The sequence below is a fragment of the Humulus lupulus genome, chromosome 4, assembly GCF_963169125.1.
Source record: "Humulus lupulus chromosome 4, drHumLupu1.1, whole genome shotgun sequence".
Classification (NCBI taxonomy): Eukaryota; Viridiplantae; Streptophyta; class Magnoliopsida; order Rosales; family Cannabaceae; genus Humulus; species Humulus lupulus.
In genome coordinates, this window is record NC_084796.1 from 160745852 (window position 1) to 160817940 (window position 72089).

The window sequence follows — 72089 nt, forward strand, 5'->3', positions numbered from 1 at the left end:
TGAACTAGGGTTAAAAGGTTTTTGTCACAAAAGATGCATTTCATTTAATTAAACATTTTGTACATGGGATCCAAAAAGAAATAGAGTTTAAAAGACAGTTTACAAAAAATTCCAGGTTGTAAACAAATACTGGCCACTCTAAGGGCAAAATAGACATTTAGGCTTCTCCTGTCTTGTACGACTCCTCGGCTGTGGCGGCCGATTAGCTGTCTATGTACATTCAGTCTCAAAGCTCTCTAACCCAGGACTGGTCCACCTTGCCCTTTCCTTTATCTACACCACATAGCACCTGTGAGCCAAGGCCCAGCATGAAAACCATAATGCATAGCACAAGCGACAATAAACAGGCAGATAATTTACGAATCATCAATCAGGTATACAACAAGTCATACAGCCCACATAGATAGTGATATCAAACTACAAGCCAATAATCAGTTATTTAGATAACAAACTCATCACAATCATCATTTTAAACAACATTAAACATATCATGCCAAAATCCAGGGTCGGCGCCCTTAGGCTGCACCCTCTTATAATCCCACTGACTCCAGCTCGCTTAGGCCGAGCTCAGTGATCATGTATTTAACCTCAGCTACCAGTGGCCGAGCCGCGCCCTGTGTGCAAATATTGATTTCGATACGCTTAGGTCGTTTATCACATGTTCCCATGGCATAATACCATCTCATGACATCACATACAAATATAGGGAGCTCTTAGTCCCAACATATTCGCATAACCGGGTGCAGTTTCTTACCTTTGATTTTGAGCGCTTTAATTAATTAAAACGATCCTCGAGCACAATCCCGATCGAGACCTAGCGTTCACCTAGTCACAAATGTAACATAGAACCTCATTAACATTCAATTCTGTAACGTAACCTCAGGACCAATCCCGAGCCCTCGGGAAGCCCTAATTCCACCAAACAGGGTGATGGAATCAAACCCTATGCCCCTGGGCAAAAAGCCTAAGAAAACACCCAAAAATCCATTTCTGGAGGTAGGGTAGCGCTACTGCGCCAGAAAGTGGGTGCTACAGCGCTACAAGCAGAGACAAAAGCCCCCCAGGAAGCCAGCATAGCGCTGCAGCGCTCCCAGGCTAGCGCTACAGTGCTACAAACAACAATCTTCAACCTTTAGTTTTCTCCTTCGAATTTCCTCGAGCCAAAACTCCCTAAAACCCCTCCAAACCACAACCACACACCAAATTGAGCCTACCATCCTCTACATCTCATCCCACATAGCCAAACAACATAAAACTTAGCCACATGCACCATCAAACAAAGAAAACAAGAATTGAACTCAAAACTCAATAACTCATAAAAAACCAGAATCTACCCAACAACTCAGATGATCAAGCTTAGAAATTCTTACCTTTAATGGGGAATTCAACCTTAGGTTGCCCATAGTATCCTTCCAGCCTTTAGCTCCTCAACTCTTCAAGCTCAAACCCCTTAACTTCCATTTAAAAATTCAAATTCAGAACTCAAACTCACCAAAACTCATAAATCTCAACGTAGCTTTAAACCTTACTTTTATTTGGGAATTAACTCTAGCTAACCCTCTTGATTACCTCATGAACCAAGGTCCCAGCTCTAGCCTAAGCCTCCACTGAGATACCGCTACAGAAATCCTCAAGAAATGGTGAAGGGAGAGGAAACCGAGAGAGAGAAAGAGTCCCTGTTTTTCTTCTTTCTTTCTTTCCTTCCTTCTACCTCTAATATTTTCTACAATTTCCACAAAGGATAAAAACAGAACAACACTTATCCCCTTTTTTTTAACCATCCAAAAGACCATTTTTCCCTCCCACTAAAACCTAAGCCTTTAAACATACCAAGGAAATTTTGGTCATTCCTCCCAATTCCCACTAATTCCTCAAGTGCCCCTAATAATTACCGCTTAAACCCCGTCGCCTAATTAATCGCCAATTATTTTCCTCAATGTCAAATAGTCTCCAATATATTTCCCAGATTCCAAGAAATACCCCCAGGCTCCCCCAGCCCGGGTATAAATCTCTACCGTGACTTTTTCCCTAAACCGCTCACTAGGATTGCCTCGAGTCGCAAGCTGCAATTATACCCACATAACAATGTGGTATCAACAATTAATCACAAATATTTGCATTTATGCCCTCAACGGGCCAAGATAACGAATATGCCCTTATAATCTAATTAGGGCCTACATGCATACTAATACTCACAATCATGCATCTCTTATATCCATCTAATCATATAAGCATGCTTATCACATAATCATGCATTTAATCATTTAAATAACACATAATCCAATTATGCCCTCCCGACACACTAGTCAAGGCCCTTAAGCCTCATTAGTAATTTTGTGTCGTTACACAACAGATCATCATTACTAGTGTCACCAACAACCATATTGGTTTCACCATCCAAACCATATCGAACTGGGTCCCTAGAAACCCTCCCACTACGACGAGGCTCTGTGACTATTTTCTCAGGAACAGTGGTACTTTCTTCATTTAAATCGACTTGCGTCGGTTGGACATGAAGAGTGGGAATTTTATCATCAACTTGCATTGATGACAATGGAACATTGGTTGGAGTCAATTGTTTAACCATCTCCTCTAAAACTACTTTGATGTGTGGTTTGAAGTTTTGGACATAGTCATTTTCCAGAAAAGTGGCATTCGTAGAAGTAAGCACTTTCTTTTTTCTGAATAACTATAGAAAAGTCCACCCCGAGTACCTTTAGGATAGCCAACAAACATGCAAACTTCAGTTCGCGGTTCTAGCTTTCCTTCCTTTTTCCTCATGACATGGGCGGGACACCCCCAGATTTTATAGTGGCGTAAACTAGGTTCGCGACCATTCAAGTGTTCTAAATGTGTTTTGGGGATTGATTTACACGGCATGACATTGAGAATGTCATTCGCGGTTTCAATTGCATGTCCCTAGAACGATGTTGGTAGAGTTGAGTAACTAAGCATGCATCTAACAATTTCAAATAAAGTTCTCTTTCGGCATTCTGCTACAACATTTTGTTGTGGAGTACCTGGGGCAGTAAGTTGTAATAAAATTCCAAGTTCAGTTAACTGATCTTGAAACTGCATATCCAAATATTCTCCACCCCTATTAGATCGCAAGATCTTTAAAGTTTTACCTAATTACTTCTGAGACATCGCTAGGAATTCCTGAAACTTTGAAAATGTTTCTAATTTCCTATGCATTAGGTAAATACATGAGTATCTAGAGTAACCGTCAATGAAATTTAGAAAATACTCAAAACCACCCCTGGCATGTACATTCAAAAGTCCACAAACATCTGAATGCACAAGTCCAAGTGGTTCTTTGGCCCTATCACCCTTTGCAGAGAATGGACGCTTGGTCAGTTTGCCTTCTAGACAAGATTCACAGACAGGTAATTCACCTAAATACGTCATATTATCGTTATCAGTATTTTGAAGTTTATTGGTCCTAGGTTTAGCGACTTTGAATAAATCATTGTTAAGAGCGAGGGGTTCGTTAGGTCACAGAATATAAAGTCCGTTTTCCAAACATGCAATACACAATTTTGATCCATTGAAGGAAATAGATATTTTAGAACTTGTGAAAGTCAGAACAAATTGTTCTAATTGCAACTTGCAAAGTGAAATTAAATTTCTACTAAAATCCGAAATAAAAAATACATATTTTAAACTTAAGTATCTATTCCCGAACTTCAAACAAGCTTTTCCTCTAGCTTGGACCGCAATGAACGCTCCATTCCCAAGTCTAAGCTTTAAGCCGCCTTCATCCAATTCCTCCCACGATTCAAGAAGTTGTAAAGAGTTGCGAACATGGTTGGTAGATCTAGAATCAATAATCCAAACGGATTTTTCATTCTCTAAAACACATGTTCCCAAGATAAATGAACTATAATCATTACCTTTGTTTTTAGCTGCTAGAAACTTGGGGCAATCTTGTTTCCAATGCCCCTTATCTTTGTAGTGAAAACACTTACCTTTACCTTTTTTGTTTTTCTTGTTCTTCCTTTTAGGCCTCTGTGCATTTGGTTGTGCACTCGTCTTTGCAGCCTTTGCAGGCTTGGGGTTGGTGTTTTGTCCACCTTTCCTCTTGTTTTTAGCTTTCGAAGTCAAAGCTGGGTTAGCTTCAGCCTTAGCTGGATTGGCAGCAACAACAGTAGTCTTATTTTCTCCTCCTTTACTAGGTCCACCCATGATAGGCTCAAAAATCTGAAGCTCCTTCATGAGCTGCATCAAACCATAGTTGAGTTGATCACTGTTGACGTCGTTTTTTGTCAACTTAAAGAAGAAGAGCAATTTAAACAAAAATATACCAGAGGAAATAGAAAGTACAGTTAGAATCTTTTACGTGGTTCAGCAGTTAAAATCTGCCTAGTCCAGGAGTCTGTATTATTAACTTCTTGGGATTCTCTGATAGATTATTGGAAGCAATTGTACAGGTTTTTCCCAATACCAATGTTTCAGTCCCTACAAATGAATTATCCCACTCTATTTATAGAGGGGTTTTTTGAATCACTTCCCTCATATTTCGAGAAGTTATTCTACAAATAAAATAAAATAATTACATTAAATGCATACAGTTATCACGTAGCGGTAATATCTGATGATATTTGGGATTTAATAACCAATTACATTAGATCCCTTAAGCCTAGGGAATTTATAACAATAAATACGTTCACACACAACTGAAGAGCTTGGACGCTAGGTTCATGTGCCTTCGAGATCGTTTGCCTATTACGAACTCATCATCTTGGTTAGCCTATGCTCCCAACGAGTAATTATTGATGAAACCATCTTCTTCAAGCTTACACCTCTCGAGCTCAAACTGTCTTGTCTGAGGGCAGGAAGTGAATCAAGAAGTTTATACAAGTGTTGAACCATTTTTATTGTCAGTTGCGAGCCTAACTTATAACCTTGGAGCACCTCCGAGACTATGTAGTTTCTGAGCTCACCAATCTGAGGTTGCCATTTGCTGCATTAGCGAGACTATCCCTGACTTGTGGGTCACATGAAGACTGTGCTAATCTCGAGCATACGCCTTACGAGCTTAAGTTTCAAGATCAAAGTTCCCATTCTCGAAATCTTGGTGTAACATTTTGCCCGCTCAAAAGTATTAGTTCAAATCCTATGAGAAGGAAACTTTTGAACTGGCTCTATCGATAACGGAGCCACTAAATATACTTGAGTGTGGACACGCGTCAAATGGGTTGTTCAAATAGAGTACTCAAGTACCTTTTCACCTTATCAACGTCTATTCGCCTGCCAACTTTTGCGACCATTGCCATCTTTGCACCCGACCGTTCGATCAGATCAGTTCAACCCTTGACATTCCGGCCTATAAATACGCCCATATCATCTTCTTCGTTCTACTTTTGCATCTTGAGTTTTCAGAGAGAAAGAACGAAAAACCAGAACTTAAAAAGTCTATTCCATCTTTGCATGTTTTCAAGACCAAAGAGGCAAAATATCCCTGACATTTTTGACTCTATGAGAGCTTCCTTGACACCACTTATTCAGTCGTCGATCTTATTGTACCTGCAAGTTGCTTCTGTGTGTATGTTCCCTTTCTTGATTTCTCATTCTTTATTTTTTTCATGCATTTTTATGTACTTCTTTTCCTTATGAACGTACTCACTAATTTGTAGATTTAGCCATATAATCTAGCTGATACTACATAAACTTTGGATTAAAAAAATTTTGGAATCACAAGTTTCAAACCATGATTTAGAGCAAAAAACGTCGATATAGGATTTTTACCTTGTAGAATACGGGTAATGTATCGTGTAGACCAAGAAATGGGGTATTGAATTAGGGTTTTAAATTGTACAAATCCCAAAATTATCACCTTTTTGAGTAACCGTCAACTTTTCCCCTGAAAATCTGGGATTCTTAAAATGAACCCACGCTTTCCCATTCTCGCGTCAAATACACGCTCGAAGCCCGTACTTTATAATAGTCCGGGGTTCTTCCTTAAACTCGTCCTGTCCTTTCGAGACCTTGTTCTTGATCGGGCCTACTCGTAATTTCGAGCCTTCGAGCTCGAATCACCAAAAATCATCTAATTTCTTATATGCTTGGCCTCACCCTTTTCTTTCTTCCTAGATGTCACAAAATTCTAAGAATTGGTGGGGGTGAGTGCTCGCAATCCCTTATTGTCCATCAACAACAAGTCTAGAGTCTCCCTTCAATCGGAACCAACGACTAATTCGCAAGTACAAAGTGAGGTGTGAGCAAGAAGATATTCGACCCCATTTCAAACGTTAGATCAACGAGGTTGAAGAAAGAAAAAGGAGGAAACTTTGAGTCGCAATTTACCCAGATCCAGAGCCCGAGCTCAGACCTATCCCCCTCGATCCCAAGCTCAAAGTCACTGTTGCTTTCGAGCCTGGTGTACTTTCCTTTTCTTTGATGGAGGACTCTTCAAACCATCCATCTACCTCACAAGTTGTGATTATTCCTACCTCCAAGGAGGAATTCTTTGAAGTCGAGCATTATTGGAGCTCGGTGACTACGACAGGACGGATTTCTAACATCCTTGCTCACCACGACTTGAGACTATCCGGCTCGCTGTTGTGCCGAGTTGCTACTCCAAATGAGCAGAGCTGCTACGTCCCGGGTAATGGTAGACCCGATAATAAGATTAAGCTCGTGGCCTAGAGTCACAAGCATATGAAGGCAGGGGCTCTACTACCCCTAAAATCCTTTTTTAAGGATTTTCTGGCCTTTGTCGGGCTCGCGCCATTCCAACTTCAGACCAATTCGTATAGGGTTTTGTCTGCCCTAAGGTCACCATACCACAAACTAAAGTGGGAAGGACCCTCACCAAAAGAGTTCCTCTATCTCTTTTGTTTGAAATGCAACCCCTCTCGAGCTCGGGGAGGAGATGGCTTCTACTATCTTTTGAGCTATCCAAAGGAGAAGAAGATCTTCGAGGACATGCCAAACCATCCTCCAAACTTCAAGCTGGCCTTTTTCTAGACGGACGTCTTTGCTCCCTAAAAATTTTATTCATTCCAATGAATTCATAAATACAAATACTTATTTCTTTTTTTCTCAATTGATGATTAGGCTTGAACTAATGACACATATCTATTTCTTCAGCCAATTATCACCATCCCACATCCTCGGACTTGATGGTGGAGCACATGAAGGCTCTACTCCAGTTTCCTTACGGTAGGCGATCCCTGTCTTATCTTCTTCATGAAGATAAACTTTGAGTCTGCGGCCTCCTGGAGCAGAATAAGTCAATAGACGATGTTACCTACTGTAAGTATACTGAGTGGGAACATGTACCCCTTCCCACTGAGAAGCTTCCTCCAAGACAAAGGTAAACGAGCTCAAGGGCTCGTTCCCCATTGGCTCGTCGTCCCAAATGCCCGTGCTCAAGAAATGAAGCAAACAACGAAGCTTCAAGCTCAAGCGGTGGAGGTAAAGTCATTCTCAACTTGGCTAGCTAAAGCCGGATACCCTGATCCTATTCCTGGATTCCAGAGATAATTTCCATGTATGATCTTTGGTAGATGAGAAGGTTCATAGGTTCAATAGTTGTTTAGGAAAATTTTAGACTATTTATAGTTTAAATGAAGTCTGGGATGGAGTCGTTGTTCAGTATGGTACCAACGACTATAAGGACCTTTAGAGGTTGTCACCCTCGTATAGGGATGGGACTCCCCTAGCCTCGTCCAAAGATAGGGGGATTACATGGTCGCTGAGCACAAGCTCGGGGGAGAGTTCCAATTAGGTTTCTTTTTACTTGAACCTTTATTATATTTTTTTTGTAGTTTAAGCTCGTTAACTAATGCCCGACTTGTGTATCTAGGTGATATGGAGTCCGATCTCGACAATGCACTCAACTACTGCTTGGAAGCAAAACAAAGCAAACGCCAGACGGCATCACAGAGAGCGGGACGGCCTTCTAAGGTCTCGAAAAGAACCGAGGCGACTCCTCCACCTCCGGACTCCCAGGGTTCGAGCGAAGCTACTGCTGTAGATCCCGAGGTTGGGGTATCTACCAAAGTCACACTCCCCCTGCCTCCTGCCATCCAGACTTCTCACAAAACTGCCCCATCCCCAAAGAAGTTGGTTCCTACTCAGGAACGCTTGTTGTCGATTTCGACTCATTCCAGTGAGTACGTGGTCGACAACGCCGTGGGGAAACACAGAGCCATCCTTGGCTCAGACGTTCTATCTCGAGTTGGCCAGAGCTTCAGCAATCTCGGCGCCCCTCAATGGTAGTTCATAACTACCTGCCGAGACACCAACACCCTTTACGACAAGGGTAGCGAGCTCATCTCCTCGATAATTCTCTCTTTTTACTCTGTCATGTTCTCTGTTCCAGTTCATTCTGTATGTGTTCTAACTCAAGTTGTTTGTGTACAGGGCCTTGCTGCATTTTCTCAGCTTACTTACAAGCTGAACAACGATGTCCACTTGATCATGTCCTATGCTCAGGAGTCAAAGAATCTCCAGATCAAGCTCGTAGACGAGCTTAAGGCTAAAAATTCAAGCTTGAGGCTAAAGATGTTGAGGTTAAGGAGAAGGACTCGAGAATCAAGGAGCTTGAAGAGCTGAATGCCATGCTCGAGGAGGAGAAGAAGGCCACCTTTGACATAATCGAGGGTGAGAAGGCTTGCCTCCTTGAGGAATTCAAGAAAAAGAAAGATTATGCGGTTGATATGGCCATGTATCGAATCTGGGCCAACAATGTTGATCTCAATATGAGCTTTCTTGATACTCTCGAAGAGAAGCTCCTGGTGAGGTGGCAAACTCGACTTGATGAGGAGGAAGCCGAGGAGGAGGAGGAAAAGGCAGCGGAGAAGCCAGATACTGTTAGGGGGGGTGCACCTGCTTCATAGAAGAGAGGTCATGGGCTACGTCCCATTAATATATTTGTAATAATTCTTACTTATGCCCTTGGGGCAAAGACAATCTACAGCTCGTTTAAGGGCTATTTTATGTTTATTCAGACAGTCATTTATGTATATGATTTTCTTTGTATGAAAACCTTTACACACTTAATTTTAGATTAAGCTTTTACTTTAACATTTTTTCTTTACATTTTCGGGTCGAAATATTTTAAGCATATTATATTAAAGGTTCGCTTTTATGTTTGTTTATTCGTACAATCACATCTATTGGATTTAAGCTCGAGTTTCATTGCATTCATGCACAGTTTACCCGATGTATCCATATCCGATCTTGTTATTTATCAAGGTCGGACCTTACTTTTACCATGCACTCGAAAGTACTTATATGGCGTGTAAGATAGGTAGTTTAGTTATATCCTGTTTTTCTAGTCACTTTTCCTCTTCCTCGAGTAGCTCCCCAAGGTTGTGAGATCGAAACTATTTTTTTTCAAAATATTCCATCCTCGATCTCGACTTAGCTCAAAGTAGGTTTATTTATATTCCAACTTTCTATCGATTAGTTTTAGCTGATTTGTTCAAAACTTATTTAGCTCGTGTCTGGTTTGTGATCCACACACTTGTAATTTTGATGATCTAGTTATGTCAATATCATCTTAGCTCGCACATCTGGTTATATCCAGACACTTTTATTCTATTGATGATCTGGTTATGTCCAGATCATCTTAGCTCGCATATTGGGTTATATCCAGACAACTTTTTCTTGCGTATACACTTATAACTTCTATGTCGGGTTATGTCCAGACATTCTTATTCTGAGTTATTTATTTTTTCAAACTTATGGTATTATTGTATACCACTGATGCCCCCTTAATATCCTATGAGTGTTACCATAGGTTATTGAATTAAGAGAGTTTGCAAAAAGTACAACATTTAGTAAAGAAACCAAAGTTACATCTTTATTAACAAAAAGTCTTAAAAACATACAAGCGTGGTTCCTACACTACTGATAGTAAGGTCGTAGATGTTTTCCATTCGAAGCTCGCAATACAAGAATCGATCTGGTATGGTCTTTCCCAGTTAGGTCCGAGTACTCTAGCAGACGGGTCCCTTGTAGCTAGGAATACTCGTCTTAATACCATGTTTCCCAATCCAAATTTTCTATCTCGAACCTTTATATTCAAGTATCGGGTAGCTCATTCTTGATATGCAACATTTTTCAGTTGAGATTCATCTCGTCTTTCTTCAATAAGGTCTAAAATTTCTTTGAGCTGGGATTGGTTTGAGACTTGATCGTAGGCATGGCTCCGAATTTTAGGTATTTCGACTTCAATTGGCAACATGGCCTTGCATCCATATTCTAGGGAGAAGGGAGTATGTCCTGTTGAAGTTCAAGCTGTGGTTCGATAAGCCCACAACACTTTGGGTAACTCCTCGTGCCACCTTCCTTTAGCCTCCTCTAACCTTTTCTTCATGGAGCTTTTAAGGGTTTTGTTCACTGCTTCGACCTGGCCATTTTATTGGGGATGGGCGACGGAGGAGAAGCTTTTTATCATCTTATTTTTTTCGTAGAAATTGGTAAACAAGACACTATTAAATTGGGTACCATTGTCCGAAACTATCTTTCTGGGCATTCCATATCGGCAGATGATGTTTTCTACCACGAAGTCTAAAACATTTTTCGAGGTAATTGTTGCCAGGGGTTCGGCCTCAGTCCATTTTGTGAAATAATTGACCACGACCACAGCATACTTCACTCCACCTTTACATGTTGGTAGTGAATTTATAAGATCGATTCCCCACATGGAAAATGGCCATAGGGAGGTCAGCATGGTTAGCTCGGTAGGTGGGCTCGTGGAATCAAAGCAAAATGCTGGCACTTATCACATCTCTTGACATACTCGAAATCGTATGCCTTGACAGTGGGCCAGAAATATCCTTGTCTTATCACTTTTTTGAAGAGGCTATTCCCCCTGTGTGATCTCCACAAAATCCTTCGTAAATTTCCTCCAGAATTTTATTTGCCTCGGGTGGAGTTACACATCGGAGTAGTGGCATAGAATATCCTCTTCGGTACAACCTTCCTTCCACAATAGTGTATCACGGGATCTGATACATCAATTTCTGAGCCTCATTCCGTTCTGCTGGGAGAATGTCGATTTCGAGGTAATTGACTATTGGGGTCATCCAGGTCGGTTGGAAGTCAATCATGCACACGTCTTCCTCGTCATGCTCACTGATACTCGGGGATGATAGAAATTTTATTGGGACCATGTTCAGTGTGTCGGCCTCACTGGTCATAGCAAGCCTGGCCAAGGCGTCCGCATTTGAATTTTGCTCTTGGGGAACTTGCTCTATGGCATAAACTCGAATTGTCTGAGCGCAACCTTGGCTTTCTCTAAATATGCAGCCATCTTTACGCCACGAGCTTGATATTCCCCTAAAATTTGGTTGACGACTAACTGTGAATCACTATAGCAGTGTATAGCCTTTGCTTTGAGTTCCTTGTCTATTCAAATTCCTACCATTAATGCTTCGTATTCAGCTTTGTTATTTGATGCTTCAAAGTTCAACGTTAATGCGGAATGAAATTGACTTCCCGCTGGAGTGATCAATATAATACCTGCCCCGATCCATTTTTGTTGGAGGATCCGTCAACAAAGAGTTTCCACAGCTCGCGGGCTGGGTTATAACTTCGTCGTTAGACAGTCCCGGCCATTGTACGATTAAATCTACCAGGGCTTGTCCCTTTATGGTCATTCTCGGGTGATATGTGATCTCAAACTGTCCGAGTTCAACCGCCCACTTTAACAATCTTCAAGAGTCTTCTGGTCTAGATAAAACTTGTCGCGGTGGTTGATCAATTAACACATGAATAGGATGTGCCTGGATATAAGGTCAGAGCTTTCGAGATTAGTGTATCAGGTTGAGAGCTAGTTTTTCCATTAAAGGATATCTTGATTCTGCCCCCAGTAACCTTTTGTTGACATAGTACACTGGTTTTTGTACCTTCTTGTCTTCTCGGACGAGCACATCACTAATGGTGTGCTCGGTGGTAGCAAGATACAATTATAAGACCTCTCATGTGATAGGCTTCGAAAAGATAGGAGGTTCGGAGAGATGTTTCTTTAAATCCTGGAATGTGAGCTCGCATTCCTCTGACCACTCGAACTTTTTACCCCCTCTCAAAAGGTTGAAGAAGGGAAGACAACAGTCTGTAGATTTTGAAACAATCCTACTTAGTGCTGCCATTTGTCCAGTTAAACTTTGGACATCCATATGCCTTTGAGGTGAGGGCATATTAATCAATGCCTTGATCTTGTCAGGATTAACCTCTATCCCTCGTGCATTCACTATGAAACCTAGAAACTTTCTCGAAGATACTCCGAAAGAGCATTTTTGTGGGTTGAGTTTCATGTTATATTTCCACAATACGGCGAAGCATTCTGCGAGATCATCCACATGGTTATTGTTATGTTTAGACTTGACTAGCATGTCATCAATGTAAACTTCCATGTTATTACCTATCTGCTCGGAGAACATTCTGTTCACAACTCTTTTGTACGTTGCTCCAGCATTTTTGAGTCCAAAATGGATGACATTGTAGCGGTATAGTCCTTTATCGGTTACGAAGCTCGTATGCTCTTGGTCCGATGCATTCATGGTGATCTAGTTATATCTAGAATAGGCATCCATGAATGACATGAGGTCATTACCTGCCATGGCATCTACGAGTTAATCAATCTAAGGTAAGGGGAAACAATCTTTGGGGCATGCCTTGTTAAGATAAGAATAGTCGATACAAGTTCGCCACGTTCTGTTGGGTTTTTGAACCAACACTGGATTGGCAATACAATAAGGATAGAAGGCATCTCATATGAACTGATTTTCCTTTAACTTGTCAACTTCTTCCTTTAGGTCCTTCTTCCTTTCGTCGTCCAGAAGTCTCAGCTTTTGCTGCTTTGGGGGGAAGCTTTTGTCGATGTTAAGTGCATGACTCATGACATTTGGACTGATTCCCACCATGTCCAAATGTGACCATGCAAATACATCCTGGTTTCTTTTAAGAAGCGAATTAATTGCTATTTCGCTTCTTCACAAAGATTCTTGCCCACCTTTACAATATTTGTGGGGTCTTTGAGCTTGACCTCCTCGAGCTCTTCTAGAGGTTCGAGGTCAGCCCTTTCTTCTATTCTGGGGTCGATCTCTTCATCTATCTCGAAGATCGTCCCATCATTGTTTTGTATTTTTACAAGTGCATGTGTAGTTGTCTGCTTCTTTCCTCTAACAGAGATTCTATAGCATTCCCTCCTCGCAAGTTGGTCCTCTTTTAGCGTCTCGATGCCACTAGAAGTCGGGAACTTGATGGCTAGGTGCCTAATAGATGACACTACCCCCAGCCCAACTAGGGCGGGTCTCCCAAACAGTAAATTGTAGGCCGATGGGAGATCCACCATGACAAACTCCATCATCTTGGTTACAGAGACTGGATAGTCTCCCAAGGTCATCGGGAGTTCAATGGACACCCTACAGGCAATCCTTTCCCCTGAAAAATTGTACAATGTGGTTGCGCAGGCTTTTAGGTCATGAATCACGTGTCCCGTCTTTTCTAGGGTGGCTTTATATAGGATATTTACCGAGCTCCTGTTATCAATCAGGACTCGGCGTACCCTCTTGTTCGCGAGCTGGAGGGTTATGACCAGGGGGTCGTTATGGGGGAACTAGACATGTGATGCGTCCTCTTCAGTAAAGGTTATGGGTTGAGTTTCAACCCTTTGTTGTTTCGGAGCTCGTGGTTCAGGTCCGTATGGGGAACTATGACCTATCTTGAGCTCATTTACATATCTCTTTTGGGCATTCATACCTGATCCTGTGATATGGGGTCCCCCCGAGATGGTTATTACATCTTCTCCATCAATCGGAGGGGGTTGTTCATCCTCTCAAACTCGGGAGTTAGTGTTTTGGGCAGGTGGTGTAGCTGCTACCCTTTGGCTAGTGGAAGCTTGATTGGGGTTTCAGTTTTTGACGTACTACCTGAAATAACCCCTCGAGATCAAACCTTTGATCTTGGTTTTTAACTATCGACACTCATCGGTTGTATGTTCGATATCTCGGTGAAATCTACAGTATTTAGCTAGGTAGATATTCTCCCAAGACTTGTTGAGCTCGATATACACTTTGTATACGGAGAAGTATCTTTCCCCTTTTTTCTTCTTTCCTCCATCTGCCTCGGGGTTATTCCCTTCGTTTTTCTTCCTTTTAGAAGGGTTATCCCCAGGGGGTTTCAAAGTTGAGGGGTCTGCCGAGATCAAAGCAGAGTTAGTGTTTGTCATTGTAGTTATGGGCTGAGAGGTCATGTTCAGTGCTGACCTCACCTCTTCTACATTTCCAAACATCTGGGCCCTTCGATTGAACTCAGCCAAGACCTAACAGGTTTCCTTTGTAAGTGTTCCCAGAGGGGACTTCCTGGCATTACGACAACTCTAACCGCCATTAGGTGACTGCTGTCATCGACATCTCGAGCTCGAGCCACTTCTAAGTTGAACCTCGTGAGGTAACATTTTAGTGACTCATTTTGTTGTTCTTAGACATTGGTTAAGGATAAGGTCTCGGGCCTAATGCCAACCATAGCCTTAAATTATTTTTTAAAGTCCCTAGACAACTGATCCCAAGATGCGATTGAATGTCTTTTGAACTTCTCAAACCAGTTTTTTGTTGGTCCTGTAAGTGTGGGTGGGAACAACATACACCTGAGCTCGTAACCAACATTACTTACTTGCATAATGGTATTGAACGTGCTCAGATGGCTATAAGGATCTGAGTTTCTGTCAAATGGCAGGACATGAGGTATTGTGAATCCCTGAGGGAACGGGGTGTTGGAGATATGCGGGGCAAAAGGCTCGAGCTCTTCATCCTTCTCCCGATTACGCTCGTTCTGTAAGATCCTGAATGCTCTCTCCAATTGTTCAATCCTTTCTTGGACTAAATCCACGAGAGGTCTAGCCTGGACCAGAGGGGGCTGGTTATCGTCAATAAAAACTCCATCTCCCTATTTTGGTGCAGGGTTATACACTGGTAGTTTGCGGCCATTCAGATGGTCTCGCACATCTGGGTTTGGGGGAATTGTCTCGACCCCGATTGTGGTTTAAGTGTTCTCGCAGATCATGGTGGTTCCCTCAATTCCCTGCATTCCTTGGTTTCGTGTTGTAAATGCTCATGGACGTAGTGTAATCCGAGCTTTCACTTACATAGCTCGTAGCTTGGTTATTACGAGGTGGGACCCTTGCTGGCCTCCTTGTCCCAACAGTTTATGATCGTGACATTTGGCTTCCTGTAGGCTGAGGAGCCCTGCGATCTCAAGCAGCTTCTCTTTCACTCCCCTGTTTGTGCCCAACCTGTTGATTTCCATCTCGATGTGCAGGTCGTGGAACTTCCTTGACTGGCGAGGGGTGCCTTATTGGTGATGGTGGGTGTCTTATGGGAGATGGTGGTTGTCTCCCATTGTTGGGCCTAGATGGTCCCAAATTTTCCTAGTCAAGCTTCGGGTCGTTCTGCGCAGTATCAGGATTTGGGTTCCAAGCCACTAAGGGGGCTCGATTATTTCTCATTCCTGTTTGTGCTTCTACAGTCGAGTTGGCAGTACCCCCTGCCTAGTTACTCCTTCGAGGCTTTGGCTGAATAAGCTGGGATGCTGGTGGCGGCACCTGCTCTACCCTCCTGGTGACCGTGCTCCCACGAGGACGTCCCCTAGACCTCCAAGGAGGGGCCTGGGCGCCAGAAGCCTGTCTGGCTAACTCTTCATTGTGTTTCGTTGCTTCTACCAACTGTTTGCGCAGTTGGCAATTTTCAAGTTCCACAATTGGAACATACCTTTCACGATTGTTATACATATCCTCATAAGGCCTAGGGGCAGGCGGTCCTCAAGAAATGGATGAATCATTCCTTTCTTCAGGATCTAGATCCACCAAGGGCTGCTTTCCAGGCCGTCGTGGGTAATCCTCAGCATGAGGAATCTCCTCCTCGGGTATATTGGGCATCAGTCGCTCACCTGTATTGGGGTTACTTGCAGCGGCCATTGATGATTTGAGAGGCTTTCTGACTAAACAGGCTCATGTCTTGTTTAATAGCTCTCAATGAAAGCACCAAACTGTAGACGCCATTGTTCGTCAACTTATAGAAGAAGAGCAATTTAAACAAAAATATACCAGAGGAAACAGAAAGTATAGATAGGATCTTTTACGTGGTTCGGCAGTTAAAATCTGCCTAGTCCACGAGTCTATATTATTAACTTCTTGGGATTCTCTGATAGCTTTCTGGAAATAATTGTACAGAGTTTTTCCCAATATCAATGTTTCGATCCCTACAAATGACTTATCCTACTCTATTTATAGAGGGGTTTTCTGAATCGCTTCCCACATGCTGTGAGAAGTTATTCTATAAATCAAAACAAATAATTACATTAAATGCATACAGTTATCACGTACTCGGTAATATCCCATGATATTTGGGATTTAATAACAAATTACATATGATCCCTTAAACATAGGGAATTTATAACAATAAATACGTTCACACACAACTGACAAGCTTGGACGCTAGGTTCACTTACCTTCAAGATCGTTTTCCTATTACTAACTCGTCATCTTGGTTCGCCTATGCTCCCAACGAGTACTTATTGATGAAACCATCTTCTTCAAGCTTACACCTCTCGAGCTCGAACTGTCTTGTCTGAGGGCAGGAAGTGAATCAAGAAGTTTATACAAGTGTTGAACCATTGCTATTGTGAGTTGCTATCCTAACTTATAACCTCGAAGCACCTCCAAGACTACGTAGTTTTTGAGCTCACCAATCCGAGGTTGCCACTTGGTGCCTTAGCGAGACTGTCCATGACTTGCTAGTCGCATGACGACTGTGCTAATCTCGAGCATACGCCTTACGAGCCTGAGTTTTGAGATCAATGTTCCCATTCTTGAAATCTTGGTGTAACAATCATGAACGTGCGACACGGTGCCATTCGAGCATTCACGGTATCATCACATATGTGCGAAGACGGTGCTATCCAAGCATTTACATTGCCATCATGAGCATTGACGGTGGCATCACGAACATGTGAACATGGTGCTCGTTCTGGGGATCCCTCAATCATGACGAACTCAGAGTTGTCACCAATCAAATCCATGTTGATATTATACTTCCAATTAAGGAAGTTTTCTCCAGTTAGTTTCAGTAACGACCCAAAATTACTAATAAGGCTTAAGGGCCTTGATTAGTGTGCCGGGAGGGCATAACTAGATTATGTGTGATTTAAATGATTAAATGCATGCTTATATGACTAATTGGATAAATGTGATGCATGACTATGTGTACTAGTATGCATGTAGGCTCTGATTAGGTTATCAGGGCATATTTGTAATTTTGGCCCGTTGAGGGCATAAATGTGAATATCTGTGATAAATTGTTAAGACCACATTATTATGTGGATATATCTGCAGCTTGAGACTCAAGGCGATCCTAGTGAGCGGTTTAGCGGAAAAGTCACGAAGAGGATTTTTATCTGGCTCGGGGTGATTCTGGGGGTATTTCTGGGAATTCAGAAAATATATTGGAGGTTATTTAATATTGAGGAATATAATTGGTGATTATTTAGGTGTCGGGATGTAAGTGGAAAATATTAGAGGCATTCGAGGAATTAGCAAGAATTGGGAGTAATGACCAAAATGCCCTTAGAATGATTTAAAGGCTTAGGATTTATGGGAGGGCAAATTGGTCATTTGGTTTAAAATCAGGGATAAGTATTACTCTACTTTATTGGCTTAGTGGAATGTGTAGATTATTTGAGAAGCCTAAAGGAAAACAAAAGAGACAAAAGAAAAGAAGGAAGGAAAAAAAAACAGAACTCCTAAGTTAACCCTTTCTCTCTCATTCGGTTCTGTCTTTTTGCACCATTTCTTGGGGGGCTTTTGGAGCTGTGGTTCAGAGGAGGGTTAGGCCAAAGCTTAGAACTTGGATCCTTTGTAAAGCTAGGAGATTCTACATGAAGTAAGTCTAATTGAGGTAAGCTTCAAGGCTGTTTTTGAGTTTCTGGTTTTGTGTTGAAATAGATTTCTGAATTTAGTTTTGGATGGGAATTCTAGAGAATTAAGGATGAGGTTTTGAGGAGGGAAAGCTGAGGAAGTGTGGAGGATAGCCTAAGGTCGAACTTCTCCATTGAAGGTAAGAAAATCTGGACTTGGTCACTTGAATTCTGAAGCTTTTGGTGTTCTGTTGAGTTTTTGAGTTTGAAGATCAATCATGGTGGTTTCTCTATTGTGGGGTGCATGTGGTTGAGTTTTGTATGGTTGGGTCATATGGGGTGAGTTATATATGTTGGTAGGCTTATTTTGGGGTATGGTTGAGGTTTGGATGAGTTTTGGAGAGGTTTGGTTTGAGGAAAATCGAAGGAAGAATTTTGGGGTTTGGCTGTGCTGTGACTAGCGCTGTAGCGCTAGCCTTTGGGTGCTAAAGCGCTAGGCCTTTGGTCAGAGAGCTTTTTGGCTCTGTTTGTAGCACTATAGCGCCCTCCTAATGGCGCTGTAGCGCTACCCTATTTCCAGAAGAGGGTTTTTGGGATATTTCTTAGGGTTTTTGCCCGGGGGCTCGGAGTTTGATCCCACCACCCCGTTTGGTCAAATTAGGGCTTCCCGAAGGCTCGGGATTGGTCCCGTGGCTAGACTTTGGAATTGAAGTTTGGTGATGATTTTGATCTATGGCTGTGACTAGGTGTACGCTAGGTTTCAGAAGGGATCGTGCTTGAGGGTCAGTTTCACTGATCAAAGCTAATAGAATCAAAGGTAAGAAAATTGCACCTGATTATGTGATTGTATTGGGACTAAGAGCTCCCTATATCTGTATGATGTCACAGATGGTATTATGTCATGGGACATGTGATAAACGGCCTAAGAGTGCTAGAATCAATATTTGCGCACAAGGCGCGGCTCGGCCACTTGTAGTTGAGGACAGCTTGATATTCACCGAGCTTGGTTTAAGCGGGCCGGAGTCAGTGGGATAAATAGGGGATGCGACCTAAGGGTGTCGACCCTGGTTATTATATGTAAATTGGTTATTAATGTTAATTGTTGAGCTTGGTAAGCTGAATGCTTGATTATATGGATATCATGGACTGTTGAGTATATGATTACACTATATGAATTATTTGATTGTTTGATTGATGATTATGATTTATTATTATGTTTTCTTGCTGGGCCTTGGCTCACGGGTGCTACGTGATGCAAGTAAAGGCAAGGGTAAAGTGGACCAGTCCTGAGTGGGAGAGCTTTGAAGCTGAATGTACATAGTCAGCTGATCGGTCGTCACGGCTGAGGAGTGGTACAGGACGGGGAAGGCCTAAATGTATGTTTTGCCCTTAGGGTGGCTAGTAGCTGTAACTATAACCTGAAATTTTGTAAACTGTCTTTTCAACGCTATTTCTTTTGGGATCCCATGTACTAAAGTGTTTAATTATATGAAAAGCAACTTTTGTGACCAAAATCTTTTAACCCTAGTTTAATTATAGATTCAATAACACGTTAGTAACTAAATGACTTAATTAGCAAGTTTTGTACTTTTATATATACACAGTGTAACGGTCTTGGCTATCCAGGGCATTACAGTTTCTCCATCGAAAGTTGAGAAAGCATGGGAGTAGACGCAGACACTACTTAACTTAAAACTAGAAAGTATCAATAAAATATAAATCAATCACATTTGCTCAATAAAACTCCTATTCACACAAATTTCAAGAAATAACACAACATATATAAAAAATATGTAAGATACGGGAAAAAATACAAAAATAATCATATCTCTATTTCTTTAGGTTTTTAACTAATCTAAGATATCCTTGTCTCGGTTGGCGAGAGTCAAAAATACCACTATAATTATCTATCTTTCGAAATTTAACCTTATAAAAATAACTAAAAAACACCTTCCGTAGGGGGACGAATCAAAGCGTCTCGAGGCCCCTTTAAGTTATTGACTTTGTTAAACCAACGGTGAAGATCGAATCTAATTCTTAAAATAAGCTCATTATTAAATTAAAAATTGTATTTTTATTATTTATTTTTAGAAAATTAATGAATATGTTTCTCCAAAAAATTGAAAAGATTAAATTTTTTAAAACCAAAATGCAATTAAAATATCCATGAAAATATCTAACTAACAAATTTCAAATAATTTAAATATTAAAAACTATAGAATAAAATACATTTTTATTTTCAAATAAAGATTTAATAAAATTCAAGAATTTAAAAGAAAATATCTTAAATATCTGATATCTTAATTCTAATATTTTAATATATTAAAAGATTTAAAATTAAGTTGTTAGAATATTTTTTAATTTGAATTTGAATATTTGTAGAAAATATGCAATTATTTAAATCTCAACTAACAAAAATATCTTATTTAAAAAAAACTATTTTAAATCCAAAAATAAATCTGATATTTTTGGCTTTGATTATAAATAATTAATTTTCACATTTTTAATTTTCTTTAATTTAAAAAAAAAATTGATGAACAGTACTCATGACGGGTACTGTTCACCTGGCTGGGCTGCAAGGGGACGCGCGGGCATGCGCGGGAAGGTGTGCGCGCGTAGGGCGCACTGGTGGTGGCTGAGGATACGCATGCAGCTGCGCAAGTGATTAACCATGTCAAAAAATGATTTCTATTCTTTTATTAATAATTAAATGAGATTACAAAGAAATTGGGTTTTAATTAGGGCATACAACCCCAACAATAAAAACTTCAGAATATTAATCTAGCCTCCCAGACCTTGAATTCTACAAAATCAGGTAGTAGAATCCTTCCCGAGCCTGAACATTTGGGTTCCCGAGCTTAAAACTCTCAAACAGCCAATATTTCACATTTGAGTTGTGACCCAGCCCATAAGGGTCGCGGAGAGCTCAAGTCAGAGAGCAAAGCTCTCTCTTCTGAAGGACACGGGTCGTGACAGTCTATACCTTGCACCGCGACGCCTAGGCAAATTTCTGAGGCCCTCAAGCCTCAATATTCAAATGGGCTGCGACACCTAATGAACAAGGCCGCAGCTCGAGCCTCAAACCCCATAATTCCGACTATTTCTCTGCATTTTTCCCCGAGCATAAAACCATAATTCAAACTCTAAACACCATTTAAACAAAGAATTGAGCCTAGATTTCCTATCCTCACAACATCATAACCACCCCATAAATGTTTCATATCCTCATCCATGCTTAAAATAAAACTAAAGTTCATTCCCCCACGCGCGCTTTTAGTTCAGCTGAATTATATAGAAAAGATCAAGTTTAGGCCCTTACCTCTGAGATATGTTCAAGCTTGAGCTAATCCCCAGGCACAGCAAGTCCAATCCTCCAATTCTTTAGCCTAGAATCCTCAAAATTTTATCAAAACCTCCAATCACCATAGAGAGGGAGAGAGAACTGAGTAAGAGAAAGAGAGAGTGCAAAGAGTTCTATTTTCTTCTATTGTTTTCTTAGTTCTAGTGGTTTCTCAAAGTTACTCAGCCTACTCTAAACTATTCCGTAGTACAAAATGACCCAATTACCCACAAGGTAAATCATAAATCCTTGATACCACCAAGGGCAATCTCGTTAATTACCACATCCCGCTAAATCCTCGAGTGTTCCTATAAATCCCCATTTAATCTTGACATACTTAATCAGTCACTAAACTACACCCGTTATCCAGTGAATCCCGAAGACCAATTGTGTTCCCAAAATATCCCTAGGCTCTTCCCGAGCCGGGTATTCAACCCCGTTGTGACTATTTAGCTACTCCACTTCCTAGGACCGTCTTGGATCGCACATCACAAATATATCACCACACTCTTGTGGTATCAATCACAACACATATATATCACATTTATGCCCTTAATAGGCCAAAATTACAAATATGCCCCTAATAATAAAATTGGGCTCACATGCATATTTAAGTCACCTAAACATGCATTTCTAATCACATAATCATTAAAGTCACATATTAGCATAATTAAATCAATTATTGCCCTCCTGGCACGCTAATCAAGGCCCTATGCCCTATTAGCAAATTTGGGACGCTACAACTATCCCCTCCTTATAGAAATTTCTTCCTCGAAATTTACTTGAATAACTCGAGATATTGATCCTACATATCAGACTCAAGCGCCCAAGTTGCCTTTTCCACTTTGTTGTTTCTCCACAGCACTTTCACTAAGTCAATGGTCTTATTCCGCAAGGCTTTTTCTTTTCGGTCTAGAATCTGAACCGAATTCTCTTCATAAGATAAATCTTGATCCAGCTCCAGGTTCTCGTAACTCAGCACATGCATAGAATCTAATACATACTTCTGGAGCATGGAGACATGAAATACATTGTGAACCCCTGGTAGAGCTTGAGGCATCGCCAATCTATAAGCTACCTCTCCAACCAGTTCTAGAATCTCAAAGGGGCCAATAAACCTAGGGCTCAGCTTGCCCCTCACTCCAAATCATTTCACCCCTCTCAAGGGTGAAGCTCTGAGAAACACGTGATCACAAACCTCAAACTCTATGCTCCTACATCTCAAGTCCGAATAACTCTTCTGCCAACTCTGGGAGGCAAGCATTCGAGCTCTAATCTTTTCAATCGCCTCATGGGTCCTCTGGACCTAGATACTTCCTCTCACCTGTCTGATCCCAATGGATGGGTGATCTGCACTTCCTCCCATAAAGTATCTCATACGAAGCCACTTCGATAGTCGTATTATATAAAAACACAATCAAAGGGAGATGCTTACTCCAAGATCCCCCAAAGTCCAGCACGCAGGCTCGCAACATATCCTCCAGTAACTGAATCGTCCTCTCAGACTGCCCATCCGTCTGAGGATGATAGGTGGTACTAAACAGCAACTGTATACCGATAGCCTTCTGCAGGCTCTCCCAAAACTTGAAGGTGATGGTGGGGTCCTTGTCGGATACTATTGACCTCGAAGCCCCATGTAATCGCAGGATTTCCTTCACATACAATTCAACATACTGCTCCACCGTATAAGTTGTCTTAACAGGAAAAAAGTGCGCTGATTTGGTATACCTATCCACAATCACCCAAAACGAATCATAATGTCCCACGGTCTTCGGTAATCCAACCACGAAATCCATGGTGATATCCTCCCACTTCCACTTCGGAATCCCTAAAGGCTGCAGCAACCTTGCTGACCTCTAATGTTCAGCCTTTACCTGCTGGCAAGTCAAACACTTGGCCACATAATCCACATCATCCCTCTTCATTCCCGGCCACCAATACAACGTTATCAAATCTTGGTACATCTTCGTCGTATCTGGATGAAAGGAATATTGAGTGGTATGAGACTCATCTAAAATCTCTCGTCGGATACCGGAGTCCATTGGACCGCAAATTTGACCTTTATACTTCAGTAAACCCACCTCTGAAATAGAGAAGTCCTTAGTCGCTCCGGCTAAGACGTTCTTTGTGTGCTCCCTCAACTGGGGATCCTCCCTCTGTGCTTCCTTAATCTCAAGGAGTGTGGACTGAAGAGTGATGTTGGCTAGCTGACAAACAACCAACTCAATACCTGCTCTAGTCATCTCTTCAGCTAACGTATCTGATATCTGCCTCGAACTGGATAACTGTTCAGGGCCTTTCCGACTCAATGCATCAGCCACTACATTGGCCTTCCCAGGATGGTATAGAATATCGCAGTCATAATCCTTTACCAATTCCAGCCAACATCTCTGGCGCATATTCAGATCCTTCTGAGTAAAGAAGTACTTCAAACTCTTATGGTCTGTGTATATTTCCCACTTTTCCCCATATAAATAATGCCTTCAAACCTTTACTGCGAATACCACTATTGCCAATTCCAGATCATGTGTGGGATACCTCTGCTCATACTCCTTCAGCTGTCTCGACGCATAGGCTATCACCTTTCTAGCTTGCATCAATACACACCCCAAACCCTTCCTGGAAGCATCGCAATAGACTACAAACTTCTCATTGTTTGACGGCAGACTCAATACTGGAGCGGTGATCAGACGCCGTTTCAATTCCTTCAAGTTGTTCTCACACCTGTCTGTCCACACATACTTAGTCTTTTTACGTGTCAGTTTGGTCAATAGTGTGGCTATTCTGGAGAATCCTTCAACGAACCATCGATATTACCCTGCTAATCCCAAGAAGCTCCTAACCTCTGGTACACTGCTCGGCCTGGGCCAATCTTTCACTGCCTTAATCTTACCTGGGTCCATAAGAATCCCCTCCTTACTGACAATATGGCCCAGAAAGGTTACTTGGGGTAACCAAAACTCACATTTTTTGAACTTAGCATATATCCTATGCTCCCTCAATCGTTGTAGTACCAAAAAAAGATGATGCTCATGCTCTCTCTCTTACTAAGTGTACACCAGTATGTCATTGATGAATACAATCACAAACTTGCCCAAATATTCCCTGAAGACCCTATTCATCAACTCCATAAAAGGCTGTTGTGGGATTGGTTTATCCAAAGGACATGACAAAAAAATTCATAGTGTCCATACCTTGTGCGGAATGCAGTCTTTGGTATGTCCACCTCTCTAATCCTTAACTTGTGGTAGCCTGACCGATGGTCAATCTTAGAGAACACTGTCTTCCCCTGTAGCTAGTAAAACAAGTCGTCGATCCTAGGTTATGGGTACTTGTTCTTGATGCTGAACTTGTTCAACTCTTTGTATTCAATACACATCCTTAAGGATCCATCCTTCTTCTTGACAAACAACACTGGAGCACCCCATGGCAAAAAACTCGGTCTGATGAATCCCAAATCCAGTAACTCCTGCAACCAAATCTTTAGTTCCTTCAACTCTACCAGAGCCATTCTATAAGGTGTTTTAGATATTGGCTCAACCCCTAGCACCAACTCTTTGACGAAATCGATCTCTCGGTGTAGTGGCAACCCTAGCAAGTCTGCTAGGAACAAATTAGGAAACTCACATACCAATCTAGTCTCATCTGGTCAAACTGAAAGAACCATAGAGGTATCCGCAATGTTTGATAGGAATCCTATACAACCCTCTTGCATAAGGTCTCTAGCCTTCAATGCTAAAATCATAGGTACTCGCGGTCCACTAACTGTCCCCACAAATACAAAGGGTACCTCCCGTTCTGGTTCAAAAGTGACCATCCTGCGCTTGCAGTCAATCGTCGCTCCATACTTTGATAACCAATCCATCCCTAGAATCATATCGAAGTCATCCATCACCAACTCAATCAGATCAACAGATAACTCTCTACTGTCTATCTCTACTGGCAATGCTCTAACCCATCTCCTAGAGACTACTAGTTCCCTAGTCAACAACAAAGTCCTGAATCCCCTAGCATATAAATCACTAGGTCTACACAACCGGTCTATCACTCTAGCAGATACAAATGAATGAGTAGCCCCTGAATCAATTAATGCAGTAAATGAAGAATCGGCACTAGAAATTTTCCTATCACGACCGAGGGGCTGGCCTCAATCTAAGTTTGGGTTAAGGTAAATACTCTTGCAGGAGTCAGGCTGTCGCTGTACTTCGTTTCTTCTTTCCTGGCTTGTGGGTAATCCTTCCTCAGATGATTGATACTCCCACAAGTAAAGCAGGCTCTGATTCTGCACTCTCCCTGATGTCATCACCTACATTGGGGACACAATGGGAAACTCCTCCAGTTGTCTCCACCGCCCTGATGGCCACTGAAAGCACCCCGTGCCCTCCAATCTAGTCCAGGAGGAACAAAAGAATTTGGGGCCTTCCTCCTCTGCTCACTGCCCGCTAGATCCAGTAAAGGAGGTATCATCTTTCGAGCATCGAGCCTAGTGATGCCTTCTCTCCATATCTGATCCTGGGCCCCCTCAATAGTAAAGGCCTTCTCTACTACCTGTGCATAGGTGGTAGTTCCAAAATCTAGATGTATCTTGACGTCACGGGCGATCATAACGTTCAATCCTTGCAAAAATTGATCCCTCTGTGCCATATCAATAGGCACCATGTCCGGCGCGAACATCGCTAACCGATCAAACTTCAAAGCATACTGTGTAAAAGTCATCCAGTTCTAAGTCAAATTAACGAACTCGTCCATTTTTGAAGCTCAGACTGTAACCCTATAATATTTCTCATTGAACATGTTTCTGAATTCTTCCCAGGTCATAACTGTCACATTCCTCCTCTGGGACATAACTTCCCACCAGATGTGGGTGCCTTCTCCTAACATATAGCTGGCGGAGGCCACTCTCTAATTCCCTTCCACCCTCCTGAAATCCAGGATGGATGAAATCATATTCATCTACTGTTGTGTCCGTAGTGGGTCTGGGCCACCGTCAAAGGTTGGAGGATGTTGCTTCCTGAACCTTTTCGAACAAGTGTTCCCATTTATTTTCCATAGCAGGCTAGGCTGGCATTGATGCCACCACCTGTGGAACCTGCAACCCAATACCCCGAGAAGGGGCCTATTGCCTCAACTCTCAAAGCTCCTCTTCTGTTTGATGAAGTATAGCTTCCATTTCGGTAAACAACTGTTGCCAATTATGTGGGGCAGGTGGAGGGTCCAGACCCTGGTTGTCATCCTCAGCCCTATTGTCGCGAAGTCTGATGGATCACTGAGGCATTATTCCAATATGCCTGCAATAAATGATGGTGCATATCAGGCATGATAATAACATCAAAAACCAACTCCCAATCTCATCAATCAGCCACAATCAACAAATCCACATATCACACATAACATATAACAGTCAAGGGGGCCATGCCCTAGCATCATTCATATATAAACATATTCATCATGATCTATCTATACATTCAGACAAACAGGGCAACTTAAACAAGCAATTGAGAAAAAAAAATTATTAAATACAAACCAACCCTGAGTCGAGCTTGTCACTGGTAGTGAGCGTACATGTTCGGTCGATCTCCAGGAACCATAAACCTTGGCATGCTCTAATACCAAGTTGTAATGCTCTAATTCCATAGATTCGTTACCATGTGATTTATAAATGTTCCATTATTTTGATAATCGAGTTTTTAGGTTAAAAAGTGTGATTAAAATTGAAATAAAGACTTATTGAGCAACATTGGATATAAAGATTTAAACATTCATTAAAACCATAAAAGTATTACAACTCAAAATATAAATACGGTCCACCTAAGTGACAAAACAAACCATTACAGTACATTTCCAAAAATAACCCTAGTCGTGACACCTAGGTATGTCAAACATGTACCAGTCACTCCATGCTTTCTGTACTCATGGTCGGCCAACCTAACCTTTTCCCTTACCTAGACTATAGAGCACCCGTGAGTTGAAGCCCAGCAAGAAAACTCAACATATAACAAATCACACATGTCAATCCACAATGTACAACAAAATAGTCAACAAACTAAACACATAGCAGCCTTCGCCAACCCAGGTGCTTTACCAGGCCCTGGTTTCGCGATCTTCACTGAGCGGGTGGATACAACACCCTAGAGGGTCTTGCCCTAGCGACTTGCACTCAACATGCTCAACGTCAATCCTGGCCCCTTCCCGTACCCGGCTTCATGTTGTTCTCAGCCTTCGCCGTTCCCGACCTTCGATGTTCTCGGCCTTCGTCGTTCATTCACAAACATGCATAACAAAACATAGCATTCATAGACATTCACACATATATTAAATACAAGCAATAGGGCCACGCCTTGAAACACAAACTATAGGGCCAAGCCATGCTTTATGGGTACAATAATTTTCTTGCTTGTGTCCTGAGCTGATTCATTACCGCGATCCCGAGCACCTCTAACCCAAACTTTATTGAAAACCTAGTCTCAATGCATTCATAATAACCATCCATCAAGCCCTAAACTAAATAAGAAGTTCATCATATTAATCTAGCCTCTAGGACCTTGAATTCTACTAAACTGGGTAGTAGAATTCTTCTTGAGCCTTAACATTTGGGTTCCTGAGCATAAAACCCTAAAAAGGCAAATATTTCACATTGAAGCCACGGGGCTCTCAATTCAGATAGCAAAGCTCTCTCTGCTGAAGGACACAGGCCGCGCTGTGCTATACCCTGCGCCTGGGAAAATTTCCAAGGCCCCCAGGCCTCAATATTCAAACGGGTTGCGGCGCCTGATGAATAGGGTCGCGGCTCAAGACTCAAAACCCAGAATTCCCATCATTTCTTTGTGTTTTTCCCGGAGCCTAAAACCACAATTCACAGTCCAAACACCATTTGAACCTAGAATTAAGCCGAGATTTCCTATGCTCACAGCTTAAACATTATAACCACCCCAGAAATGTTTTCATATCCTCATCAATGTTCAAAAAAAAACTAAAGTTCATTTCCTCATGCAAGCTTTTAGTTCAGCTGAATTATACAGAAAGTATCAAATTTAAGCCCTTACCTCTGAGATATGTTCAACCTTGGGCTAATCCCTAAGCACAGCAAGTCCAATCCTCCAAGTCTTTAGCCTAGAATTGTTAAAGTTTCATTAAAACCTCCAAGCTAGATACAGAGGGAGAGAGAACCGAGTAAGAGAGAGAGAGTGCTAAGAGTTATGTTTTCTTCTATTGTTTTCCTAGTTCTAGTGGTTTATCAAAGTTACTCAGCCTACTCTAAACTATTTCTTAGTACAAAATGACCCAATTACCCCTAAGGTAAATACTAAATCCTTAATACCACCAAGGGCAATCCCGTCAATTGCCACATCCCGCTAAATCCTTTAGTGTTCCTATAAATCCCAATTTAATCCTGATATCCTTAATCAAATGCTAAACTACTTTTTGTTATCCACTGAATCCCGAACACCAACTGTGTTTCCAAAATACCCCTAGGCTCTTCCCGAGCTGGGTATTCGACCCCGTTGTGACTATTTTGCTACTGCGCTTCCTAGGACTGTCTCAGATCGCACATCACAAATATATCACCAGACACTTGTGGTATCAATCACAACACATATATATCACAATTGTGCCCTCAATAGGCCAAAATTACAAATATGCCCCTAATAATCAAATTGGGTTCACATGCATATTTAATTTACCCTAAAAATATATTTCTAATCATATAATCATTAAATGCACATATTAGCATAATTAAATCAATTATTGCCCTCCTGGCACGCTAATCAAGGCCCTATGCCCTATTAGTAAATTTGGGACGCTACAACAGGAGAGGCCCGAATAGGATCGTCAACGTCCTTTCTTTTAGCTGGTCACTTAGTCCCAGCAATTTCACCACCAGAGCCATACAAATCAAAAGCATCAGACACACCTGTACAAGGAAAATTCAAGTTAAGAAAACATTATTTGTAAACCTAATAGATCGCAACAACGAGAAGCATATATAAAGTTACATAGCAGAAATACCTAAATGATTCTCTCTGATTGCTACGCTATCTAATCTGTGACTCCTATAGTTAGTAAAAAAGTTAGCTACCCAAGAAACCTCTTCTTGATAGTGACTATTTGACATATTAAAGTTCCCATTCCTATCAAATCGGTTGATGAGGGGCGATTCGAACTAGACATTGTTAATTTTGAAAAGGATAAGGATCAGGTGGATATTATTACTACTACTACTTAAGGGAGATCCATATGTATCGTTTTCATCCTCAGAAGACAACCAATCTGCCTCAGGATGTTTCTCGACCATGACTTGTTTTCCTTTCACGTGTCCATGGGGAATTTGAATTAGTTGAGTCTGCTCGAACAATAATCAATTTTGTGTTTAACCACTAGTAGCGCTTTGGTGGCAGACTCTTTAGAGACCTGGTGATGCTGAAGAAGGCTGACTAGATGAAGGTTGGCCAAGGTCACTAGATATTTGCAATTTTTCTCTGCATTTGTTAAACTCACCAAGATATCAACTCTGTCGTGTCTATCTTAGGTTGGTACTGGTCGATACCATGGACTTGGAAAATGGAATTACAAAAGGTGGGAAAATGGAAATGTGTAGGAAAGAATGAAACGAATAGGAAGAATCGTAGCATAAAATTACCTCCCCGGGTAAATGCCAAATTATTGGCAACTAGGTCCATCATAAGAAAATATTCCTTGTGGTACTTCCCGGGGTTGGATTTATAAGTGGTGTCTGTAAAAATGGAGCGAGTGTCTTGGTGGTAGAAATGAAAAAAACTCGTGTTGTTGTTCTTCGAGTTTGATTTAAGATCGAACAGATAATTGATATAGTGAGGAGGTGGAGCAAGCTATCTCCTTAAATGATACAACATATACAATGTTGATAGCATCCTATATTCAAAGGAGTGATCTCAAAGTCGTCGGCCTCTCCTCATAAATATCTATAAATAGGTAATGTGGCGCCAGACTTAATATTATATTGTGACCATGCATTGTAAGCTCTATATGGGATGTTTACTCTCTAGTCGGGTGTTGGTTTAATTAGTGTAACTCTGTGAAGGTCATATTTCTTCGCGTATTTGTTCATATAGTTGTTTTATAATTCACTAGGAGGTGTGACATGCAAAGTCACAAGCTCCTTCCTTTTTCCAAACTTACTCGTGTCATGCGGAAGGATCCTAATTGTGACTTCCACATTAGGGGTTGAGTCCATCTATGAGCATCTAGTTTAACTCTTGCCATTGCTGGAGGAAAGCTGGCGACTGTAACGTGAGTTTCTTGATCGTATATAAGAACAGGTGGAGGAGATGATGAAGGATTGTTCTACTTGTTGTCTTCGAATAAAAATTCTAGCAAGTCATCATCTATTGGTTGTTCACCTCCCCAACAGTCTTGCATGAATATCTAAGAAGGAGAAAATTAGGAGAGTATTTTATCCGACAAACAAAATATATCTTTAAAGAGACGAAAAAGAGTTGCTCAATGACAAAGATAATTGTTTATCTGAACAACACCAACTTTAGATCAAAAAGGGAAATGAAATTTTTTTTAAGGAAAATTTTCATCTATACAAAGAGTAGGAAAAAAATTGGGTTTTCGTGAGAAAATAAAAATGGAAACTTTACATCGATTTTCGTGGAAACATTTATGATTTTTCACCAAACAAGGCTACCCAAAGTATCTAAGTACCCTAGAAACCCTTTGCCTATCCTTTAAACATCAAATTTCTCCGCATTGTCATAAAAAATTAAAGAAAAACAAATCTCAAGAATATAACGATTTTTTACAATTTTCACATTACAAGAAAAATAGCGGGTAATTTTTGAAGATGATTACGAAATTGCAAGAGATTGGGGTAAAAGATGCTTATTTGGAATGAGGAATTGAATAAATTTTTCTTGAAAATTACTCAGAGAGGTCCTAAATTGCTCGACGTCCTTTGGGTGCATGTTTTCCCAAATGCATCTGTAGAGAATCAATCAAGCATATTACATATTCAAAAACATTTTCAATCAATAATATAACATATCATAAAAAAAATGGGCAGAGTCTCCTCTATTTCTATAATAAATCCTAAATTATTAGTAGCTATATATTCAATTCAAACAAAACACAACAATCATCATGCACAATTTCGTCCATAAACACCCTAGCACACAGAATTCGTAGAACCTATTTCACTAAGACACACATGTTCTCAACCTTTTGTTATCTCTACAACACACAATTTCATCTCAGAACCTACTTCACTGCGGATGCATATCTAATATATTCAAACTCCTCTAACAATAGTTTGTATAATATCAAAAAGAAAAATAAAATATTACGTAGTGATTATTTCTCATCTTACAACTACAAAAAAGGCTTTTTAGGGCTCGCAGTGAGCCCTAAAATAGTTTTTAGGACTCGCGAGGTGCGATTCCTCTATTTGAGAGCCTTAAAAACTGAGATTTTTTAGAGCTCGTAAAAGAATATTTTTAGGACTCCCATTGTGAGCCCTAAAAGAATGTTTTTAGGGCTCACATTGCGAGTCCTAAAAAGTTTTATTTTAATTTTTTTTAAAATAATTTATATTTATTTTAAGTTAAAAATTACGATTTAAATGAAATATTTATATACAAATATAAAAATTTATAGATTCAAATAACAAAACTTGTACATTCAACGAGATGGTTACAAATTAAAAAAAATAATTGGGACTAATATAAATAATCAATCATTTCATATGAATATTCCCCAAAATTCTAATTGCTCTTCAATGAAACTCAACAATAAAGAACTATTTTAATTAATTCTAAAGATAAACAACAATTTTATATAATTAACTCTACATAAGTCCGTAAATTTTCTTAGAAAAACGGGCAGCATAACAGCTGCAAATCGGACATCCCCAAATTTTAAAATCCTCCAAACACAACATATAAATAATCTCAGGCAGTCTAGAAACAAACACAACATATTTTGTTTCGTTGACTGTGAATTTCTAATTGTAGTAGCTTTATTGATCTTGTATTTAATCAATAGAATAAAATACAAAAGAAAAAATAGGATCATGTTACTCTCAAAGAGAAAAAACATGAACCTACAAATAGCAACATTACCAAATAATATACCCTAAAAATATACCCAAAATAAAATGAAATTGGTAATCTTCAATAATAATCTATACCCTAAAAACAAACACAAAAAAATTATTAAATTAATATATATAATTTAGAAATAACATTTAAATATTAAATAAATATAAATTAATATTAAATAAAAAAAATAAACAAAACTATCATGGTGGACGGAGGCTGAAGCTGGAAATCGGCGCTGAGAACCACCTGTTGTCGTCACCGTCGACGTCGAGCCCCAGCCAGAAGCCTTGTGCTGATTAGGCCCTGCGTCGCCCAAAGTCGTTGGTGAGAAGAATCAAGCATGCATCGCTCGAAGTACGAAGTCGTCACCCCTACGTTGCTCGAAGTCGTCGCCGTCATCGAGAACCACCCAACCTAAAGCCTTACGCCACCGTTGGTCGTCGTCCGAAGGCGTTGAAGATGAGGGGTTGATGGGTGCTTTGTGTTGAAGAAGAACGAAAGGGAGGCGGCAGAAAGAGTTAATGTGAGTTAGGTTAGGTTTAGGTATTATATTGATGATATATTATTTATAAAATTAAAATGAAATGTTGAAAAAACATCTTGTTAATTATTTCCCAATAAATAATAATAATTCAAATTAAATGACAACACTTTGTATAACATTATTTTTACTTTGAGTGTTTTTCTTTGTTTTTTTACTTTAGTTATTAATAAATCTTTAATTTATTTATTTAGGACACTCATATGTTTTTTGGAGAGTCATTGTGAGTCCTAAAATGTGTTTTTTAAGGACTCCCAATGAGTGTCCTAAAAAGTCCAAGAACTTTTGTTAAAAAAAATTCAAACTTTTAGGACACACATCAATTTTTAGAGCTCGCACCGCGTGTCCTAATTTTTTTTTAAAGAACTCTCAATGAGTGTTCTAAAATGTCCAGGAGCTGTTTTTAGGGCTCGCATCTAGGTCAGTGCCCTATAAAAGTGTCCTAAAATATTGTTTTTGTAGTAGTGTCTTCAAAATTAATCTACAACATAGTCCAAATTCAAACAAGTGTTTCCTACAAAAAAAGTTTAAACAATGATTAGTAAATATAGTTGTTTACTGAGTTTTTCGGAAACTATAAATATATTGAAAAATAAGAGATAGAAAGAAAGGCTAAGAAATGAACAAGATCACAGCTTTTACGTGGTTGGGGCGTTAATGAGCCTTAGTCCACGTGTCACTGGTATTAGGCTTTAGAGAGTTTAACAATGGAGGTTTTTTGCAAGTTCAGCACCGTTTTGCTTACAAGAGAAAATCGGGGTCCCTTGCTACATTGCACGAATGACCCTATTTATAGGCAGTCATGTGACTTGGGCCGAACTTATTCGGGCCCAATAAGATATAATTAAAAATGCTCGCTAAAGAAACCACAATACAAGAATGTAACATCATTAAAGGTGGTTAATCTAAGCCCTTTGGGTCGGTTTAGGCGTGGTAGGGCCTTACAGATGCCCATTGTACATTCGCACGAACCAATCTGTGTGGGCTACCAAGGGGTTCCAGGGGACAGGATTCGTTAGAGTAGTGGTAGTACCATTTCCTAGGAAAATTTTACGTTCCGTGCGTCCTCCAATTGTAGGTTAGTCAGGGAGACCAACTACTAGATTTCTCGGGGACTCGTCAGTTGTAGGAAAAACTGTGCTCGTTCTACCTGGATATGTGGTCCGGGTTCATTTACCGATGTTCAGACTCGTTTACCAATCCCCGAGTTCATTTAATAGGGCAAACATCTTGATGGCCAGTTTGAGCATTGGTAATGGACCTAGAGACCTCACCTGGGTCCCACTTGATGGGATCCATCTCCTGGAATGGATCACCCGCCACCATAATTTACATCCCGGAAGATAGAGATTAGGTGTGCCCGGGAAGGTGATTTGGGTCTGCATCTCAATTCCGGCCCCTTCACTATGCTCGTGCTACTCGCCAGCTATTGGGCTCTGTATGATCTGGGCCGACAGGATTTCCTTGCTCATTGTTCATTGGGCCTTGGTTGGGCCCAGACCTCTCCTGAGAGCCCATGGAACCCATTTGGTCGTGCCATGTGTCCAAGGTGGAAAATATGGATAACAGTAGTAAGTGGTATGATTTAGAGTATTCAAAATTACTTATTAAATTAAAACAAGTAAACTCATATTTTAACTAGTAACTTTCTAATAGATTAGTTAACCCACTAAAATTAAATTTACTAAACCATAATTACAATATTAGTGATAAATTAATAATAAATTTGGATTCCAAAAATAATTAACAAAAATTAGCTTAAACAATATTATAATATAAAAATTATGTAAAAAACAATATATTGAAAATAATTAACATAACCAATATTAACAATATTTAAAAAACAAATACATTAGATAAATAATATAAAAAATTCCCAAAATCATAAATATTTAAAAACAAAACAAAGTAAAGTTTAAGAGATCAATACCTGTTTTGAAGCATGAAAATGTCTTCTAATCCTCCACAAACATTAAAAAACGTTCAAAAATTGCAAAAAAACCAACCTATAAACATACATTAAAACACCATTAAATCCACTCAAAGTTTCTTCATTTTTTCCCTAAAACTTCAAAATAAATCATTTTTTATGAATATATACAAGATTTAAAGCATTAATGTGGAAGAAAACTATAAAAAAAACACATAAAAGGGTGAAGATGGTGATTACCATGGCTGGGGAAGATGGGTTTCCCGTTCTCGCACGCGACTAGAATGAGGGACATAGGGGAATGAGGAGCGTGAATGTAACATCGTACTAATTGAGGACCATTATACTATGTGTCTAAAATAGTGCTTAACTCATTAAGCGAGTCATTTGGACTTATACATGTGTTTAAAGTTAACTAATGGTTTAGGTAACAATTTTGATCCAAAAAGTAATACTTTTCATTAAAAGATTGAGTTTAGACATGGGCTCCCAAAATGAGTTTATAAGTTAATTACAGGTACAAACAAAATACAAAAGTGGCCGGCCTAAGCGGCAAAACAAGGTATAACCCTAGTTCCTCAAGAGAAATCCTGGCTGTGGCGGTTGAGCAGACGACATATGTACACATCGCCCCTACGTTTATATGACCTAGAATTCATTTATATGACCTCTATGCCAAATGAGTGCATACTTCAATCCAAGAATGGCCCCACCATACAGCCAACATTACACAAGCTTATTGCCAGTTACGACTCTACAGTCGGACAATCCAGACAAATACAAATAGATATGAACAACAAATACAACTCAATTGGACATATTCAAAAGACGTTCACATTTAAACAAATACATAAAACATGGTTATAACCACGTTCGTTAAACAGGGTCAATGCCATAATCTTAGTGCAAGTGTCAGTTTTCTTACCTCAGGTCTTGTAGGAAAGAAGAAACGACACCGAGTACGATCTATGTTTCAAGCCTTGCAGAAACCCTAGTCACAATGCAAGTATACACTTATTAGAACTCAAATCTAAATCTCGAATTTGAATCAAAGCCCTAACTCTTGGAGCCACTATTCCCAATTAACGGGGCACAGAAGTTGATTTTGAAATCCTCAACAACTTCTAATCCTTCAAAAAAGTCTCTAGTCTCCTTCAATCTCATTATAAATCAAAGCTTGATCTTGCTCTTGAACGTGGTGTCTCGAGAATGCTCTTAAAAAAAGTGCTCAAGTGAAACCCAAAGATGGCTTGAATGTGAAAGGAACAAAGCCATCAGGATCTAGCTATTTCATTAACCCTATGGTCAAAAGACCATTATACCATTCTTCTATAATCTTTTTGCAAAGTATCCCCAAGGGAAAAATGGTCATTAAACAACAATTCCCTCTAAACTTTATATTACGCTTGTACGCCCTGATTTTCCCACGGGCTGATTAGCAGGTCGATCTTGGACTAATCATGGTTAGTCCACAAACATCCCCCAGGTCGGAGATCCTGTCTTGAGGTCGTACCCCCTTAGCTCGAGGAATCCTCAAGGACTCGCCAAGACTCCCAAGACTGGAGCGAGGAATCGAAAGGCCGAAGGTCGGGTCAGGTGCACAGCTCGTGGTGCGAGCTGAGTGTGGAGGCCATGACCCTTTTGTAAAGTCAACACACGCAAGATAAACGTGCATATATCTGACATCACGTGTCCGATATCTCCCTGACTTCTCGGACATGCTGCAGGAACGTGTGTGTTCAGACACCCACGGCTGGGTTGGGCCGTGCGGCCCATTATCTCCTTATCTATCGATTTGACCATACTTATGTGTCAGGTTTAGGAATTAATCATGAATGTCACAGAGTTGATATGACAAATAAGAAGGTCACGGGATGACCTCCTTACCAACTTCCAGGTGCCTTCTCCTATAAATATGGAGACCCTGGGAGTTGATAAGGGTTGGAACAAATAGTCTCTGGAGAGATATACTTTGTAACCAAATACCCAGAATATATCAATAATATTGTCTAGTGGAGTAGAAGGATTTTAACCTTTGAACCACTTAAAAACGTGTCTCGAGTCACCCATTTCATTCACTAAGAACTTATATCTGTTACGGTTCTACATTTGGCACTAATCCTTTTCTCTCTTTCTCTTAATTACCTGTTGGCGAAGAACCGCGTCAACAACGCTTAAAATTCCCAATGAAATTCACTATTCTTCCAAATATAAATATTTTCCCCAATTATACCTTACATTCCATATATTCCCAAAATATGCAAAATTACTAAAATATCCATTCACTCACCTCGAGTCGGGTAAAAATCCCATTGTGACTTTTTTCCGCTAAATTGCTCAAAAGGGTTGACTCATGCCGAATGTATTGTCCCAATCTGCTAATAAGGCTTAGTGCCTTGATTAGTGTGCCAGAAGAACATAATTGGATTTATATATGTGAAATTAATTGAATAAATGTGTGACTATGTGGCATACAAGATTAAATGGTAATACGAATATATGTTCATGTTTATGTGTATTAAATATGCATGTGGGTCTGTTCTTGTTAATAAGGGCATATTTGTAATTTTGACCCATTGAGGTATAAATGTGATTATATGTGTTACATGATTGAGACGACATTATTATGTGGATATATTTTCGATATTCGGCTAGAGGCGATCCTAGTGAGTGGATTAGTGGAAAAGTCACAACAGGGTTAAATACCCGACTCGAGGTGAGCCTAGGGTTATTTCGGGAACTTAGTGTGTATTCGGGATTTATCGGGTAACGGGTAGTTAATTAGTGATTATTTGGGCACATTGAGATTAATTGAGAATTTATAGGATTACTCGAGAATTAGCGGGAAATGTGGTAAATGACGGGTTTTCCCTTGGAGTCATTAAAGGGTTAAGGATAAGTCAAGGGGCATTTTGGTCATTCTCTAAGCTTAGGATATATTTAGGTAACCCTGGGAAACAACCAACAAAAAAGGCATTCTTTCAGTTACTCTCTCTCTCTCTCTCTCTCATTTCTCTCTTCTATTATTGGTCCCTTGGTGGATTTTGATCATTGGGAAGGAAGAAACTTGAAAATTTGTTGAGTGAAGCTGGGATTGGAGTAGGGAGTAGTTTAGGGTCGCAATTCATAGCTGGGGTAAGCTCTAAACCTTGTTCTGATTAAGTTTCTGGTCTGGTTTCTTGAGTGTTTTGAGTTTTGAACTCAAGGGATTAAGTTTGAATTGTGATGAGGTTTTTGGTTAAATTTTCGGGTTTATGTAATACTCTGAGTGTAGTGAAGATGTTTTGGGGATCAATTTTAGGTTTAGCTATTGTTTAGGATGGATTTGAGTGAATTTGATTCAGTGAAAATGTAGGAAAAGCCCCAGAATTTATGGGTTTTGGGTTCGATTTGCGGCATTGTTCTTTGAGCATCGCGGCCCGTGTCACCCAAGAGAGAGTCGAGCTTTATGACTTGTAGCGCGCCACGACCCTTGGGCCTGGGTCGCGACTCTAATTAAGAAAAATAGGCAAAACAATTCTTTTAGCTCAGGAATTCATACGTAAGTTGGGAAGGATTCTACTACCCAGTTTAGTAAACGTCGAGGTCCCGGAGGCTAGTATATTATTTTGAAGCTTCTAATTGGTTTAGGTTTCGATGGTTGTTTATTATTGCGTTGTGACTAGGCTATACTGTTAAGGCTCGAGATTAAGGATCATGCTCGAGACTACCTTATTCTTTCTGCTTGGGACTTGAGGTAAGAAAACTGCACCCTGGTTATGGTCGGGGCTTAGACCCCTGTTAATGAATATGAATATGATTTTATCTATATTTGAGAATATCTGGTTAGGCATGCTTGTTTATGCAGCAACAAATTGTGTGTTATGCAATTTATTCGTTTGATTATATTTGTTCTTAATGTCCGCTCTAAGGGAGCCAGGGTTGATGATAAGCGTGCGGAATGCAGCTCAGCCTAATTGTGTCGGGGTCAGCTATATAACCAGAGGACTCAACCTAAGGGTGTTAGACCTGAACATCGCTAAAATAAACAGAAGTGTTGTTCGCACTTAACTAACTGTATTGAATGCTGAGATTGAATCATATGTTGGATTGAGCAGATTATCACTGCCTAGCTTGTTTCTTATGTCCTGTTATTATTGAATTGAATCATTTGGGATTACTATATATATTTTTGTTCATTTGTGCTTGTTGAAGTTTTCTTGCTGAGCATTGCCTCACGGGTGCTATGTGGTGCAGGTAAGGGAAAGGGAAAACTGGACCAGCCGTAATTTGGAGAGCTTTGGGGCGATGTCTACATTTGCAGCTACTCCACCACCACGGCCGAGGGATCAATAAGGACTAGAGCCAACTTAATTTTTGCCACGAAGGGCGGCTTACCTTGTAATTATTTTGAAGTTTTATATGCCTGGTGAACACTTATTTTTGGGATCCCATGTACAGACTCGAACTTTTTTATGAAAACAACTATTTCTATGAACAAATTCTTTTAACCCTAATCCATTAATTAACCTTAGTAACATGTTTGTATTCAAATGACTTGATTTGCAAGTCCATCACTATTTAAAATACACAATGTAATGGTCTTGGCTATCCAAAGGATTACAACATGGTATCAGAGTGGTCTAGATTTAAGGGTTCTTGAAGACTTGTAGGGCATGTACACTCGCCGCTAAAGATAAGCTTGACTCAGGGTTTGGTAACTATATATGTGGTTATATGTTTGACTATTCAAATGAAATATGAATGCCTTATCTTCTTGTTTAATAGGAAGCATGAGATATACTGATAGGACCTGGCCCTTGACTACTATGTGGATATGATAAGGCATGCTTATTAGCATTGCTAGTGTATGTGGATAATTGTTGAAATTCTAGTTAGCATTGTGATTGCATATTGTTGCTTGATTGTTGGCATTAGACCGTGGGGTGATTTCAAAAACTTATTATCATTGCTTGATCAACAGAGTCGTTGATTGCAGATATACTTGGAGAGTTATGCCTCCAAGGCGATCAGTTCGACTAGCCACCACTGAGATCAAGGCTAGAGATGATAACTAGGGTCAGAACCCTCCATCAGTCCCTGAGAACTGGAAGCAGATGCTTGTTGACATGCAAGCTAGACTTCAAAGTCAAGAGGAAGAGATCCACCTTCTGAGACAACAAGTTCTGCTAGGGAACGCTGCACTAGACTGGCCACTTGTTGTGGCACTAGTCGTACAACAACCTGAGATTGGGAATAGGTGGGAGCCTCTGTACGAGAGATTTAGGAAGCAACATCCTACAATCTTTGAGGGAGGACTAGATCCACATAAGGTTGAATAGTGGATGAGCCTAACCGCCTTCATCCCAGACTCGAAATGATGTCAGCATATGGTGGGAGATGGCATCCCAGACTCGAGATGTTTCTACCATGAGTTGGGATGAGTTCAGAGACTTGTTCAACTAAAGTGGCAAAGGTGATTAAGTACACCAGTATGGCACAGGGCAGTATGATAGTTATTGAGTGTGCCTTGAAATTTGATAGGTTGGTGAAGTTTGCACCTTATGTAGTGCCTACAGATGCAGCCAGGCAAGATAGGTTCGTCCGGTAGCTGAATGTTATGATAGCTCGAGATGTGAAAATTACCTCAATACCTAGGGAGACTACTTATGAGAGGTGGTTAAGAAGGCCCTCACAGTTGAGGAGGCAGAAAACAAGATATGGAGGGAGAGCGCTGCAAGACAAGATGTTCAGAGGGCAGTGCCTCCATTTGTGGGATCTAGTAGGGGCGGAGGCCCTGGTGATCTGAAGTGGAAGACCCCTAATACCTCGACCATTACTAGTCCTGATAGGAGAGGTTGGGGTGTCCAGGGCAGCCGCTAAGGCGGCAGTGAGGCTTGGATTAGTTACTCAGAATATGCTAGATGTAGGAAGCACCATCTAGGAGAATGTCGGGCGAAAGCATGCTACTTGTACAGGGTGATGGGGCATCTCAAGAAAGACTGCCCGACTTTGAAGAAAGAGAAACCAAGGAAGGCGGACAGCTTAACTCCAGCTTGAGTGTTCGTCTTGACTCAGGCAGAGGCTGAGGCTAGTCCCTTGGTGGTGATAGGTCAGTTATCTAATGTTGGCACCTCGTACACTTTATTAATTAACTCTGGTGCTACACATTCATTTGTTTCTAGCAAAGTAATTTACAGATTGTGTAGGCCCTGTGATTATTATACTACGGGGTTTGGGACTATATTGCCTATATGGAAGTTGGTAGTTTCTAGGAGATGGGTTAGGTCATTACCAGTAATGGTGGAAAACAGGGAACTATTAGTGGACTTGATTGAGTTGAGTATGGATGATTTTGATATGATTTTTGGAATGGATTGGCTAGTCAGATATAGGGCAACTATAGACTGCAAGAAGAAGATGGTGACATTTGAGCCTGAGGGTGAATACCCCTTTGTTTTTGTTGGAACCGTGCATGGACCCCACGTTCCTATGATATCAACATTGAGTGATAGAGACCTATTACAAGGAGGTTTCATAGGTTTTCTAGCTAGTGTGGTGGATACCACTAGAGTCATGCCAGTGGGACCAGGGGAGACTAGATTGGTCTATGCATTCTTCAATGTGTTCCCTGAGGACTTACCGGGACTGCCGCCGCACGGGGAGATCAAGTTCGTAATTGAGTTAGCGCCAGGTGTAGTATAGGTGTCGAGGGCGCCATACACAATGGCTCCGGCAGAGCTGAAGAAGTTGAAGGTACAGTTACAGGAGCTATTAGACCTGGGATTTATAAGACCTAGCTTCTCACCATGGGGTTCTCCAGTTTTATTTGTGAAGAAGAAGGATGGGACCCAGAGGATGTATATAGACTAGAGGGAGTTGAACAAGTTGACTATTAAGAACAAGTACCCACTATCGAGGATAGACGACTTGTTTGATCAGTTGCAGGGTAAGACAGTATTCTCAAAGACCGGTTGAGGATTAAGGATGAGGATATCCCGAAGACAGCCTTTCGCATACGATACAGGCATTACGAGTTCCTGGTCATGTCATTTGGGTTGACTAATACCCCAGCAACATTTAAGAATCAGATGAACGGGGGGGTGTTCAAGGATAATTTAGATTCATTTGTGATTGTCTTCATTGATGACATTCTAGTTTACTCCCGTTTAGAGGCAGAGCATGAGAGACATCTCCAATTGGTATTACAGAGATTAAGGGAGCACCGGTTATATGCTAAGTTTAAGAAGTGCGAGTTTTGGCTACCGGAGGTGACATTCCTTGGTCACATTGTTAGTGGAAACGAGAGTAAGGTTTATTCGGCCAAGGTAGAAGCAATTAGAGATTGGCCAAGGCCAAGGAACGCCTCGGAAGTTAGAAGTTTCCTTGGGTTGGCAAGGTATTACATGCAATTCATGGAAGGATTCTCACATATTGCCACACCATTGACTGAGTTGATGAGAAAGAATCTGAATTTCGTGTGGTCAGATAGATGTGAGAATAATTTCAAGGCGCTGAAGCGACGGTTGATTACTACACCAATGCTTAGTCTCCCTTCAGATGGGGATAAGTTTGTTGTATATTGCGACGCATCGAGATTGGGATTAGGATGTGTGTTGATGTACAGTGGGAAGGTTATTGCCTTTGCATCGTGACAAGCAAAGGAATATGAGCAGTGGTACCCTACTAAGGATTTGGAACAACCAACGGTTGTATTTGCACAGAAAGTGTAGCGATACTATCTATATGGAGAGAAGTGCAAAATATATACCGATCACAAGAACTTGAAGTTTTTCTTCACCCACAAGGACCTAAACATGAGACAGAGACATTGATGAGAGTTAGTAAATAATTAATACTGTGATATCCTTTATCACCTAGGGAAAGCAAATGTCGTGGCAAATGCTTTGAGCTGGAGGGGCCCAGGATAGTTGTTTAGCTCAAAGCAGATATCGAAGGAACTGGTAGAAGACATGACCAGAGCGAAGATAGAATTGGTAGTGGGACAGTTGGCCAATATTACCTTGCAGTCCACTCTATTAGAGAGAATAGTGGAGAGCCAGATGAGGGAGCCACAGTTGATGAAGATTAGAGAGGATGTCCTAGCTGGAGTAGCTAAGGACTGTTTCATTTTAGAGACGGGTTTGTTGAGATACAAGCATTGGATATGTGTTCCGATGGACATGGGTATCCGGCAAGAGATCCTCGATGAATCTCATACCACACTGTATTCATTACGTCTGGGCACCATGAAGATGTATTAGGATCTAAGGTCATTATACTGGTGGCCTGGGATGAAGAAAGATGTGGTTGATTATGTAGTAAGATGTCTAACCTGTCAGAAATTAAAGGTTGAACACCAGTGACCAACGGGGTTGTTACAGCCTTTAGGTATTCCTGAGTGGAAGTGGAAATACATTACTATGGAATTTTTAAGAGTCTTTCCCAAGATGGTGGGGCAACATGACTAGATATGGGTGATAGTGGACAAATATACCAAGTCAGCTCATTTTCTACTAGTGAGGACAAACTATACTATGGACCAGTATGCGGAGATGTATGTGAGGGAGATCGTACGTCTCCATGGGGTTCCATAATCTATAGTATCAGACCGGGATCTCATTTTTACCTCCAAGTTTTGGAGTAGCTTGCTGAAGGCTATGGGGAATCAGTTGAATTTTAGTACAACCTTTCATCCTCAGACAGGCAGGCAGTTTAAGAGGGTGATTCAGATATTGCAAGACATGCTTAGAGCATGTGTGTTAGACTTTGAGGGGCCTTGGAGTAAGTATCTCCAGTTTATTGAATTCTCATACAATAAAAATTATCACTCGACGATTGGAGTAGCTCCATACGAGATGTTGTATGGAAGGAAGTGTAGATCACCCATTCATTGGGATGAGATGGGAGATAGGAAATATTTGGGTCCATAGATGTTCTAGAGGAGTAATGACACTATTGAGAAGATCAAAGCTAGAATTCTTGCCTCAATGAGTAGATTGAAAAGCTACGCTAATCCTAAGCGTAGGGACGTGGAGTTCTAGGTAGGAGACCACGTATTTCTGTGAGTTTCACCACTGCGGGGAGTGAAGAGATTTGGAAAGAAGGGCAAGTTGAGCCCTAGGTTCGTAGGACCTTTTGAGATCCTGGAGAGGATCGGACAGGTAGCCTATAGATTGGCTCTGCCCCTGTCATTATCAGGAGTGCATGATGTGTTTCATATCTCAATGCTCCAGAAGTATGTGTCAGATACGACATGTTTATTGGAATATGAGGATCTGGAGCTGCAGACAGATTTGTCCTATGAGGAGCGATCAATTCAGATCCTAGATAGAAAGAACAAAGTACTGAGGAACAAGATGATTCCTCTAGTAAAAGTTTTGTGGAGAAATAGCAGGGACGAGGAAGCGACCTAGGAGCTAGAGTCGGTTATGCGAGATCAGCATCCCGAGTTATTCAGGTAAATTTCGAGGATGAAATTTTCAGTAGGAGGGGATAGTTGTAACGTCCCAATCTCATAATAAGGCTTAGTGCCTTGATTAGTGTGTTGGGAGGGCTATAACTACTTTAGGCAATACTACTGTCCTCGACCACTCCCTGTGCCAAGTCTCAAGATATCTGCTTTAGGCTATACTACTGTCCTCGGCCTCTCTGACTCAAGGCATCTGCTACCACATTTTCTTTCCCTGGATTATAAAGGATCTAAAAATCATAATCCTTCACTAGTTCCATCCAACGCCTCTATCTCATATTTAGATCCTTCTGTGTGAAAAATTACTTTAAACTTTTATGGTCGGTGTAGATCTTACACTTCTCCCCATATAGATAATGTTGGCATATGTAACGCCCTACTTCCTTAGAGCCGTTATTAAGTGAGTTTAAACGTGGAATTGACTCATTAATCGATGTTTTAGGTTAAAAGTGTAGCTAAACAATAATAAAAATCATATAATTTGAAAATGTATTCATTCATTGAAATTATAAAACGTTATATATTTGAGATCCCAAAATACTGTTTAGAAATATTTACAACTCAAAATATGATTAAAGTTAACTAAATGACAAAATTAGGTTTAATACATATCATCTCCCAAAAATACCCCTGGTCGTGGCAACCAGGCAGGCCGAACATGTACACACCACTTTACGCTCTCCGTACTCATGGTTGATCGACATTTCCCTTGCCCTTACCTGCACCATAGAGCACCCGTGAGCCGAAGCCAAGCAAGAAAACTCCACACAAGAAATAAACATATGAATAAATATCAATCAGCATATAACAAATCCGCCAACAGGCTAAACACATAATGGCCATGTCGTCCCAGGCGCTTTACCAGGCCCTAGGTTCGTGGTCTACACCGTGAGGATGTCTCAGGCATCTGAGAAGGGTCTTACATAGCAACTTGCACTCCGTGTGGTTAACGCTACTCCCGGCCCCTTGCCATACTCGGCCTTGCCATTCTCGGTCTTCGCCATTCCTGACCCTTGTCGTTCTCGGACTTCACCATTCCTGGCCCTTGTCGTACATTTATAGATATGCAACACATAGCATAAATTTAACAAATCCATAAACAAATACATACATAAACAATAGGGCTATGCCCTGCAACATAATCACATAGGATCGTGCCCTGCAATACAAACTATAGGGACACACCCTGCTCTACAGGTACAATAGTTTTCTTACCTGTGTCCCAAGCTTCCCGAGCACTGATATCCTGACCATAGTCCCCTAGTCCAAGCCTTGCTAAAAATCTAGTCACAACGTATCAACAATATCCACCCATCAAGCTCTAATCCATCAAATAACTTTGCCATATAGTTCTAGTCTCCGGGACCTTGGATTCCACCAATCTGGGTGATAAAATCCATCCTGAGCCTTAACTATCGGGTTCTTGAGCCAAAAACCCACAAATGGCCAACATTTGAACTAAGGCCGCGACCCAGCCCCTTAAGGGTTGCCGCATGCCTCAAAATAGAGGCAACATCCCTCCATACTGGGAGGTGTGGGCCGCGACATGCTCTTCCTAAGGCCGCAACGCGCCTCAAGAACAAAGGCCTCCCCAGGCCTTCAAGCACACGCGGGCCGCGTCTCGACCCCCAAACCTAGAAAATCTCCATTCAATCCACGAGCTAACCTTCCTGAATTTCACCATTTCCGAGCCTAAATCCTATAATTCTGCCTAGGACTCAATTCCAAACCACATAACCAGTTTATTCACCCAGGAACTCCAACAACAAATCTCCAAAAACACTTCAATTCCATCACTTAAGTTATAACTCCCAAACTCTAAAAAAAACAATAGAGCAAACCAAGCAGAAGTGAAACTTAAATCCTTACCTCTGAATTAGTTTTGGCCTGTTCTTAACTCTAGTTGCCCCAACTTCACTTCTTCCCAAGCTCAGCAAAGACAAAGCTTGAATTCCTATGCTTGATTTCCTTCTAAGATCTTTATACACCAAAGAGAGAGATGGAGAGAGAGAGAACCGGTTTTGCAAGAGAAAACAGCTGAGATACTTCTATCTTTTACTTTTGTTCTAGTGGTTTCCCCAAGGTTCTAAGTGTATATCCATTAGCCTAAAAGACTAAATTTCCCATAAGCCTATCCTCAACCCTTTAATGTCATAAGAGCATTTCAGTCATTTGCCAAATCCTGCTAAGTCCTCGAGTATTCCTATAACTCCCCATTTAATTCCAACATACTAAATCATTGATAAATTACTATCCATTACTCAAAAATTCCCGAACACATAATATATACCCAAAATACCCACAGGCTCCTCCCAAGCCGGGCATTTGACCCTATTGTGACTTTTTACCTAAACCACTCCCTATGAGTGTCTTGGATCGTGCATCTCAAATATATGACCACTCACACGTAGTGTCAATCACAATATATACAAATATTGCTTTTATGGGGCCTACATGCATATTTATTTCACCTAAACATGCATTTTTAATCACATACTCATCAAATTCACATATTAATATAATAAATCACTTATTGCCCTCCAGGCACGCTAATCAAGGCCCTAAGCCTTATTTGCCAAATTGGGACGCTACAACTATCCCCTCCTTATAGAAATTCTGTCCTTGAAATTACCTGAATAACTCGGGATATTGCTCCCGCATATCTGACTCAAGTTCCCACATCGCCTCCTCAACCTTGTTGTTCCTCCACAGCACTTTCACCAAGGCGATGGTCTTGCTTCGCAAGACTTTATCCTTCCGCTTGTGAATCTGAACCGACTTCTCCTCATATGATAAATCCTGGTCCAGCTCCAAGTTCTCATAACTCAGTATATGCGTAGAATCTGATACGTACTTTCGGAGCATGGACACGTGAAAAACATCACGAACCCCTGATTGAGCTAGAGGCATCGCCAATCTGTAAGCTACCTCTCCAACCCGTTCCAGAATCTCAAAGGGGCCAACAAACCTAGGGCTCAAATTGCCCCAAATACCAAACGGTCTCAACCCTCTCAAGGGAGAAACCCTAAGAAACAAATTATCACCGACATGAAACTCTACACTCCTGCATTTCAAGTCCAAGTAACTCTTCTGGTGACTCTAGGAGGCAAGCATTCAAGCTCTAATCTTTTCAATTGCCTCATTGGTCCTCTGAACCATCTCAGGACCTAAGTACCTTCTCTCACCCATCTCATCCCAATGAATAGGTGATCTACACTTCCTCCCATATAATATCTCATACGGAGCCACTCCGATAGTTGCCTGATAACTGTTGTTGTACGAAAACTCAATCAAAGTAAGATACTTACTCCAAGATCCCCCAAAATCTAGCACACAAGCTCGTAGCATATCTTCCAGTATTTGAATTGTCCTCTTAGACTGTCCATTTTTAGAGGATGATAAGCGGTACTAAACCGCAACTGCGTACCCATAGCCTTCTACAGACTCTCCCAAAACTTGGAGGAGAAGGTGGGGTCCCTGTCGGATACTATCGACCTCGGAGCCCCATGAAGTCGAACAATTTCCTTCATATACAATCCAGCATACTGCTCCACAGTATAAGTCATCCTAATAGGAAACAAGTGGGTGGACTTGGTATACCTATCCACGATCACCCACACTGAATCATGTTGTCCCACGATCTTCGGCAAACCAACCACGAAGCCCATGGTAATATCCTCCCACTTCCACTATGGAATCCCTAGAGGCTGCAATAACCTTGTTGGCCTCTGATGTTCAGCCTTTACCTTCTAACAAGTTAGGCACTTAGCCACATAATCGACCGCGTCCCTCTTCATTCCTGACAACCAATTCAAGGTTCTCAAGTCTTGGTACATCTTCGTTGTACCTGGATGTAAAGAATAGGGAGTGGTGTGAGATTCATCCAAGATCTCTTGCTGGATATCAGAATTCACCGGAACACAGATCCGGCCCTTGTACTTCAATAATCCCATTTCCAAGATAGAGAAGTCCATAGCCGCTCCAACCAAGACACCCTCTCTGTGCCCTCTCAACTGGGGATCCTTCCCCTGTGCCTCCTTGATCCTCTCAAGGAGTGTAGACTGAAGATTGATGTTGGCTAACCGACCAACCACCAACTCCATACCCGCTCTAGTCATCTCCTCAGCTAACATATCAGATATCTGCCTCGAACTGAACAATTGTCCTGGGCCCTTCCGACTCAATGCATCAGCCCTCCTTCTGAGTAAAGAATTACTTTAAACTCTTATGGTCGGTGTATATCTCACACTTCTTACCATATAGATAATGTCCCTAAACCTTAAGTGCAAATACCACTGCTGCCAATTCCATATCATGCTTGCATCATCACACACCCTAAACCCTTTAGTTGTCTCGATGCATAGGCTATCACCTTTCCGGCTTGCATCAGCACACACCCTAAACCCTGTCTGGAAGCGTCACAATAAACCACGAACTTTTCATTGTCTGTCAGCAGACTCAACACTGGAGCGGTAATCAGTTGCCGTTTCAATTCCTTGAAACTGTTCTCACACTTGTCTATCCACACATACTTAGTCTTCTTCCTCGTCAATTCAGTCAACGGTTTGGCTATCCTAGAGAACCCATCAACAAACCGCCAATAATACCCTGCCAATCATAGGAAGCTCCTAACCTCCAGGATGCTGCTCAGTCTAGGCCAATCCCCTCCTTACTGACAATATGGCCCAGAAATGTGACTTGCGGTAGCCAAAACTCGCACTTGCTAAACTTAGCATATAACCTGTGCTCTCTCAACCGTTGCAATACTAGGCGTAGATGCTGCTCATGCTCTGTCTCTGACTGAGAGTACACCAATATGTCGTTAATAAACACAATCACTAACTTGTCCAAGTATTCCTTGAAAACCCTATTCATCATGTCCATTAAAGCTGTAGGGGCGTTGGTTAATCCAAAGGACATAACTAGGAATTCATAGTGTCCATATCTCATGCGAAAAGCGGTCTTTGGTATGTCCTCCTCTTTAATCCTTAACTGATGGTAACCTGACCAGAGATTAATCTTGGAGAACACCGTCTTCCCCTGTAGCTAGTCAAATAAATCGTCGATCCTAGGTAGTGGGTACTTGTTCTTAATGGTCAACTTGTTCAGCTACCTATAGTCAATACACATCTTAAGAGAACCATCCTTCTTCTTAACAAACAACATAGGAGCACCCCATGGTGAGAAGCTCGGTCAGATGAACCCCAAATCCAATAACTCCTGCAATTGAATCTTAGTTTTCTTCAACTCAGCCGGATCCATTCTATAAGGTGTCCTAGATATTGGCTCCGCCCCTGGCGCTAACTCTATAACAAACTCGATCTCTCGTTGTGGCAGAAATCCTGGCAGATCTGTTGGAAATAAATCTGGAAACTCACATACCATTCTGGTCTCACTCGGCCCAATCAACACAACCCTAGATGTAACGCCCTGGATAACCAAGACTGTTACACTTTGTGTTTAAAATAGTGCAGGACTTGCTAATTAAGTCTTTCAAACGAAAAATGTGATCCTATAGTCACAAACAGGTTAAGTTTAAAACATTTTGGTCACAAACAGACAATTTTCTTTAAAAAAAATTGTTTGGTACATGGGATACCAAAACAGGGTTTAAAGGACATGCTTACAAAAGTTCCAAAAGTTATAAATGGACATGGCCACTCTAATGGCAAAATATACATTTTAGGTCTTCGTCCCTGTACAAACCCTCCACCGTGGCAGCCAAGAAGCTGGCAATGCACACCTCACCCCAAGAGCTCTCTAACTCATGGTTGAACAACCAAACCCTTGCCTTTACCTGCACCACGTAACACCCGTGAGCCGAGGCCCAGCAAGAAAACTAAATAACATAGCAATGACAAATCAAAGCATAGAAAATTCGAAACATAGACAATTCAGACAGTCAAATGAATCATAAGATATCAACCAGACATTAATAAGCCTCAACCTTCACATAATCAGCGATAGTAATTGACAAAGCACTAGACTCTTAACGAAGTATTTAACATTCCATAATCATCAGATTCAAACAGTAAACATATCATTCAACAATAAGGGTCAACGCCTTTACGCCGCACCCTCTATTTAAGTCACTGTCTTCGACTCACTTAGGCCAAGCCTAGTGTTCAAACCACTGACTCTGGCTTGCTTAGGCCAAGCTCAGTGATTATATAATTAACCTCAGCTACCAGTGGCCGAGCCACGTCTTGTGCGCAAATATAGATTCTCGCATTCTTAGGCTGTTTATCTCATGTCCCCATGGCATAATACCATCATATGACATCACATACAAGTATAGGGAACTCTTAGTCCCAACACAACCACATAACCGGGTGCAGTTTTCTGAACTTTAATTTAAAGTGCTTTAGTTTCCACGAACGGTCCGCGAGCACGATCCCTCTCCAAGCCTTATTGTAAACCTAGCCACAACCGTAAAATAGAACCATCATTAAATCTTAATTCCATAACCTAACTTCAGGACCAATCCCAAGCCCTCGCGAAGCCCAATTTATCTAAACGAGGTGTTGGAATTGATCCCCGAGCCCCCAAGTGAAAACCCTAAGAAAGATACCCAAAACCCACTTTTGGAGGCAGGGTAGCACTACAACGCCACAAGAAGGGCGCTACAACGCTACAGGCAGAGACAAAACCCAGAAAACTCAGAAAAAACCTTTAACCCATACCTTAATTGATAGCTAACTCCAAATAAGCTCCTTAGCCACTCCAAGGATCAAAGTCCCAAGATCAAGCCTAAACCTCCCTGAGTTCACAGCTCCAAAATCCACCAAAAAGAGAGAGTGGAAAAAGAAATCGTATGGGAGGGTAATGGTGAGTTGCATGCTTTGTTTTTCTTTCCTTTTCTTTTCCTTCAGTTTCTAACCCTTCTACAATATTCCACCAGAGTCTAAATGAGCTGAAAGTCTCTTATCCCCTTTAAAACACCAAAAGACCTTTTTGCCCTCCCAAATATAACCAAGTCTTTAACCACTCCAAGGGCATTTTGGTCATTTGCTCCCAATTCCCGCTATTTCCTCAAGTGTTCCTAATATTTATCACTTAATTCCCGTCATCTAATTAATCACCAATTATTTTTCCCAATGTCTATTAGTCCCCGATATAATTTCTAAATTTCCAGATTTACCCCAGGCTCCCACCGAGGCAGGTATAAGTTCTCGCCGTGACTATTTCTCCAATTCACTTACTAGGACCATCTCGAGCCACAAGCTGTAAATATATCCACATAATAATGTGGTCTCAACAATTTATCACATATAATTACATTTATGCCCTCAATGGGCCAAAATTACAAACATGCCCATATAAACAAAACATGGCCCACATGCATATTTAATACTCATAAACATGCATCTAATCATATCCATTTACTCATATATTCATGCATTTAATCATTTTTTCACATAAATACCAATTATGCCATCTTGGCACACTAATCAAGGCCCTTAAGCCTTATTAGCAATTTTAGGTCGTTACAACTATCTCCTCCTTACAGCAATTTTGTCCTCGAAATTTATTGGAACACGCATCAGGTGACAAATCTCATATCTCTAACCATAACTCCAGAGTCCATTTCCTTACCTTTAATCCCGCAATAACACTCTTACTGGAGTGACAATCTTGTTCCATAAGATCTTATCTTATCACTGTAACCTCATTAACCTTTTCTTGCCCAAAAACTCTCCTGAAACCCCTGAGTTTACTTATCTCATCAGCGCTCATTTTTTTCTTGTTATTGACATCAATAAAACCCATAACCCACCACCCACACCAGGGTAAGGAAAACTTGTAGGCCCCAAACCTAATCCTCTGTACGATCTCAGAATTCTTGTTAAACTGAGAATTAAACTCCATTTTTCTTCCTCAGACTCTTTTACCCTTTCTTGTCTACACTGCTTGGAGAATTACAAGTCCCTCATTCTGGAATTTCGTGTTCTGACACTTGAATCTTGCAACCTCTTATGTCCTTCCAGACGGGCAGATGGTTCTGCCCTAATAATTCTAACAACTTGATTGGTTTTCCCCAAACCAGTGCTGAACCATACTACTCATTGTCTTTTATTTCCTTACCATATCCTATGTCATGTCATCTTAGCCGCAAACCAGCATTCATCACTGTGATTGCTTCATCAAGGGACTGTACTTTTCTTAATATCCCAAACACTTGCACATTCCATACATAGTTCGTTACGATAACCATAAATCCTTCATATTGCCATTCTATCTATAGACAACCAATAATTCTAGGTTTTGACCTTATTTCCTTCCTTCCCCATTCCCTTTCCTGAATTTCGAGAAACTCAAGGGTCTCAACCCAACACTACCACTTATCATGCTCCGCCACCCATTCACACTAACCGAAGTATGTTAATTGAACCTGTTGTGTTTTAACCTTCTATATACAATCATCTTAAAATCCACCACTATACCATTATATCTTCCAATATCTGAATATTAGATTCTTTTCATCCATTTCAACTTCCTTGTTACCATATGTCTTAGAAGGTAATACGATGTTCATTTAGGATCCCCCTCTCAGCATCAAATTCTATCAGATCACTCATCCGATCTTCATCTCTTAATTCATACTATTATGGTAGGTTTCTTGACCATCCTCACAAGATCTTCTTTCTGAATTTCAGTGTCCATAAATACATATATCCATCCACAACCCATCACTGGCGCCACATCAATCCCAATTGTTATTGTATCTGACCCTGCAGTAATTCGTGGCGTCCTATCCAACCGACACAGACCATCCCAAGTAAGAGATCTGCTTCCAAACTAATTTTTCCTCTTATACAGTCAAGGATTTCTAACTTGTATTACTCAGTAAGTCTCACTGGATTCTGGTCTTAGGGTTATTCTTCTACAAACGACCAAGCGCTCAAATCTCTTCTGCTATACCTTCACTGTCAACTTAATATTCTCTGTATACCAACCATGTTCCCACTCTCTCACCTATCGCGAGGCTCAAACCATTATCCCTTCAGTCTATGTTTGGGTGCATCTCAGACTTGATGCACCGCTTACAGTTTCATGTTCTTAAAACAAAGCCAAGGTCCTTCTCACTACCCTTCTGTAACCATCAATTACACACGGACTTCTATACCATTAGGTGTTAACTGGTCCTTATTCCATCTTCCAAAAATCTGATATAAAGTTGTCCATTCAGTCTACCCTTAGGTTCTTTTGTCGTTCTAATCTCTGATGTGGCCATCCTCCAAAGATACTTATGTAGTACATGACATGTTCCCTAGTCTCATTGTGCTTCCTATCCTTCGGACGTTCTTCAGTAATCTCTTTGTGGCTTCAGACTGAATCTCTTCATACCTGATCCCTTCTCAAACTATAGCATGACCTTAAATACCCTTGGCGAGATTGAAACCGGCACCTTCTGGAGCCTCACCTCTAATCTTGCTTCTGCAGTCTTAGTATCGTCAGTGTAGTAGTCGTTTGCATTCTGCTTCTAGCTAGAAAGTAGTTCAATGCATCCTTGACGAACCTAGATGTGACTTATTCGTATCCTTCCTCTACTCTCTGCTTATTGAACTTACCTGTGTTGTTGAAGCTTTAAGTCAGTTAAGAATCTCTACTAGTAATCTGTCACACCCTACTTGGTACAAGTGATAAATGCTTAAATGTCTCTTTCCTTGATCCTCAACTGGTAATAACCAGATTGAAGATCAATTCCTGAAGACATTGTCCTGTCTTGTAACCTGGCATTTAAACTCTTGATTGACCCAAAATTGGTACGTTTGAAATATTTATACTTGCAAGCGCACGAATCGTATTTATAGAATAGTGTTCGTGTAAGCACGAGGTCGAACCCAAAGGAGTTGACTTAAATCAAAAGAGAAAACTATTTTTACCAAAGTTAAATAAATTTCTAACCTAGTTCCAAAGATTGATGTGTTTTGTTTTAAAATAAAGAAAGAAAATACTAAAAAAAGTTAAAATAAATAAACTAAAAATATTTGTTTTTAATAGTTATTTATAAAATTATTAAGATTTTAGAATTCACAAAATATAAATAATAATATTTATTAATATGTTGACATTCCAATGTTTAGTGATAATTGAAATCAATCTAATTACCTTTTCCAAAACATTATACTTCCTTTAAGCTCTCTTTAATTCAAAAATATAGATTTTCCTTCACTTCAATAGTATAACTTCAAAGCATTAGTTGTGAATCAATTTAATGAAACTACAAACAAAAAAAAACAAATAATGTTATTTCTAAAGCAAAATATAGTATTTTTGTTCTAAGCATTGGATGTGAACAATTTAATGACACATCTTAATCAAAGAATACTATGTTTTTGCACAATTAAGAACCAAGTAAAATATGTTCTAACAATCTAAAATACATGATATTATAGATGAAAGAAATATTTAGAAGAAGAAAAATCATAAATTTTATTGCTCATTTTGGGAGGTCAACATAAAATAAACACTATATAGTCATATCTTGGTTCATCCTCCACCTTAATAATTTTATGTGGATTAGAAACCCATAACTATCAAAAATAAAATAAAAATTACAACATAAATAGGAAAATTTTGGAGGAGGAGCCTCCAAATTATTCCTCTAAAAATACATAAAAACTAATCTAAGAAAGGAAAAAGATTGAGAGAATAGAGAGATGGAAGAAGTGGTGTAAGAGAAGGTATGTTTGAAATTGTGAAATGAGACTCCTATTTATAGATAAATTCTTTGGTAAAGGATAACACTCTTATTGGTCTAAAAAAAGAAGCACATGGATTCATGCTCAAAATTGTCATCTTTTCCTATAGTTACAAATCCAATGGTGGAGAAAGACATGGATCGATGACATGGCATTGTCAAGAATTGGATTGGGCCTTTCATTTTGGGCTTGATTTCTTCATTTCTTTATACCAACATTTTATCAACATTTCATTTGCTCCCAAAAAATACACCTACATAAAGAAATTAAACACACATAAATTAGTACCAACATAATTAAACAAAATAAATACAAAAAACAAATAAAAATACATAAAATCAAAATAAAACTAATAAATTCAAAATTACTTAAAAACTTGATAAATTAATTAAAAACTCAAGAACTAAGCAACAATTAGCTTATAAAATATGGTAAAATAACTCTATTTTGTAGAGTTATCAACTCTTCATCCTTAACAGACAATGACAATGAATTCCACGATACAACGCTCTGTCAAATCCATCCCTAAGCCAGATGCTTCTTTCTGCCAAACTAATACTATTCTTCATACTATCCCCGATACCGAGTCTGTCCATAGCCAACTCCTGACGCGTACTCAACAACTCTTTACATTCTCATCTGAATCCCTACCGACCACTTTAGTTTCTATTCAGTCCAACTTATATACTCCAGGTGATGTCCCTCGCAATCCATGGTTGCCTCTTAACAAATTAGCTTTCACCCAAGTTCATAACAAGGCTCTCATATGGCAGGCTCAATCACTTTCACTATGAACCCTTTTACTACCTGTATTATAATTCTTCTCTAAAGAGTTATTAATTCATCCTCGACAAGCACTAATATCTCAAGCCCCTCGTATAACAACCTTGAGGCATTTACTTTATATCTGAATCTCTCCGGGGAGATACGTAACACCGAACTCCTCTAGCTCATTAAATACCAAGAGTGAGGGAAATCAAATCAACTGGTCACCTTTGAGGAACTAGCCTCGGGCTTCAAATGTAACAAGACATTCCAGTCTTCCTGTTGGGGTTTTATGCCCTAATTAAAACCCAAATTCTTTGTAATCTCATTTTATTATCAATAAAAGAATAGAAATCATTTTTTGACTTGGTCAATCACTTTGCTCACATGTTTTATTTTCATGATTATTTTTTTAATATAAACTTCTATTAAATCCCGAGCATATAGCTAATCTTATTTATAGTGACGTAATCACAGTGGAATATAAATATGATTATATGTTCAAAATAAGTTAGTCCTAAGATTAGTAAGTGCACCGGATTTACACTAACTTTCCAATCTACGATATAATCTACTTACACATTACAGTGTTATGTTATTTTTCAGAACATTATCAAAGTAGATAAGATCGGATGTATTTGTTACATCGGACTGGACCGATATTGACAATTGATAAGATAAGTAAACATACCGTTATTATCTATTCTAGTCATATCATATAGTTGACCATAGGTCAATTCAATCTCAATTCTGAGTGGTTAGTATTCTAACTGATTGTATTATTTGAGTTCTTTGACTTGTTCGTTACCAGCTTACCCTACAGACTAGCCCATACTTACATCTTGGGAACTCGGTAGTATAATTGAGTGGGAGTGTTAATCATAGATATGAACATCTATAGCTTCTGATGAAGAAGTGAAACGATGGTTTCCTTTTAGTTTGGTTCAAGGTGTTAAATGATAGAGATCTCATTTCAGTAATTAAATTAGTTTACTGAAATATCATTTACAAGGAACTAAGTGTTTGAAGGATAAAATACAATGAGGGGTAAAACGGTATTTTAGTCCTAAATCATTGTAGAGCGTCTATAGAGGTTTGAGTGACAATTATGGTTGTAACAATGGATAATTAATAGTGTATCTATATTTGTTATAGAGCGTTCTATGAATTCAAGAGTGCAATTCCAAGTCTATAGTGGAGTCACGAGGAATTAATAAGTTAGTAAATTTATTTGTTAGATTTATGATAACTTATTGGAGCTTGATTTCATAGGCCCATGGTCCCCATTGTACCTTGGATAAAATCATCTAGATAGTCTCAATTAATTGATTTAATCATCAATTAGAATTATCAAAGTTGACCAGGTCAATTTTGGATAGTTTCACAGAGTTGTGTAATTTTGAGAAGAAAAGTAAAATTATGGCAGATTTATTAATTAAGACAAATTGGTATCTAAATTAATAAATAAATTTAAATCAAGGTTCAAATTATAAATAATTAATTTGATAAAGGATTTAAATAATTATTTAATTAATTAAATCAATAAAAAATAATACAGGCCTTGATTTTATGTCCAATGGGCTTATAATCAAATGGGAAATTTCACGGGCCTATAGCCCATGATAATTTTGACCTAGGGCTTCAAAATGGCTGTTATTTTATTGATTTTTTAATTAAATTAAATGGCTTAATTGAGTCTGTAAAAGGAGTGCTTAGAGAGAAGTCAAAAGAAGAAGTTTTGATAAGTCACAAGTCAGATTTTCTGATAGTTTTAGATTCTCTCTAAACACAAGTCCTTTTCTAAGCCTCTTTGTTATTTTCTCTTCTTCTCTCTATATCTATCTCATGTGTTAAGAATTGCCCACACTAGTCTAGGTGGTTCTAAGGATACATTGGAAGGCTGTGAATAAAATAGAAGATCGATTCAGTTTCTTGATAATACTCTGCGACAGAGAGGATACAAGAGTTAGAGAAACTGAAGGAAGGACTCTTTAATTCCGTTGCGTATACTGTAAGTATTCTATTTTTTGTTTCTCTTTGAATTCAATTTTAGAAACATGTTTTAGGCTATCTCATATTAATTTGTTTAATATTAGATATACATGAAAATAAATAAAGATCCTGTATAAGCTTATCCAACACTTCCATCCTCTAATCCTGGGCAATCCCTGATCGGCCCTAACATACTGAACCATTCCATGTAGACAACGTGTCCTTATCTAGCATCTTTCCAGATGGCGTCTCCTGCTTCTGGTGTATGCTGAATAACTCCACTAGGCCTCATCACTGTCCTGACGGCTATCCTGTAAACTATACTTATTCCTGTCAAAACCAGGAGACAAAGAACTGTCAGGGGCTCTTCTGTTCCGATTACCGAGTACCTGCCCTGACCAGATTCCATCAATGGAAATATCGCCATCCGCATTTCTTGCCGCCCGACGTTCACGCTCCATACCTCATTCCTTATATCTCAAATACCATGGTCCTCCCTGCTGCCCAAGCACAGATGAAAATCTCATGCACTGGAGTAGCCCTGGTGCTCTGGGCCATCCCAGAGTTTAATCCTTAAATGATTCATCTTCTCCGGCTACATCCTCTTATATGAGTCTCCCAAGCGAATCAACCAACCCACCAGCTTATTGACATACATTGTCGTTGCCTTACCATTCTCAACCAAGTTCATAAATTTATTAGTCTCCATAGCTTAGACTACGTCTTTATAACCTCTTCATTAAACCACTACCTGAATTCCTCTCAACCCTTTTTGACAACATCTTGGGTGAGAATACTACTTTCGAGCATCCTTCTGCCACAACAACTTAGTGCAAGCACTCTGCCACAACCTACCAATTTCATGTAATCAACAATGAGATTAGCTAAGCTCATCCTCTAATAAATTCCTAGGCACATCCAAAGCATCCTCATAACCATGGAATAATGCCTCTAAAGCCTTCCATACAGTACTCCTATCTCCCTATACCTTTAAATACCCCAACACTAGTGCCCCTGCTGTTACACTATACAAAGCAGCTTTTTCCCCAGAAAAACCTGCTGTTTCACCCTTCTAATCTCTTCTATCAGATCTCACAGCCTTACTCACATACCGGCAAATGTCTGCTGCGACCTTGAAAGCAGACGAAGGGTTCTAATCCCTGTCTATCATCTGCAACCCCTACTATAGCATTACCAGGTCCACTTAACCATTCTAAGCGCAAACAATCTGAATTCATCCGCCATCACTGACTAAACCCCACAGCCCTGATGTTCATATCCAGAATCATCCCACGGGTAGGTCCAAGCAATCACAATAACCATACACACATAAAGCATAACAAACGTCAATCTACATTACTATGCATGAGTTAACAAGTCCATTGCTACTAAATGTAATCATATTCATCATGCTTTCCATATACCAATAAGCAAATAAAGCATATAAATTCAATTTAACCAATTATCCATATGCAATCAATATATAAATCGCTATTCAAATATTCATCCGCATGCAATAGCAATGCTAATCAGCACGCCTCGATATCATCACAGAGCAAACAAGGGCCAGGCCCTATCATAATCTCATTCTCCCTATTGCTCATACAAATTAATGCATTCATATTTCATTCAAGCACTTAAGCATATAATCTCATGTATTCAGTTACAAAACCCTGAGTCAAGCTTGTCTTTAGTGGCAGGTGTACATGTCCAGCCAATCTTCAGGAACCCTTAAACCTAGACCACTCTGATACCAAGTTGTAACGCCCTGGATAACCAAGACCGTTACACTGTGTGTTTAAAATAGTGTAGGACTTGCTAATCAAGTCTTTCAAATGAAAAGTGTGATCCTATAGTCACAAACAGATTAAGTTTGAAAGATTTTGGTCACAAACAAACAATTTTCATTAAAATAATTGTTTGGTACATGAGATCCCAAAAACAGGGTTTAGAGGACATGCTTACAAAAGTTCCAAAAGTCATAAATGGACAAGGCCACTCTAATGGCAAAATATACGTTTTAGGTCTCTGTCACTGTACAAACCCTTGACTGTGGCGGCCAAGCAGCTGACAATGTACACCTCGCCCCCAGAGCTCTCTAACTCATGGTTGAACCACCAAACCCTTGCCTTTACCTGCACCACGTAGCACCCGTGAGCTGAGGCCCAACAAGAAAACTAAATAACATAGCATAGACAATTCAGATAGTCAAATGAATCAAAAGATATCAACCAGACATTAATAAACCATTACCTTCACATAATCGACGATAGTAATTGACAAATCAATAGTCTCTTAACAAAGTATTTAACATACCATAATCATCAGATTCACACAGTAAACATATCATTCAACAATTAGGGTCAACGCATTTAGGCCGCATCCTCTGCTTAAGTCACTGCCTTCGGCTCACTTAGGCCGAGCCCAGTGTTCAACCCACTAACTCTGGCTCGCTTAGGCCAAGCTCAATGATTATATAATTAACCTCAGCTACCAGTGGCCGAGTCGTATCCTGTGCGCAAATATAGATTATGGCACTCTTACGCCGTTTATCTCATGTCCCCATGGCATAATACCATCAAATGACATCACGTACAAGTATACGGAACTCTTAGTCCCAACATAACCACATAACCAGGTGTAGTTTTCTTACCTTTAATTTCAAGTTCTTTAGTTACCACGAACGGTCCTCGAGCACGATCCTGCTCCGAGCCTTGGCATAAACCTAGCCACAACCGTAAAATAGAACCATCATTAAATCTTAATTCCATAACCTAACTTCGGGACCAATCCCAAGCCTTCAGGAAGCCCAATTCTGCCAACACAAGGTGGTGGAATCGATCCCCAAGCCCCCAAGCAAAAACCCTAAGAAAGATACCTAAAACCCACTTCTGGAGGCAAGGTAGTGCTACAACGCCACAAGAAGGGCGCTACAGCGCAACAGGCAGAGACAAAACCCTGAAAACTCAGACAAAACCTTTAACCCTTACCTTAATTGATAGCTAACTCCAAATAAGCTCCTTAGCCACTCCAAGGATCAAAGTCCCAAGATCAAGCCTAGACCTCTCTGAGTTCACAGCTCCAAAATCCACCAAAAAGAGAGAGTGGAAAAAGAAATCGTATGGGAGGGTAATGGTGAGTTGCATGCTCTGTTTTTCTTTCCTTTTCTTTTCCATCAGTTTCTAACCCTTCTACAATATTCCACCAAAGTCTAAATGAACTGAAAGTCTCGTATCCCCTTTAAAACACCAAAAGACCTTTTTGCCCTCCCAAATATAACCAAGTCTTTAACCACTCCAAGGGCATTTTGGTCATTTGCTCCCAATTCCCGCTAATTCCTCAAGTGTTCCTAATATTTACCACTTAATTCCCGTCATCTACTTAATCACCAATTATTTTTCCCAATGTCTATTAGTCCCCGATATAATTTCTAAATTTCCAGATTTACCCCAAGCTCCCACCGAGGCAGGTATAAGTTCTCGCCGTGACTATTTCTCCAATTCGCTCACTAAGACCATCTCGAGCCACAAGCTGTAAATATATCCACATAATAATGTGGTCTCAACAATTTATCACATATAATTTACATTTATGCTCTCAACATGCCAAAATTACGAACATGTCCTTATAAACAAAACAGGGCCCACATGCATATTTAATACTCATAAACATGCATCTAATCATATCCATTTACTCATATAATCATGCATTTAATCATTTGTTCACATAAATACCAATTATTCCCTCCTGGCACACTAATCACGGCCCTTAAGCCTTATTAGCAATTTTGGGTCGTTACACTAGAGGTATCAACAATGTTCGCTAGGAATCCTATGCAACCTTCCTGCATCAGGTCTCTATCCTTCAGTGCTGAAATCATAGGTACTCGCGGTCCATTAACTGTCCCCACAAATACAAAGTGTACCTCCCCTTCTGGTTCAAAATTCACCATCCTACGCTTCCAGTCAATCGTCGCCCCATACTTTGATAACCAATCCATTCCTAGAATCATATCGAATTCATCCATCACCAACTCAATCAGATCAACAGATAACTCTCTACCGTCTATCTCTACTGGCAATGCTCTAATCCAACTCCTAGAGACTACCAGTTCCCAGTCGAGAACAAAGTCTAAAATCCCCTAGCATACAACTCATTAGATCTACTCAGCTGGTATATCGCTCTAGCAGACACAAATGAATGAGTAGCCCCCGAATCAATCAATGTAGTAAAAGAAGAACCAGCACTAGAAATCTGACCTGTCACGACCGAGGGGCTAGCCTCAGCCTCAGTCTGAGTCAAGGTGAATACTCTGGCAGGAGCGAGGCTATCGCTCTACTTCGGCTCATTTTTCCTGGCTTGTGGGCAGTCCTTCTTCAGTTGAATGATACTCCCACAAATAAAGCAAGTCATTATCCTACACTCTCCCTGATGTCATCGTCTGCACCGAGGACACACTGGGAAACTCCTCCAATTGTCACCCCCGCCCTGGCGGCCACTAAAAGAATCTGGGGCCTTTGTCTTCTGTTCACTGGGGCCACTACCCCGATTAGATCCGGTAAAAGGAGGCACTATCCTCCTAGCATCATGCCCAGCAGTGCCCTCTCTCCATATCTGCTTCTCGGCCCCCTCAGCTGTAAGGGCCTTGTCCACTACCTGAGCATATGTAGTAGTCCCCGGATCCAAAGTTATTTTAACATCACAGGCGATCATGACATTCAACCCCCGTACAAACCGATCCCTTCTTGTCGTATCAATCGGCACCGAATCCGGTGCGAACTTCACCAACCCGTCAAATCTCAAAGCATATTCAGTAACTATCAACCAATTCTGAGTAAGGTTGATAAACTTGTCAACCTTCGCAGCTCGGACTGCAACACTGTAATACTTCTCATTGAAAATGTTTATGAACTCTTCCAAGGTCATAACTGCAACATTTCTTCTCTGAGTCACTACATCCCACCAGATGCGAGCATCCTCTCTGAACATGTAGCTAGCACAAGCTACCCTCTCGTTCCCTTCCACTCTCATGAAATCCAGGATGGAGGAAATCATATTCATCCACTGCTCTACCCGCAGTGGGTCTGGTCCACCCTCAAAGTTGGGAGGATGTTGATTCCTGAACCTCTCATACAAAGGTTCCCACCTATTCTCCATAACAGGCTGAGTTGACACTGGCGCCACAGCCTGCTGAACTGACAACCCAATGACTTGAGGAGGGGCCTGCTATCGAAGCTCTTCTTCTATTCGGTGTAGTCTAGCTTCCATTTCGGCAAACAACTGTTGCCAATTCTGTGGGGCAGGTGGATGGTCTTGACCCTGGTTGTCATCCTCGGCCCTACTTCCGCAGAGTCTGGATGATTGTTAAGGCATCTCAACAATATGCGTGCAATCAACGATGCCGCTCATCAGGCATGATAACAACATCCAAAACCACCTCCCAGATCATATCAACCAACCATAAACAGCCATCCACATAACACAAATAACATACAACAGTCAAGGGGCCATGCCCTAACATCATGCATATGTTAACCCATTCATCATGCTCTATATAAAATAATCAGGCAAACAGGGACTTAAACACATAATCAAGCATATAATTTAATCATTACCAACCAACCCTGAGTTGAGCTTGTAACTGATAGTGAGCGTACATGTTCGGTCAATCTCTAGGAACCATAAACCTTGGCTCGCTCTGATACCAAGTTGTAATGCCTTACTTCCTTAGAGTCGTTACTAAGTGAGTTTTAAACATGCAATTAACTCGCTAATCGAGGTTTTAGGTTAAAAGTGTAGCTAAACTGTAATAAAAATCATATAATTTGAAAATGTATTCATTCATTGAAATCATAAAACATTATACATTTAGGATTCCAAAATATTATTTAGAAATATTTACAACTCAAAATATGGTTAAAGTCGATTAAATGAAAAAATTATGTTTAATAAATATCATCTCCCAAAAATACCCCTAGCCGTGGCAGCCAGGCAGGCCGAACATGTACACACCGCTTCACGCTCTCTGTACTCATGGTTGATCGACCTTTCCCTTGCCTTTACCTACAACATAGAGCACCCGTGAGCCGAAGCCCAGCAAGAAAACTCCACACAAGCAATCAACATATGCATAACTATCAATCAGCATATAACAAAGCCGCCAACAGGCTAAACACATAATGGTCATGCCGTCCCAGGCACTTTACCAGGCCCTGGGTTCGCAGTCTACACTGTGAGGATGTCCTAGGAATCTGAGAAGGGTCTCACCCTAGCAACTTGCCCTCCACACGCATAATGCTGCTCCCGGCCCCTTGCCATACTCGGCCTTGCCGTTCTCAGCCTTCACCATTCCTGGCCCTTGCCGTTCTCGACCTTCACCATTCTCGACCCTTGTCATACATTTATAGATATGAAACACATAGCATAAATTTAACAAATCCACAACAAATACACACATAAACAATAGGGCTACGCCCTGCAACACAATCACATATGGTCGTGCCCTGCAATACAAACTATAGGGCCACGCCCTGCTCTACGGGTACAACAGTTTTCTTACCTATGTCCCAAGCTTCCCGAGCACCGATATCCTGAGCACAGTCCCCTAGTCCGAGCCTCACTGAAAACCTAGTCACAACATATCAACAACATCCATCCATCAAGCTCTAGTCTATTAAATAACTTTCGCATATAGTTCTAGTCTCCGGAACCTTAGATTCCACCAATCCGAGTGATAAAATCCATCCCGAGCCTTAACTATCGGGTTCCCGAGCCAAAAACCCACAAATGGTCAACATTTGAACTAGGGCTACGGCCCAGCCCCTTAAGGGTCGCGGCATGCCTAGAAACAGAGGCAACATCCCTCCCTACTGGGAGGTGCGAGCCGCGGCGTGCCTCAAGAACAGAGGCCGCTCGAGGCCTTCACGCACACGCGGGTCGCGGCTCTAACCCCAAACCCAGAAAACCTCCATGCAATTCACGAGCTAACCTCCCTGAATTTCACCATTTCCGAGCCTAAATCCTATAATTCTGCCTAGGACTCAATTCCAAACCACATAACCAGTTTATTCACCCAGAAACTCCAACAACAAATCTCCAAAAACACTTCAATTCCATCACTTTAGTTATATCTCCCAAACTCTAAAAGAAAACAGAGAAAACCAAGCAGAAATTAAACTTAGATCATTACCTCTGAATTAGTTTTACCTATGCTTGACTCTAGTTGCCCCAACTTCACTTCTCCCCACACTCAGCAAACACACAGCTTGAATTCCTATGCTTGATTTCCTATTAAGATCTTCAACCACCAAAGAGAGAGATGGAGAGAGAGAAAATTGGTTTTGCAAGAGAAAACAACTGAGAAACTTCTATCTTTTACTTTTGTTCAAGTGGTTTCCCCAAGGTTCTAAGTGTATATCCATTAGCCTAAAAGACTAAATTGCCCATAAGCGTATCCTCAACCCTTTAATGTCATAAGGGCATTTCAGTCATTTGCCAATTCCCGCTAAGTCCTCAAGTATTCCTATAAATCCCCATTTAATTCCAACATACTAAATCATATATAAGTTACTATCCATTACTAAAAAATTCTCGAACACATAATATAAACCAAAAATACCCCCAGGCTCCTCCCGAGCCAGGCATTTGACCCCGTTGTTACTTTCTAGCTAAACCACTCCCTAGGACTGTCTCGGATCGTGCATCTCAAATATATCACCACTCATACGAGGTATCAATCACAATATATACAAATATTGCTTTTATGCCCTTAACAAGTTAAAATTACAAACATGCCCCTAATAACCAAATGGGGTCCACATGCATATTTATTTCACCTAAACATGCAATTCTAATCACTTACTCATCAAATTCACATATTAATATAATAAATCACTTATTGCCCTCCAGGCACGCTAATCAAGGCCCTAAGCCTTATAAGCAAAATTGGGACGCCACACCATACCTTCAAGGTTAACACTATTGTCGCCAACTCTATGTCATGAGTAGGGCACCACTGCTCATATTCCTTTAAGTTTTTCGAGGTATAAGCAATAAATTTATCGACTTGCATCAGAACACAACCTAATCATTGCCTCGAAGCATCGCAATAAACCACAAACTTTTCCTTATCTGATGGGAGACTGTGCACTGGAGCAGTAATCAATCGCCACTTCAACTCTTGACAAAATGTTCTCACATCTATCAGACCAAACAAACTTCATGTTGTTACATGTTAGTTCAGTCAATGGTGTTGCAATCCTTGAGAATCCTTCCACAAAACGCCAATAATACCTAGCCAAACCAAGAAAACTCCTGATCTCTGAGACACTCTTTGGCCTTGGCCAATCTCTCACCACTTCTATCTTTGCTAGATCCACCATAACCCCATCCATAATAGCGATGTGACTAAGAAATGTCACCTGAGGTGATCAGAACTCACACTTCTTGAACTTAGCATATAACCTGTGTTCCCTCAACATATGCAATACCAAACGAAGATGCTTCTCATGTTCTATCTCTAATTGAGAGTAAATCAAAATTTCATCGATGAAAACAATCATAAATCTGTCCAAACAATGCTTGAACACCCTTTCCATTAAGTCCATAAATCCTGCAGAGGCATTGGTTAGTCTAAAAGACATAACCAAAAACTCATAATTGTTGTCTTTGAGATATCCTCATCATTGATCCTCAGCTGGTGATAACTAGATTGAAGGTCAACCTTTGAGAACATTGTCCTACCCTGCAGCTGGTCAAATAAATAATTGAACCTCGGTAGTGGATACTTATTTGTAATGGTAAACCTATTCAACTCTTTGTAATCGATACACATCCTCAATGAACCATCTTTCTTCTTCACAAACAGTACTGACACACCCCAAGGTGAAAAGCTAGGCTTGATGAACCCTAAATCATGTAACTTCTGTAACTATACCTTCGATTCTTTCACTTTTGGTGAAGCCATTCTATATGGTGCCCTGGACAATGGTTCTGTCCCTGGTGCAGATCTATAACGAACTCAATCTTACGGTGCGGCAGTAACCTCGGTAAATCCTCTAGGAATACATCCAAGAACTCACAGACCAACCTAGTCTCTTTAGGTCCAACTGGTATGACCTTTGTGGTATCCACCACGCTAGCTAGGAATCCTATGGAACCTCCTTGCAATAGGACTCTAGCCCTCAATGCAGATTTCATAGGAATGCGAGACCCACTCATAGTACCAACAAATACAAATGGGTCCTCTCCCTTAGGTTCAAAAGTCACCATCCTCCTTTTGAAATCTACGGTCTCCCCATACTTCTCCAACCAATCCATTCCTAAGATCATATCAAAATCTTCCATTGCCAACTCAATAAAATGTACAAACAATTCCCTAGTATCAACCTCCATTGGTAATGACCTAACCAATCTCCTAGAGGCTACCAATTCCCTAGTAGGCAACAAAGTCCCAAACCCCACAGCATAAAAATCACAAGGTCTACACAATCTATCAATCACTCTACTGGATACAAACGAATGCATAGCACCAGAGTCAATCAAAAAATTATAAGTAGAACCAGTGCTAGAAATCTGACCTGTCACTACTGAGGGACTAGCCTTAGCCTCTGACTGTGTCAAGGTTAACACTCGAGTTGGAGTCAAGCTGTCCGGCTTCTTTGGTTCTTCTTTCTTCAATCTCGGGCAATCCTTCTTGAGAGGCCCAACTACCCCACACAAAATCCATGTATTTGCTCGACATTCTCCTAAATGGTGCCTCCTACACCTGACACACTATAGATAATTCCTCCAAACCATATTGTTTCCCTAACAGCCACCTTATGCACCCCGAACCCTCCTATTTGGGCCAATAGTAGTAGAAGTGTCTGGGGTCTTCCTCTTCTAGTCACTAGGGTCTCTGCCCCTACCAGATCCTGCAAATGGAAGTGCTATCCTTGTAGCATCTCGCCTAGCTATGCTCTTGTGCCAAATCTTGTCCTCTGTGCCCTAAGTAGTGAGGGCCTTCTCAACTATCTAAGCATATACAGTAACTTCAGGAAGCGAGGTAATCCTGGCATCACGTGCAATCACGGGGTTCAATACCCTCTCTCTCCTAGCAGCGTCGGTTGGCACCAAGTCAGATGCAAACTTGGCCAACCTGTGACACGTTAGGGCATATTCAGTCACAATCATATTAGCCTAAACTAGTGTGGTAAACTCATCCGCTTTTGCAGTTCTAACTGCATCATTGTAATACTTTTCATCGAATAATCCTAGTTCATTGTAGCTACATCCCAGGTCTGGGATGCCACCTCCCACAAGATTCGGGCATCATCTCGTAACATGTACGTGGTGCAGGCCACTATATCATTGCCTACTACACTCACGAAGTCTAAGATAGAGGAGATCCTACCCATCCACTGATCAGCTCGTAGTGTGTCTGGCCCTCCCTCAAAATAGGGTATTATTTTTTGAATCGTTAGTAGAGAGGCTCTCATCTATTCTCAATCTATGGTTGTCCCAGAACTGGTACTACCACAGGTGGCAGAGGCAGGGTAGCATTCCCTGGTGGACCTTGCTGCCTAAGTTGTCTAATCTCTTCTTCTTGCCTCTGTAACCTTGCTTGCATGTCACCAAACATTTGCTTCCATTTCTCAGGGGCTGGCTGAGGGTTTTGACCCTGGTTATCATCTCTAGCCTTGATCTTAGCGCCGACTAGTCTATTTGATAGCCTTGGAGGCATAGCTCTCCAAGTATATCTACAATCAATGTCTCAGCTTATCAGACAATGATAGCAGTACAAGGGTACCACCCCACGGTCAAAAATGGACAAATAAATATACATATGCAATAATAATGCTAATAATGTAACGACCCAAAATTACTATTAAGGCTTAAGAGCCTTGATTAGTGTGTCGGGAGGGCATAATTGGTTTGTGTGCGATTTAAATGATTTAATGCATGATTATGTGATAAGCATGCTTATATGATTATTTGGATATATGAGATGCATAATTATGAGTGTTAGAATGCATGTAGGCCCTGATTAGATTAAAAGGGCATATTCATAATTTTAGCTCATTGAGGGCATAAATGTAATTATTTGTGATAAATTGTTGAGACCACATTATTATGTGGATATATTTCCAGCGTGCGGCTTGAGGCGATCCTAGGGAGCCAGTTGGCGGGAAAGTGACAACGGGACCCAATACTTGACTCGGGGTGAGTCAAGGGGTATTTTGAATATTAGATTGTTATTTGGGTTATTGGGTTATGGAAATAAATAATTGGAGACATATTTGATGTTACGAAGTTTAGGAGCGAGTATTGGGGAAATTTACCATTTTGCCCTCGGGAACGTTTTTGGCACCCCGAGCTTTGGGATTAACTTAAATAAACTAAATAAGATAAAACAAAACCAAGGGAAGGCAGTAGAAACACCTAAAACCAACCCTTCCCTCTTCTCTTAGCGCACTCAACATTTTCTCTCAAGGAAGCCATTGGAAATCAAAGGAGGACTTAGCTAGAGATTCAAGAATTTGAGCTGGGACTTTGGAGATTAGCTGAGGGTTAGCTAGAGGATCTAATCAAGGATTGAGGTAAGTTCTGAGTTACATCTTTAGTTATTAAATTCTGTAGTTTTGGCTGGGTTCTAAGTGTTTATGGGTTTTTGACATTAAAGGTTGAATTAAGGAAGAAGACTTCGGAGTTAGCTCAGCAATTATTGGTGGACTTGTTCTTCAGTAAAGGTAGCTTGTAATGATAGTTTAGCATCTGAATTCTATGTTTTCTTGGCTAGGCTTTTGTTGTTTATAAGCTTATGGGTTTTAAGGATTAAAGTGAGATTTTGATGAGTTTCTAAGTTAGGTTTTTGTTGGGTTTTGTTGCTGGAAACATGTTAGGATGGTTGTGATAGTTGAATTGTATCATTGGGATGATTTATGGTGGATTCGAGTGAGGTTTGGTTGTTAAAATGGCGGGTTTTCTGGGTTCGACGGGGTCGGGCCACGGCTCAATTCTTGGTGTGTCGCGGCCCTCTAGAACAGATGGTAGCTGAGGAAGAAGGGCGGGCCACAGCATGGGGAATGCTGGGCCGCGGCCTGTGTCTGTTTTTGGGAGAGGCTGGGCCTCTAGAAGGAGGCAGGCCGCGACATAGAAGGCTTGGGTCGCAGCTCTTAGGGCATATTTGTTCTTAGGGAGGTTTTAAGAACCGGAACCTAATCTACAGTGCTCGGGATCGACTCCACCACAGTGTTTGGTGGAATTCGATGTTCCGAAGGCTAGAACTTGGTCCGGAAGCCTTTATACAATTATTATTGATAGAATCCTTTATCTTGGTTGTGACTAGGTGTAAGCTAGGGCTCGGGAAACAGATCATGCTCAAGGGGTCATCTCTCATTATTATAACACTTGGAATCAAAGGTAAGAAAACTACACCCGGTTGTGAGTTTATAATGGGACTAAGGGCTCCCTATTCTTGTATGCATTATGTAGGATGGTATTATGCCATGTGAATATAAAACACACGGCCTAAGAGTGCCGAATTTTATATTGGTGCACAGGGCACAACTCAGGCACTGGTAGCTGAGGATAGCTTAATATTCACTGAGCTCGGTTTAAGCAGACCGGAGTCAGTGGTGTAAATAGAGGGTGCGACCTAAGGCGTCGACCCTGGTTATTGTATGATTAGTAGCTGTTGCTATGTATCAAATATGATATGCTAAATATATGAGTATTGGTTATGTCTATTGATTATGTGAATGTCATGTTCTGCTGATTATATGATCATGTTTAAAGAATTATATGGTTATTGTCATTGTTTATGCTATGATATTATGGTTTTCTTGCTGGGCCTTGGCTCATGGGTGCTTGGTGGTGCAGGTAAAGGAAAGGGTAAGCTTGATCAACCTTGATTTGGAGAGCTTTAGAGGCGGAATGTACATGATTAGCTGCTCGGCCGCCATAGTTGAGAGGGGGGGGGGGGGGCAGGAACAGGAGGACCTTAAATGTTCGTTTTGCCCTTAGAGTGGCCAATTGATGTATATACTCTGGAAAATTTTGTAAACTGTCCTTTAAACATTATTACTTTTGGGATCCCATGTATAAAATGTTTATTTATATGAAATGTATCTTTTTGACCAAAATATTTAACCCTAGCTCAGTAATGATCTTAGTGACACATTTTAACTAACTAACTTGGTTAGCAAGTCTTGCACCTTTATAAATACACAGTGTAACGGTCTTGGCTACCCAGAGCGTTACAAATAACCATTTCAATAACTTTTACATGCAACAGGAATGCTAAAAAGAATATCTTTTCATATTCACATACCATTCAAGGGCCAGGTCCTATCAGTATATCCCATGCTTCCTATTCTAGCAAGCAGATAAGGCATACATATTCCAATTAAGCAATTAGATATGTATTCAGTTCAGTAGTTACCGAACTCAAGTCGAGCATGTCTTTAGTGCCGAGTATACATGCCCAACCAATCTTCAAGAACCATTAAACCATGGTGGTTTGATACCATGTTGTAACGTCCTACTAATCCAGGACCGCTACGCTCTGTGTTTAAAGTAGTGCTTAACTCGTTAAGCGAGTCATTTGGACTTAAACATGTGATTAAAGTAAACTAATGGTTTAAGTATTAAAAAGTTTGTTCAAGGAAGTAATAATTTTCATTAAAAGATTGAGTTTATACACATGCCCAAAAAGAGTTTATAAGTTAATTACAGTCACAAACAAAATACAAAAGTGGTCGGCCTAAGCGGCAAAACACGGTATATCCCTAATTCCTCAAGAGAAATCCCGGCCGTGGCGGTCGTGCAAGCTGAATTTGTACACACCGCTCCTATAGTTCCCCAGTGCATGGCTGGTCCAGCTTTTCTTTGCCCTTACGTACACCACATAGCACCCGTGAGCCAAGGCTCAACAAGAAAATCCAATTAAGAGAACTGGATTATCAAGAAAATGTAAATCACAAATAGCATGCTTCACCCTTATAATCAAACTCAAACAAGCATATAATTCATTTATATGGCCTCTATGCCGAACAAGCACATGCCGCACTCCTAGAATAGCCCCGCCATACGACCAACATTACACATGCTTATTGTTGATTATGGTTCTACAGCTGGATAGTTCTGACAAATACAAACAGATATGAACCACAAATACTGCACAATTAGACATATTCCAAAGACATTCATATTTAAACAGATACACAGAGCATGGTTATAACCACATTCATTAACGGAGGCCAATGCCCTAATCTTGGTGCAAGTGTCGGTTTTCTTACCTCAGGTCTCGTGAGAACTATGAAACGACCCTAGTCGCAATGCAAGTATACACTTATCAGAACTCAACTCTACATCCCGAGTTCCAATCAAAACCCTAACTCTTGGAACCACTATTCCCAATTAACATGGCACTAGAAA